The following is a 72,089-nucleotide window of genomic DNA, read 5'->3' as shown; positions in this document are numbered from 1 at the left end:
GCCACCCTATTTTGTAGCTGTGTTGGTCCAGCCTCAACTTCCCCTGTGCAAAATGGAGTTTACTTTCTATATAAGAAGACTTTTACACACTTTGATTTCTCTTCAGCCTGAACAAAGGTGTGTGCCCCCAAAAGCCTGAAAAAAAAAAAATGCTCCTTTTTCATTGGTCTAATCAAAGATATCACCTCTGAACCAAGAGTTTTGTGTTAATGCAAGTTAAGTTCACTTAGAACACATTAAAGTTGGCTTTTACATGCCACGGGTGCTTAATTCAGTGTATATATATATATATATATATATATATATATATATATATATATATATATTATATATAATAATAATGATATTTTATATACATATATATATATAAATCTGTGGGAGACCCAGACCTGGTTATATCAGGGGATCCTCTCATATTGTCATGGTGTTTTGCAACAGTTTATAGATTTTGGCTGTCAGTATCTGTGGTTTAACTGCCTTTGGCACATGCTTGGGTTGGAATTCAGTTCTGTTGGCAATCTGCCCAAGCCCTGGTATAAAACAGCTTAAGGGTATGATGCCAGACAGAGCTATTATTAGCTTAGGTTTATGTTCGATTTTGAAGGACAGGGGGAGGGTACTGATTTTAGTTTAGTTTATTCCTGGGTAAGTGGTAGTAGAGTTTGCTGACATTTGCTTATTATGCATCAGTGACTCTGTATAGCTACCCACTGAAAAGGCGTTTGCATAAGTCATCTTCAAAGAAATCAGGTTGATTGGCAAGAGAGGGGAAGAAGAGACTACACTTTTGTTGCTGGTGAATCAAGAGCCATGCTCCTTACAACACTGTGTATATATCACTGAACGCAACTGGTAATTTCCAACACCCAACTGGTGCTATGTGCATTAGAATTGGCTAAAGATTAGGTCTATTCAGTGTCCTGCCATCATAATTCCTGCCTGTTTGACTCTTAGGGTACATAAAATGCTTTCTGCCATTTACTATACCAGGCAGGTATGGGAACTGTTAAGAAACTTGACAACCCAATGAGTAAATGGTTTAGCCTTTTCTTCTTCTTCCTTTTTTTTTTTTTTGCAAAGAAAGACTCAAGAGTCTTCTGCAGAGACAAAATTCAGACACAGATATGTTCATGCAGTGTAGCTAGCAGTTGTGTCTTTTCCCAATGCATGGCTTCCTTACAGTGAACTATGTATTCAACTAGTTTGAACAGGTGAAGCTCCATTGAAGTCAATGCAACTATACTGACTTGTACTACCTAAGTATTTGGCCCGAAGTTCTTATATATATTACTATTCCTTTGCCCAATGCTGATCTCTAGGTACTTTTTTTTTTTTTTCTAGTAATGCAAATATATATTTTATATTTTACTTATATGAGCTTACTACTCATATAGACTTTTACTAAGGGAAGTGTTACACAGTAATTTTGGGCAGCTCCTGGAGCTCTTACCTCCTGGGTTGTCCATACAATAACACCTTAAAGTGATTTTAATACTCATTATCGAGGTCAAAATTACGCCACTCCAGGGCAAGATTATCTCTGATCTGCACTACCCAGCTCCTGTTCCATGAAGATGTAGCCACTCCCAAAAGATATGCCACCTTGCTGAAACTGTCCAGTATTTCAGGAGCTCTCACACCCCCACCCCCAGAGCAGACATAGTAGCCTGCCATGGCTCACCAGCCCTACAGTGCAAACTCACAGCTCCAACCCCTAGTCCTGCCCCTGCTCACCAGGCCTCTAGTGGCAAATCACAGCTGTATAGGAGGGGGACTGCACAGACCATTTCTAGACTAACGGTGTGATTGCTCCAGAACTCAAGTTAGCACTAACTCCCATCAACATTTGTGCAGCTCACAGCCTAAAGTGTAACAAGACCCGAGAGTTTCCTTTCTCATTCAAAATGTAATCTCTGTTTCCAGTATAGATTAAAGAGAGGTACTTAGCGACTTTAAAAATGATTTTTCCCATTCGATTTGACCTGGGAAATTAATTGATGTTTTGGTAAGTTTTAAGCTGCCTGCAAATATATCAAGCAGGCATACATTTGTATTTTGTTGAAAATAACATTTATATTGTCAGGTACAGAGCAATATTTGCAGCTAGCCAAGCAGCAGCAGTAACTCGTTTTCACATGCTCCTGACTTTTGCATCCAAAACAAATGACATGGTATGAATAATGTGAAAATAACCTGAAGTGGCTGAAATTGAAAATAGCCCTATTGTGCAAATAAGGCTGGGAATGCTCCTTCAAAGTGGTGGCAATATTCATTCTAAAATATTCTAATAAAAACATATCAGTGTGCTTTTTGTCTATGGTTTATGAAAGCTGCAAAGTCACCACTGGCATCCCAGTTCTGGGTGACAAGATACATGATCCAAAGACACTTAGGCATGTCTACATCTCCTGAGGAAGACCACAGTGAGGAAAGTCCTGCCTTCTCCTTGCATAGCATCCCCTCATATGGATATAGTAAAGCTCTATTTTTATCTGCAAAATGGCAGTCAAATTCATTTTTTATTTTTCTTAATGTTAATGTATATCACTGCACAGGCTTTATTTTACTTGCAGATACTCTGTACTAGGTAATATCCAACTAGTGAAAAAACTTTTAAAGATATGGTAAGGAGACAGACTCGGTTCCTTAAACAGAATACTGCTCAAACCAACAGGATGCAAAAGGAAATTTAAATTGCAATATGTATCTTATTTTATCCCTTATCTATGTGCTGTTTTACTATGTTAACTCCATTCCGAAAACACCATCAGGACAGTATATTGTAGTAATTATCCTGGCAGTTCAAAAATAGCAGACTTTATTTTAAGACCACCAAATAATCACAATATATAAATAAGCAGAAAATAGATATAAGCATTACCTTTCATTTCCACGAATATAGGAGATACCTTCTGCACGGTTCAGGTGCTTGTGGAAGTGAGTATATTTCTTTACTGGAACACAATATATAGCTCACCTGCTTCCTGGTCTGACCAGGTGATTCAGTGTCACAACCAGGTATTATAACATTTTGACTGTGACTGGTTAGAGTGCTTAGTTTGTCATGCATGCTTCCAAAATCAGGTTGGTTGTGCTGAATTTGTATTTCCTGTCATTGCATATTTTGGAAGGGCCAAGATGTCTTTTTCTTTAGAGGTAATCTGTACTGTTGTGTTTTTGAAATGTATTGTTCATTATAAGTTAATACCACGCTCAATAAGAACTGTATGAACTCAAGTCACAAAGTGTTCTTACAGAAAAGTGAAACATGGAATTACCCTGAAGGTTTAATTTCTCTTATCTTGATCTGCAACAGGTGAAATCAATGTAACTGGCCAGCAGAGGTGAGGGTATAGGGGGCTGGCCAAAACCATAGTAGCATAACTATTAATCCCTAAGAATCACCCTGTCTTTTTCTTGGAAAGTTTCTATATATGAATTTTCTGGACATTATATGGTCTCTTCATAGGATGAGCATACATTCCATTTTTGCCAGGAAAGTCCCACTTAAACACCTACCCAGGTGTCCTATTAAAATGCTTATCCTATTTTCAGTGGGATACCTAAGACACCTGTTTAAGCCAGGACTGCCCCAAAACTGGGATTGCACCAAAACCCTCCCTGAGTTCTGCAGTGTGGTATGCTTAGCTGATACTGGACCTCAGGTCCAGGGGGTTGGGAAGTGGGGAAGTACAATCTTCTGTTTGAGATCAGGGAAATATGGTCAGCTTATCAATAGGGCTGTGCAAAGCTTTGGCCCCTGATTCAATTTGGTGGAGATTTGGTGTGATTCTGTGGCTGAATCTCCAAATCCAAATCAAATCAGAGGACCCTGAATTTAATCTCTCTGAAATGAATTGGAAGCCTCTGAATCGATTTGTTGAGATTTGGACAGATTCAGCAATTCAGATGTAGATGCGTCTTTAAATGTTTTTTTCTTCATACCTCTAGGTAGCAGGGGCTCTGAACGCTGTGATGCTGGGGCAGATGCAGTGTCCCACAGGAGTGTGAGGGGCTCCCCGGTGCGCTTGGCATCAAACTCAGAAATGGACCAAAGCACTTCTGGTGCACTCCCGGCTCAGTGACTGGTGCCTCCTGGGTCTGAGGGGGCACCTGGGTTCCCCTTGCAGTTGATCACCAAGCCAGGGTGGCACGGGAGGGCCCCCCAATGCACTCCCTGGCAGACCTGGAAGGGGACCAGAAATACTGCTGATCCACTTCTGGGTTCACTGCCAAGCATGCAGGAGAGCCCCCCCATGCTCCTGTGGGACACTTCATGAACCCCAGCACCACAGCAATCATGAGCCATGCTGATACCTCAAGGTAGGCAGAAAAAAACTTTTAAAGCTATGCCTGTGTCTGAATTGCTGATTCACTGAATCTTCAGATTCAGATTTGGGTGAATTGAATCAGAGACAGTGATCCAAATCAACAGCTTGAATCACTGACCCCAATTCAGGCCAAATCTGAATCAAATCACCATACTTATCAACCTGCCTAGGCTGACTGGAAACAGATATGCTCCCAGGCAGTATCTATGAGTGTGGTAATGTGCAGTAATAATTTCACAATAAATTTAGTACCTGTATTTCCAGGTACTAGCTAAATGCACAGTAGTCTAATTTCTGTTACAGTAAATGCCCCACATGTGTAGACTGTGATGCTTGACTGCACAGATTAATCTACTGCATAATGAAGTATCTCCTGTAGACGCACCTACTAGGAGGGTACTAAAACACTGGAACAGGTTACTCAGAGAGGTTTTGAACTCCCCATCCATGGAGGTTTTTAAGACTTGGCTAGACAAAGCCTTGGCTGGGATGATCTATTTGTGGATGGACTAGCTGTCTACCTGAGGTCCCTTCCAACCCTATGTTTCTATGATCACTTCAAATCATTTGCCTTAGTATAAATCCCCAAAGCAGAGTAAAGGGGCCTTAATATAAATGAAACTCTGGTGCAATCTGGGGGGCAAAAAGAGGGTAGGGTGGAATTTAGGTTGGTAAAATAGGTACCTAAATGGGCCTTAAGGGTACATGAGCTTTTTAGGCACACATTTTAAATGGTGCTCAATCATAGTTCTGCTGTGGACTGTTGTACCTAAGTTTTACATGTGATCTCATAAATGGAATGAAAAGTAACTGAGTCCTCATTATCCATGCATTGCATGAAGACACTTAAGAGCCTTTTGATCAGTGTTCACAGCAGCTAGTCAGCACATTATACTGGGAGACACACTGGCTGTCCAGCAGGGAGTGTAGAAGCAGGTAAAACAGAAGGGAAGGTGAAAGTAAACTTTTATTTGCTATCACAAATTATTTTGATCAAAATGCCTAGACATGCAAGTGAAGATTAATGAAGAAGCATTAACATCTCCCATAAATGAATTCTTTTTAGAAACAACAGGTGATGCAACTTTTAATCCCTCTCCTAGACAGTTTTTATAATGTCGAATCAAAAACTCTCACAATGAAAATATGCAAGGAGGAAGCAAGACAGGGCAAAACTTACGTCCCTGCAAAAAGTCCTGGGAATTCCACTTAGTATTAGACCAGTCTTCAAATGGTCTACTTAGGGCCAGTAATAGCAGACGTAATAGTACTTGAATTTACGCCTGGGACAAAAAGCAATTACACGTCCAATTTGACAAAACTTATACCAGAATACCTGGTGAGACACATATAAACACATGTGGGTGTGATATGATATGGTATTTCAAAAAAAATACTCATTATAAAAGAAGAAGGCAGGACAGAGTGGCACCTTGGAGATTAGCTGATTCAGTGAGGCATAAACTTTAATAGGCCAATAAAAATGATTGTGTCTTTTTAACCAGATACTCTCTAAGGCAGTGTTTCTTCACCACTTTAGACTTAAGGCACTCCTCACCAAATTCAAGACACACCTCCATAATTTTTGTGAATTGATCAGCACCCCATTTCAAAAACTGCTGGTAATTTATTTATCATAGTGCTTATTTTCTTGCAGGGGAGCCAGGCAGTGGGGACAGGAGACCAATCTGAGTCTGGGCATATCTGCTTTTTTCATCACACATAGGTTATCTCCACACAGCACCTAACGTGTCATGGGAACCTGGCTCTGAATCACTGCTGTAAGGTGCCACCCTACCCTACCTTCTGCCTAACTTCAGAGTAACACAGCTAAACAACTCCGTCTAATATCTATTTTAAAATATAATTGTAAACAGTGGGTGCATCTGTACATGTGCTTTACTTGGGATGGGACTAAGTAGCTCTGCAGTAAAGCATCACTGTCTACACATGTGCTCTTATTTGGCCATGGTAAATTAACTCCAACATTGGATTGTACTGTCAGAGACAACATTGGATCATACTGTCAGAGACAGTACTAGGTGAATTAATTTCATGCACTGAAATGCAAGTGTAGACAGTGACGGGCTGGCTGGGGCAAGAGGGTGCTATAGTGTGGGGGCTGCCTGCTGCCTAGCCCTCCACTTTAGCACCCTTGTGCCCCAGCATTTAATACTGAAAAATGCAATGTTCTCCACCTTGGGAGGAAAAACCTGCAACATCCTCATAGGCTGGGCAGTGTTACGCTGGCTCTTAAACACCATCAGGTTCTTGTCCGTCCATTTGCTGAGCCTGCCCAGGTCAGCCTGGATTGCTTTCCTGTCTTCAGGTATGGATGCTTTGCCCCAAAGTTTGGCATCATCGGTGAACTTGGCCAGTCCACTTCTGACTCCAATGTCCACATCATTAATGATGTTGAACAATATGGGTCCAAGGACAGAGCCTTTGGGGACCCCACTGGTCACAGGGCACCATGAGGATTGACTTCCATCAATTACCACCTTCTGGGTCTGACCATGGAGCCAATTTGCCAGCCAGGGGATCATGGTGGACCCAAGGCCACAATTGGCTAGTTTCACCAAGAGGTGATCATGGTATAGCAGTGTTGCTGACTGACTTGCCAGCTTTACGGCAGATGGTGAAGGTGATCAGCTCATGGCTGCTGTCACCCAGCTTCCCATCAATCACTAGGTCACCAGTTAGGTCATCCCTAGTAGCCAGTACCAGGTCTAGCAGTGCTTTACCTCTCATTGGTCTGTAGACTTCTTGAGTCAGGTAGAGGTCATCCACAAGGTCATCCACACATGATAGGAAGCTTTGCAACTGTTCAGATTTTGCTGAGTGATCCTCCCACGAGATGTCTGAGTAGTTGAAGTTACCCATGACAACCATAATCCTGGATCATGCAACCTCGGCCAGTTCCTGGGTGAACTCTTGGTCAAGCTCTTGACTTTGGGTGGGAGGTCTGTAATAGACTCCCATCGTTGTGTCCCCTCTGCCATGTTCCCCAGGGATTTTAACCTAGAGGGTCTCTAGTCATCTACCCTGGTCACTAACATCGGCTTGCAGGGATGCATAGCTTTCCTTAACATAGCTACATCCCCGCCCCTTTTATCTACTCAATCTCTCCTGTACAAGGTATAGACATCTATACCCATGGTCCAGTCATGGGTGGAGTCCCACTAGGTCTCCGTTATCCCTATGATGTCATAATTATTTGTGTTAAGCAGGAGGACGAGTTTCTCCTGCTTATTCCCCAAGCTTCTGGCATTTGTGTACAGGCAGGCAAGTGTCCCTTTGGGGGCTCTTGCCTTGCCCACAGATTGTACCAGGGCTGGGGCCGGGGTGGGCTCCCTTAAGTCCCTTGGCCTGCTGGCTTTGCAAGGGTTGTTCAGAGGGCCAGCAGTGGCGGTAGTCCCCCCCTTCACCCAGTGGACTTAGTTTAAAGCCCGGTGGAGCAGGTCAGCCAGTCTGGCTGAGAAGAGCCTCCTCCCCAGGGGAGAGAGGTGGAGGCCATCTCTTCCCAACAGCTTGCTGCCTCTCTCGCCAAAGAGCGGGCTGTGGTCATGGAAGCCAAAACCTTCCCAATGACACCAGCGCCGCAGTCTTTGGTTGACTACCTGGATCCTCCTCTCCCTCCTCAGCCCATAGCTCAAGACTGGGAGGATTGAAGAGAACACCACCTGTACCCCCAGACCCTTTAGCCCTGCTCCCAAATCCCTGTAGCACCTCATGACCCGGCTGGGAGCACTACTCACCTCATCATACCATGATTGACCATGGTGTGAGTACAGTTGACATAAAGACGTTTTCCCTACAGGCTGTAGCTGTAGAAAAAAAGACAAAAAAGGCACAGGACATATAAAGCCAGATCCAGTCACTGTTACTTGCAACTTAATAAGTTTTCATGGATATTAGTCTAAAAATGCACAACTTGAAAATTGAGATCATTCCCATAAGAGTTCTGAACCACCCTATAGAATTTGATAGGTATAAACATTTTTAGCTGCCATAGAGGTGACTAATGGTAGAAGTCTCAGGCCCACTTTGGGGCTTCAGCTGAGAAGAATTCCTGTGAAAGCAAAACGTTCTACAACTTCAGAGGAAAAGAAAAACTGAAAAAAGGGAAAAGAAATAGTGAAGCCTACCAGAATTAACCTAGGCCAAGTGCTTTCAAGTGTGCTTTTTTGAAAGTAAGAATAATAGTTAAAAGTAAAAGTTGCAGTAATTTGATATTCACCTTTTGATAAGTAGAAAATAATGATATGTGATCAGGTAGATTCCAGTGAAATAACAGAGTATCTTTGTTGACTGAATAATGCATAGTATGTGTAGCTGATGTAAACATGTATAAGAGGAGAGATCAAAAGGGAAGTTGAGAATGATTTTGGAACGTGTGGATACCAATGGCTGAGAGGAGCCATGCATGACTGACCAGTGCCTTCACTGGCCTTCCCAATAAGCGGTAAGATAATTTACTTCACTGACTGTTCTCTGTAATCTAATGTTTTATTACTTAAATGATTAAATCCATCATTGTGCTGTCTAATAAATGGTTGAATTCATTTGGTCCCCCAAACTCTCTCTCCCGTTGTCTTTCACCTCAGCTCCTGACTTTTGGGAGGAGCTACATGGAGCTGTAACACTAAACCAAATGCTACCAAAGGTTTACGGTTGACATTAAATAACATAGACCTGGATGGGCGATGTAGGTTATGACCCATCTTCTGCTATGTGCAATGCACATCTAATTTAACATAACTAATCTTGCTGCCTCTTCTCTAATCCTCAAAAAAATCCAAGGAAGTTGTTTCAACAAGTGTAACTTTATTCAAAGGTCACACCAGCACTAGGGACTCTCTGTATGTATGTCAGGTGAAAGTTTAGGTTGAACATAGATACTTCAGCCAGTCACAACACAAGAGTTTTTGGAGCGAGATGTCAGCCCTGGTTTATACCAACAAGGTGTACCTGGGATCATAAGATGAACTGAGTCTGATTTAAGTTAGAGCACATCCATAAGCTTCTGGTCAAACTCCTACATCTATACTCCATGAAGTCATTCTGGTGAACTAAACTATATTACTAAGTATGTTATAGCACGAGTTTTTCTGTTGCATATCCAGGTCTCTCTGAGTAAAGTCACTTGAATGAGGGATGGGGGGGGGGGCAGGGGTCAGGAGTTCACCACTAGATTGCATACTTTTTAGGTTTAGGCTCCCGGTCTTCAGACCTATCTGTGAAACTCCAGCTTGCCATTCATATTTAGTGTAACTAGGCAAGTGCAACAAGAGCCTACATACAACTGGATGGATGTTCAGGGAAGCAGGGGACAAGAGGGGAGGAAGAAGAAGAAGAGAAATGACAGTCTTAGGTATGGAAAATAGGATAAAGAGGTGTAAACAGTCTCTGAAGTAGGCAGAGGGAGCTTGTGGGAATGGAAGGACCCACAGAGACCTTGGTCTTTGCAATGAGCTTGGCAATAAGGTGTGTGACTTTCCATTTGTAACCTGAAAAAAACTACATACTGTTTTCATATTGCTTGTGATACTGTACTTACTTGTTCCTTTTTTGTCCTTGGAGCTGCAGGATATAGTGCAGTTCTATGCTTAACACCGAGCCTTCCTTGCAGCCATGGGACTCTATGCCTTAATGAAATAAGAAATCACACATATGCACCTGGCAGTAAGCTATCATCTGGACAGAGGAATGGACAATGGGCTTCATGCAGCATACCCTGAAGTGGGTGATGACTCTCTGACATTTGCTGAGATAGTTTAGTCGGGGATAATTTTGCCTTGAGTAGAGGACTGGACGGGATGACTTTGTGAGGTCCCTTCAAACTGTACATTCCTATGATCTTTTGACTATCAACAGTAGGACTGACAGGTGGAAGGAGAGCCCTGTTGAAAAGCAGCCTAAGACTGAAATAGGCTAGCTGTTCAATTCTCAGCCAGTGTCTAGGGTGAGAGCCCTCCACAACCTTTCACTCTAGCTCTTCCCTTCATCCAGCACTTTTATTATCTATTTGCCAGGGCTGTATGAAGTCTTTCTGTCCTTATTATCGCTTAGAAGCCATTGTAGTATCTCCACCTCAGCCAGGAAAAGATTCAGATGATGCATTTACAGGTACTTGCTAAACTACAGCAAACACACAGCCCCTCTGACTCCTAGGAACAATGACAGCATTCATAAGTGGCTTGCTACATTTTCAAACACAATTATCTTACCATCTTCGGCATGTTGCCAGCAGTTGGCTTTACCTATGTTGCGGGGGAGGGGGGGAAGGCGGGAAATGGGATGGGAGGGGGGAGCAGTGGACTGTGCTTGTCAACAGAATCCTTTTGCTGATTTACCCCGGGAGTTAACAAAGCAGGAAAACCCACAGCACATTCCTGCACAAAGCAACATCAATATAAAGGGCCGTGTCAGGGAGGTGCAGACGCGCACATGGTATTTGAGTGTAGTTTTGTAGGTGGTTTTTGGCTACAAGTTTGGGGTTCCTCAAGGAAGGCTATTCATGTTGATTATGACCTCCATGGTGAATGTAAAATTAAATTTTCACAGGACTAATTGAAGTTGGAAGATCCCAACTCCCATTACCCTTCAATTAGGGCTGGGGTATCTGTGTGCAGGTTTCACAAAGGAGTCCCAAAAAGGACTTAGATGAAATTTAGACACCCAAGTACAAACGAGCACTTCCAAGAACTCATATGTCATTCCCATAGTTACTAAAAACTCCCCAGGCAGCTAATATTTCACCAGCAAGCCTATTTAGTTGCCAAAGATTCATCTATTGTCCACACCCAGATAAACTATCATACTGACTGAACTGGGTGTGTAGGCACTTAATTTCTCCCATTGGCTATTTCAGATCAAAATCTAGGGCTGGATACTTTTTCACGGTACTTGCTTACATGGTACAAAAGTAGCTTTTGGGTAGTTGAGCACAGTTTTAGGTTTTACTTCTCTTTCTGGTGAAATAAAATTGCCCTGTAGCTGTAAGAAATAAAACAGAGGAAAGAAGCCCTTCTGTCCCTCCTTTTAACTCAATGACAAGAACCAGGTTCTAGGCTCCTCTGATCCAGAAGGAATTTGAACTTGACTCTTCTGCTTCCCAGGCCATGAGCAAGGTGTTGACACAGACCCTGTCCAGACCTCATCTTGATGTTGTCTCACTGCACTCTGCATTGAATAGCCATTGGATAAACAGCATTAGAAAAGCTTCTTCTCTAATTCATATCCTTCTATGGGCTGTCCATTGGGACAGTTTCAAGACATGAGCTAAATATAGGCATGGCCTTGGGGTTAAAGCACTTTTCTGGGAAATGGAGATTCGATTCAAACCTGCTTTAATTGGGGGGGGGGAAGTGAGGGAGAACCTAGCTTTCCTGTTTTATGGACATGTGCCCAAACCACTGAGCTAAAAACCTGGAGGGGTTGGTGCCTCCTTTTCTGGCATCTAACACCCACCTTTTTTTGGTTTTTGCCTGACTAAAATATTGAGACATCAAAGTCTGTACCAAATCATGTCTTCTTGTAAAGACTGTATTATTTCACCATTGACTTCAGGGTGATTCAATAGGATGTGATGACCATCAAATAAGTCATACAAAAGTTGTTTAATATCCTGTGCTTTCCACACACAATGACTTGACTGGGGGCCCGGCTTATACGTTTCCTTCATTCATTTGATTTATATGCTGTCCTCCTCACAAAAGAGGATCAGAGTATATTACAAGAAAAAAACAATATTAAAAAAATGATGAGGAACTGCTTCAGATGAGGACTGTGTAAATGACTGATTTTTCACTTTGCCAGAAAATACTCTTGAGTTTCTAAAAATTACACTTTTTTGGTGAAAATCAGTCAATCATCCAAAATATATTCATCCCAAGTTGACTTGGGGGTAGGATGGAAGCTGGTTGAGCAGACCCACCCAATACTTCTCAGCATAGAAATAGCACTGAAAGGAAATTTTATCCTCTTTTTCTGCCATGACCTTTAGGTCTCATATCTCTGCCACAGACTGATGCAGAACAGCTGCTAGACACACAAATACAGACAGCCAATCCTTCTTAAAGCAGCACAGTGAATAAATCTTACAATGATATCCATTGTCTTAGTTTAGTGGCTCTTATCCAGGGTCCAGAGAAACCCTTAGAGGAGTGCCACAGTGTGACTGGGAATGCCTGCTTTTGCCTGCATCACAGTTCTCTGATAAATCTAAAGCAGGAAGGGGTCCTGTGTCCTTCCGCAGCCCTTCCCAATCAAATCCTGCATGCAATACCATGGCAAGGAAGTTTGGCACTTGGGACAAAGCCCGCAGGGCAGCCTGCCCTTGCCCCGTGAACACATCTGGGGAGGTACACACCTCCCCCATGCTTTAACAGGACTGCATGCAGCATCAGGAGTTACCCTCCCCCTGTTCCCATGCCCCACCAAATGACCCATTCGCAGCTCCATCCCATGCCCCACCCTCGCTGGGCAGCACCTGTTGGTGCCCCTTCATTTCGGTGCCCAGGGCGGTTGTCCTGCTCCCCCCACTCCCTTCCCCCACCTTGCTACAGCACTGCCTGCATGGAAAATCCCAGAAAAAACAACCAGGAGTGGTACATTTGAACTGTCCCATAAGTCTCTGTTTCCTGGAGGAATGTGATGGGAGTCACAGACTGGGAAGGTTGTGCCCAGCAAAGTCCATGCATTCCTGTTCTGGCCATGCAGTGGCCAGAGTGGGACAGAGAAGACAGCATGGTTCTCCACAGCTCTCTGCCCCTGTCTCCCCAAATGCAACTGCTTTGGTGGGAGAAGCAGGATTCACTTGTTTCCTGGAACAGTGGCTTGGACTCTCACCTGTGGCTGGTGCCTGGGGCTGATTGGCTCTCAAAATGTGCAGGATGTGCAGGAAGGAGAGCAGCGGCACCTGGAGAAGGAGTGGTATGTCCTTTCAGGGGAGGCTGGAGTCTGTTGATGATCTGAGTAGGCTGCTTCCCAGTGCCCTGGACTGTGGGAGCTGTAATGGGGGCACACCCATGGGGAGCTTCAAGCATTAAGGCAAAGGCAGGGGTTGGGTAGGTCTCCTTTTGCCAGGAAAAAAAATAATGGCTCCCTGTATTGTTGGAAGGGCAATACAGCAGTGTTCAGGAATCCAGGAAGTTTTTGTAGAGTGTTGGGGACAACTTCCTGGTACAAGTGTTGGAGTGGCCAATAAAGGGCCTTGCTCTTCTTGACATGTTGCTCACAAACAGGGAAGAATTGGTTGGGAATGTAGTAGTGGATGGCAACTTAGGCAGCAGTGACTACAAGATGATTGAGTTCAGGATCCTGAGGAAATGAAGGATGGAGAGCAGCAGGTTAAGGACCCTGGATTTCAGAAAAGCAAACTTCAGCTCACTCAGGGCACTCCTGGGCAGGATCCCCTGGGAAACCAGTATGAGGGAGAGAAGAATCCGGGAGACCTGGCTGTACTTTAAAGAAGGCTGACTGAGAGTGCAGGAACAAACCAGCCCTATGTGCAGGAGGACTAGGAAGTGTGCCAGAATATCAGCTTAGCTTAGAAGGGAACTCTTCAGTAAACTAAGGCACAAAAAGGAAGCTTATTAGAAGTGGAAACTTGGACAAATAAATAGGGAGGAGTATAAGAACATTGCTTAGGGATGCAGAGATGAAATCAGAAAGGCCAAAGTGCAATTGGAGTTGCAGCTAGCAAGAGACGTGAAGGGTACCAAGACAGTTTCCACAAGTATGTCAGTAGCAAGAAGAGGATCAGGGAAAGTGTGGGTCCCTCACTGAATGGGGCTGGCAATCGTGTGAAGGAGGATGAGGAAAAGGCTAAAGTGCTCAATGCCTTTTTGCCTCAGTCTTCATAGGCAAGGTCAGCAACTAGACTACTGCACTCAACAGCAGTTTGAGGAGGAGGAGGAGGTGGACAGTGATGAAAGAACAGGTTACAAACTATTTAGAAAAGATGGACTTATACAAATACATGTGGCCATGCAGGATGCACCCAAGTGTAGTGAAGGAGTTGGCTGATTGCAGAGCCATTGGCCATCAGCTTTGAAAACTCAGCAAAACACCATCCTGGCCTGGGCAGTGCAGACCATAGACAACAACCATCAGGTGGTGGACACCATCTTGGTGGTCCCATTCTTGCCCACTGCTTCCCAGCCCCCATCCCTAGCCCTGCAAGCCCCCTGGCAGCCTTTCACTGCCCTACAGAAGGCTCCTCTGGCCTGGAAGGAGGTTCTTCACCATCTCCAGATACCAGAAACCCCTGGCCCAGCCCCTGCCCCAAGTATCCCGCCACCCAGGCCCCCTACCTGGGCCCAGCTCCACAGCTCATGAAGCCAGAGCTTTCAGTACTGGGACCACATGCTGGCCCTGCTGGGCCTGGACTCTGCCAGCCAAAGCAGGAGCTGGCCAGCTGCACTGGAGTGGCATCAGCTGCTGTCATCCCTGGGTGAGCCCCCTGCCCACCATACTCATCTCAGTGTCCAGACCTGCAGAGGAATGGCCAGAGGTGGGGTGCTGGCTGTCTGGCCCTAGGTTCTTCCCTCTAGGTACCCCCACCCCATCCATGGGCTCCTACTCTGGGATACCGCAGAAATAACTTTGTACCTAGTTTGCACAAGGGAGAGTGTGTTTTATTGTTGGTGGGTGGGCTGGGTGGTGGAGGAGCTCTGTATGTTGGGGAGGGAGTGCGGAGGGAGGCTGTGTTTCATGGGAAGTAAAGACTTATACTTCTGATACATGTGTGCAATAAGCATGGTGCTGGGGGTGGGAGTCCATGGGTGGTGGTGCAGGTGGGCTATAGTAGGGAGTACAGGAGAAGGTGGTCAGCTAAAGCATCCCGCACCCTGTGTCCTGGCCCCCAGTGGCTGGTGTGTGGCTATCCTGGGGCCTTGGCAGAGGGGCCCACTGCTGCTGCTGCCACCACAGGTGGTACTCTCATCACCAGGCATCCTCTGCCCACCACAACTCCCCTGAGCAGGCCTTGCAGAACAGCTCTGCAGGCCTCACAGATGTTATGTAGCACACAGGCTGGATTGATGACCCAGGGGAGGTGATTTTGAGGCAGGCAGTGAGAGCATAGCAGAAGCCCTTGAGGTGGCTGAAGGCACACTCCACAAAGGTGCGGATTCAGCCCAGGCAGTAGTTAAAGTGGGCCTGGTGGGGGTCAAGGTGGCAACTGTAGGGCTACATCAGCCAGGGCAGGAGCAGGTAGGCAGGGTCTCCAGTGAGCAATGGTGGGATCATGACAGAGCCCAGCTGCAGTCCTGGCATCCCGAGCACAAAGCATCCACTCTCCACCAGATCCACCAGGTCAGAGTTGTGAAACACACATGTGTTGTGCATGCTTCCTACCCAGCTGGTGCTCATGTGGGTGAATGTGCTGCAGTGGTCCATGAGTGAAATCCTCTGTGGCTGTAGTAGGGCACAGGCAGTGACAGGGAAGGGAACAAATCTCCATGAGATGGGCAGGTGACAGGGATATGAACTGCATCCAGGGTCCTGATACACTTGGGGAATCCCAGGGCAGGAAACCCTGCCATCAGTGCCAAGGGGTCATGGATATGGAGCACGATATAGCCCAGCACATCCAGGAGAGCACTGCACACCTCTAGGATGGCCTCCCTGGTGGTGGCTTTGCCCACGCTGATAAGGTGTCCGACATACTGAAGGCTGGCAGGCGTGGCCAGCTTCATCATGGCAAAGGCCAACTGGGTGATCATGGGGAGGTCCGGGCACATGCTGGTGTCCTGCCATACCAGGTGGGGCCAGAGATACTGGATACTATGAAAATGGCTCTCTCTCTCTCTCTCTCTCTATATATATATATATATATAAACAAGGTGGAAGTTGGTCTTGGTTGTTGCTCCTCAGCTCTGGCACTCCTTCCCCCTTGAGGCCATCCAGAACCCATACTTGGACATCTTTTGGAAGCCCTTGGATACTCTCTGATGTGGCAGGTTTTTAGCAAATAAATCTAGGCTGAGAAGTCTAGTGGACCTCTGTTTTATTCTGATATTCTAATTGTCCTTTTAAGATTTTCTGTTTTCTTGAGATAAGATTTTCAAAGCCTCTGTTGAGAAGGGCAGCATATAAATGGAATTTTAAAATTAATATATAACAATATGGTGTAATATATAACTCTCTTGGTGCTCTGGTGAAGTGCCCGATGATTGGAAGAAGGCCAATGTGGTGCCTATCTTCAAAAAAGGGAGAAAAGTGGATCCAGCAAACTACAGACCCATCAGCCTGACCTCTGTCCTGGGGAAGGTCTTGGAAAAGATTATCAAAGAGGCCATCCTATACAGACTAGCTGATAGCAATATCCTGAGGAATACCCAGCATGAGTTTGTTGCGGATAGGTTTTGCTTGACCAATCTCATTTCCTTTTACGACCAGGTAAGCTATCATCTGGACAAGGGGGAATAGATTGATTTCATATATCTTGACTTCAAAAAAGCCTTCTGCACCCACCTTGCCTCAAACGCCCGCTTGCGTGCTGCTTGGCATGAGCTGTAGAGGATGTCTATTCTCTGGATTTGTGGGCTTCCTGTGATGAACTTCTGTTGTCCCTCTGGCTTTCCCTGAACTCTCCTGCCACGTTTTTGTATGTTAAGTCAGCGTGAGTTCAGCTTCCAGTTCAGCATCCTACTGGCTGGCTCTTCAAGCCATCCTGCCCATGCTTGGCAGTGCTCCTCCGACGCTGGTCCCATGGGGTCCCGATATCCTTCCTGCCCCCAGCCCAGCTCCCTGACCTGGTACCTGAGGGCAATTATGCAGGGCGACTTCTGATCCCTCAGGATTGGCTTCAGCCTCCACCTCCGTGTCACTGCACTCTTTGTGCTGTGGTCCGGCAGCTTCACCGCCATGTGTCCCTGGCAGTTTTAGGGGCATGTCACCCCCCCAAACCGCTCCCATTTTGGGATTTGACTTTAGTGCCCCATGTGGGGAGATCCCTTGCAGCCTCTGCTGCTGCTTGCTGTCTGGACGATCCCTGCCTGTGCTGACTCTGCCCCTTGCCAGCACGGAGAGCCTCCACCGCCTCACTCACTATCACCACCATACTGCCGGCAGCTGCTTTTATTCTTGCCAGCTGGTGCACCCCTGTGACATCACCCACCAGCCTTAATTGTATAAATGCGTGGCTTGTGAATTGTGTGGGCTTCTCTTCTCCATGTTCCAGCATTGCTCCTCCTGCGGGTAAGTAAAGGTTCACTCTTTCCCTCTCCATTTTGGATTTTTTTCCTGTGCTGATCCCCATGGGTGGGGCCTACCAGTCCAGCTTCTCATTCCCCCTGGGACACCTTTGACCTGGTATTCCATGATCACCTCTTGGCAAAACTGGCTAACTGTGGCCTTGACCTCAGCACAATCCACTGGCTGGGGAATTGGCTCCATGGCAGGACCCAGAGGGTGGTGGTTGATGGAAGTCAATCGTTGTGGTGCCCTGTGACCAGTGGGGTCCCTCAGGGCTCTGTCCTAGGCCCTTACTTTTTAACATCTTCATCAATGATGTAGACATTGGTGTCAGAAGCTGGCTGGCCAAGTTCACTGACAACACCAAACTCTGGAGTAAAGCATCCACACCTGAGGACAGGAGGGTGATCCAAGCAGATATTTACCAGCTCATGAAATGGGCGGACAAGATCCTGATGGTGTTTAACACCAAAAAAATGCAAGGTTCTCCACCTTGGGAGGAAAAACCTGCAGCATGCTGTCGCAGGGCACCTCGGTGCCCCTGCTCCTATAGAGGAGAAACTGCCAGGGAGCGAGTGAGCGCACCCTGGCCTGACATAACGAGCCCAGCTGAGGCTTGCTCAGGTAATGAGCGCAGCTGCGGGTTGCCGGAGCAACCAAGGGGAACCAGCTGCCTGTAGGAGGCAGGGCCTGGCCCTTATAAAACTCAGGGCTGAGGTCAGGCTGGCAGTTCTCTGCCAGCAGCCGGAAAGGCAGGAGCTCACTCAGCCAAGATATGGGGAGAAGTTTGAGGGGCAAGTACAGCTCATGATAGCCCTGAGAGGATTGGGCACTAAAGGTTTAGCCAGGGGGCTTTATGTTTGTGTTACAGCCAGGAGGCTTGTGTTTGTTTGGCTCTGTTATTACATCCGGAGGCTTGGGTGAGGCTGTAGGGGCTGGAGGAGGCCTCAACTATAGGGACCCCAGAGAGTGTGGGGTGCCCTAGCGCCAAGAGGGCACATTATCTGCATAGCACCAGGGAAGGCGCAGCTCTCATGCCAGGGCGTGAGCAGCTGGCGGCGAGGAGCACGGCCAGTGGGTCACGGGCGCAACCCGTAGGTTGCAGACGGGGACCTAGACCCCGGATTGCGTGTGGGGGGGAACATAGACCCCGGCCCCAGGAAAGGGGCAATGTTATTGAGTAGCCCAGTGTGGGCCCGGCGAGCCCCAAAGAGGGGGGAGCACCATTACTGAGGAGCCCTAGAGGGGCCATATCAAGGGGCCCGAGACGGGCATAGCGAGCCTGGCCACAGGCTAGGGCGGTAACACCCCTCAGACTGAGGCAGGGCACTGCGGTTGCCCCGAGAAGACAGGGAGTAGCAGCGCGGTGAGCCAAGGTCAAAGAGGGTGCCCGTGCGGTTGGCCCATAGGACCGGAGGCCCGCTAGGGAGTCCCTGAGCGGGACCGTAGCATCAGGGGAGGCCCACCGGGAGGCTGGGCATGAGAGAGACAGACCCAACAACGTCTATTACATCTGCGAGGCTTGGGGCGTGGTATCAGGGGAGGTAGGAGCCACGAATAGCCCATAAGGCTAGGGTGTCCGAGGAACACCCACCGTATCGGAAGACCCCCAGGGGGTCTGGAAGAACCGCGGGGACAGAGGTCCCGAGTAGCCGTGCACAGGGAAGACACAAGGCAGCCTCCCAACATTATATTGACCAACAAGACATGGCGGGAGAGAATTAGAGGGTGTCTTGGGCCAGCCTGACACGGAGCGAGGGACCTCAAGGAGATCACGGCCCTCCGCGAGGACCCCGCCGTGACATCTGGTGCATTGGCCGGGAACGGCCGTGCACGGGGAAAGAACCCATGTCCCTGACAAGGGAAATGAACCTTAGGGCTATTTTACAGATCGACAGGGCAGTGAGATTGAGGGGCTTGAGAAGACAAGCCCAGATCAGGAGAGACACTGCCAGTTGAGAGCGTTTGAGGACGTTGGGTCTGGTTTAAACCGAGAACAGAGTCATGGCAGGTATAGAGGACATGGAGAGCCTGAAACAAGAGAATTTCACCTGGCTATTAAAAGTGAGTGAGCTAGAAGAAGATATTGCACGGCTAGAGTGGGAGCTGGAGGTAGCCCAATCCCAGAAGGAGCAGGCGAAGGCAAAGGCCGCTGGATTGGAACAGTGGGTACAAGCAGGGAGAAAGGAAGGAGGTCCTAAAGGAATTAGGCGCCTGATTGCAGTAGAGGCAGAAAGGACTCGAGCACTAGAGCGGCTCATGGCAGAAGAAGCCAAGAGGAGCAGACGGAGAGAAGAGAATCTGCAAGACATGCAGAGGGAAATGTCAGCATGGAGGGCAAGATACTATGCGCTCCAGGAACGAAACCTATTTCTGGAAAAGCAGTTAGAGACTGGGGAGAGAGAGAACGAGGACTTACAGTCCCAATTGTGAAGCATGGAGGTGGAAAAAGGACACCTGGAGGAACAGGTACTGTCCCTTGAAACCCACCTAGAAGCCAGCTCAGCTAGAGAGGCAACAAGTAACGCAGAGAGAAAGCAGTCACAGCTGCAAAGGCTGACCCTAAGGCAGCAGATTTGGGCCTTAGAGGCAGCAAATAAAATGTTACAAGCAGCAGGTAGTCAGATGGCTACAAAGGGCCAAGACTCTAGGGAGTTGGAGGGTCCAGAGGTGATGAGTACAGCAACCCAAACGGGAGCAGTGCAGGAGGACCTGGAAGGCTGGCAAGAGCATTGCTTACAAGCAGAATACCAGGTCGAAGCACTCCGGGAAAAGCTAATAGAGAGCTTTGCCCAGGCAGAAGAAGTGGGGAAAGCGATAACAAAGGAAATAGAGAAAGTAAGAGAATATATGGCCAACCATGAGGCATTAGAAGAACAGAAGCAGTCCCTGGAGACAGAGGTAAAAGCCAAAACACAGGAGTGTGCACAGTTGTAGGCCCAATGGCAAAGGGTAGAAAAGGAAAAGGGCCAACTGAGGGAAGAGATACAGTCCCTGAAGGCCCTATTAAAAGAGAGCACAGCCAGGGAGCTAGCGTGCCGAGAGAGGATTGAACAACAAGCAGTACCGGCTGCTCAGATACAAAGCAAGAGACTGACCATGATAAGCAGCCTGTTGGAGGAACATGCCTCCATGATTAAGGCAGGATGCGAGGAGCACCTGAAGGAGTCTCAAGGCTTGAAAGAGACCCTAACAGACACAGAAAGACTGATTGAGACTGCACAGCCCCTGCTTCTAAAGGTCCTGAGAAATCAGGAACAGTCCAGTGAGGTGGGCTTAGAAATCCCTAGAGAAGAGGGGGAACCAGAGCAGCAGGAAAAGAATATAAAGCTGGAGGCACTCTCCGGGATAGACTCAAGGATGAGAGAAGAGATCACCTCCATAGTCACGGAGTGCCTGAGTCGGAGATGGGGTCAGTGGGCAAGCCAGTACGTTCAAGAAATGAACTGCCTGAAGGAAAAACTAGATAAAGGTGCAGGCTTGTGTGATGTTAGGAGATCAACGGTATCAAGGCAAGGTGCAGCTTCCGCAGGAGAGGGAGCAACAAAACCACAAAATAAGAGAGCGGTCCAGAGGCCTGAGGGAGATAAAAGGGGCCAAAGCCCCAAGGAACTTAAGGGGGGAGGAGATGGACGTCTCAAGCTCCACCTTAAAGGAGAAATACCTAGCCCAGCACAACACCAGAGACCGGACCGTGTGCGGACGACAGACCAAGTTAAGGAGGCAGAAGGGCCATCTTCACCAAAGGTAATGCGGTCGAGAGGAGATCAGGAAAGAAAGAAGAGGCCATGCGTGTACGTTAATAACCTCCCAGGGCTAACCCAGTGGTGGATGTTGAGAAGGCTTGTGGAAGCTAGAATCAGCGGCGTAGCCTATGTGAAAATCTATAAAGGGCCTAGAGGAAGACCCACCAGACGGGGGAAAATAGAGTTTTGGGAAGAGAAGGATGCCCAGAAAGCATTGAAGAGACAATGGGAGCTCTGGGGAATACTCGTAGACAGGCAAGAAACCTCAGGAAGGAGGGAGTGTTACAAGGGACGTGCAGAAGGAGATCTGGGATCTAGATAGAAGAAGAGGGGCAGGGTACCCCAAACAGTGGGAAGCAGCTCTCCCAGGAGGGAGGAGGTGGTGAAGAAAGAAAAGAGGGAAGCCTAATTTGCACCCTACCAGGAACGGCTAACGTGGGGGGACTACTTTTGGCAGGGTAACTCCCACGGAATCCCACGTGATGCGCCCCTAGGTAAAAGGCGAGGAGGAGGTGCCTTAAAACCTCCGCCACTTATAAGAGAGATGCTGGGTGCTGGAAGAAAGGCTGAGAAGACCCGCCGAATCCGACCAAATTCTATGAAAAGGAAGATCTACCTCGGTGAATTCGATCTTCGGGGGGGAGGTGTGTCGCAGGGCACCTCGGTGCCCCTGCTCCTATAGAGGAGAAACTGCCAGGGAGCGAGTGAGCACGCCCTGGCCTGACATAACGAGCCCAGCTGAGGCTTGCTCAGGTAATGAGCGCAGCTGCGGGTTGCCGGAGCAACCAAGGGGAACCAGCTGCCTGTAGGAGGCAGGGCCTGGCCCTTATAAAGCTCAGGGCTGAGGCCAGGCTGGCAGTTCTCTGCCAGCAGCCGGAGAGGCAGGAGCTCACTCAGCCAAGCTATGGGGAGAAGTCTGAGGGGCAAGTACAGCTCATGATAGCCCTGAGAGGATTGGGCACTAAAGGTTTAGCCAGGGGGCTTTATGTTTGTGTTACAGCCAGGAGGCTTGTGTTTGTTTGGCTCTGTTATTACATCCAGAGGCTTGGGTGAGGCTGTAGGGGCTGGAGGAGGCCTCAACTATAGGGACCCCAGAGAGTGTGGGGTGCCCTAGCGCCAAGAGGGCGCATTATCTGCATAGCGCCAGGGAAGGCGCAGCTCGCACGCCAGGGCGTGAGCAGCTGGCGGCGAGGAGCACGGCCAGTGGGTCGCGGGTGCAACACGTAGGTTGCAGACGGGGACCTAGACCCCGGATTGTGTGTGGGGGGGAACATAGACCCCGGCCCCAGGAAAGGGGCAATGTTATTGAGTAGCCCAGTGTGGGCATGGCGCGCCCCAAAGAGGGGGAGCGCCATTGTATGTTATTGAGTAGCCCAGTGTGGGCCCCGCGAGCCCCAAAGAGGGGGGAGTGCCATTACTGAGGAGCCCTAGAGGGGCCATATCAAGGGGCCCGAGACGGGCATAGCGAGCCCGGCCGCAGGCTAGGGCGGTAACACCCCTCAGACTGAGGCAGGGCGCTGCGGTTGCCCCGAGAACACGGGGAGTAGCAGCACGGTGAGCCAGGGTCAGAGAGGGTGCCCGTGCGGTTGGCCCATAGGACCGGAGGCCCGCTAGGGAGTCCCTGAGCGGGACCGTACCATCAGGGGAGGCCCAGCGGGAGGCTGGGCACAAGAGAGACAGACCCAACAACGTCTATTACATCTGCGAGGCTTGGGGCGTGGTATCAGGGGAGGTAGGAGCCACGCATAGCCCATAAGGCTAGGGTGTCCGAGGAACACCCACCATATCGGGAGACCCCCAGGGGGTCCGGAAGAACTGCGGGGACAGAGGTCCTGAGTAGCCGTGCCCAGGGAAGACACAAGGCAGCCTCCCAACATTATATTGACAACAAGACGTGGCGGGCGAGAATTAGAGGGTGTCTTGGGCCGGCCTGACACAGAGCGAGGGACCTCAAGGAGATCACGTCCCTCTGCGAGGACCCCGCCATGACACATGCTTATATGCTTGGCAGTGCTATGCTGGTAAGCACTACAGATGAAAAGGACTTGGGGGCCTGATTGGCCACAAGATGAGCATGTGCCTGCAATGCGATGCTGCGGCTAGTAAAGCGACCAAAACGCTGGCTTGCATCCATAGATGTTTCTCAAGCAAATCCCAGGACGTCATTCTCCCATTGTACTCGGCCTTGGTGAGGACGCAGCTGGAGTACTGCATCCAGTTTTGGGATCCACAATTCAAAAAGGATGTGGAGAAACTTGAGAGAGTCCAGAGAAGAGCTATGTGCATGATCAGAGGTCAGAATAACAGATTTTATGATGAGAGGCTGAGAGCCATGGGACTCTTCAGCCTGGAAAAGCGCAGGCTCGGGAGTGATCTGGTGGTTACCTATACATTTATTAGGGGTGTTCACCAAGATCTGGGGGAACTTCTGTTCACCAGAGTGCCCCAAGAGATGACAAGATTGAATGGTCACAAACTCCTTTGCGACCGTCTCAGGCTGGACATAAAGAACTCCTTTACTGTCCAAGCCCCCAAGGTTTGGAATAGACTGCCACTGGAGGTGGTTCAATCACCCACTTAAATGCCTTCAAAACACTTTTGGATGTTTATCTTGCGGGGGTCCTATGATCCCTGCTGACTTCCTGCCCCTGGGCAGCGGGATGCACTCGATGATCCACTGGGGTCTGTTCCATCCTGAATGTCTATGAAATCTATGAAAAAAAAAAAAAAAACAACAAAAAAACCCCTCAACAATGCTTTTGCAATGAAAAATCAGAGATGTGAAAAATAAGTCTAGATGCTTCGTGAGATATGTTACAATCTTCATTTGCATGATCAATCATAGATAATTTCTTAGTTATTACTGTAGCCATCAAGTTCCCAGGGGCAGCCATGATGCCGTGATGGTGGTTCTGCCACCATGCCCTGCTCAGCCATAGGGTGCTTTCCCTTCTTGCCCTCCATGCCTTGATGGAATAATACTAATTTTAAAGAGGGAGGTTGCTCATGGGTCTTCACATGGGCTCCAGTCTAGATGAACCCCACACTGGGGTTCCCTGGCAGCTGCTGTCCTCTACTGCTCCCATGCACCTTGCTGGGCCTCCCTGGTTGACCATGTCCTACAGGGCACCTAAAGCCTTAGGGGATTATTGCATGGCTCCATTCCTCCCCTAAACCATAACCCAAGCCTCATGGGTGTTACTGTAGTATTGTTCTCTCCTGCCGGGGCTTCAGCCTCCTTGGCCTTTGCCCCTTGACTCTGACTTGGCATTCTAGCCCATGTGTCAGGCATGGCTTTGAGGCACTAGCTCTGGTTTGGCCCTCTCAGGCACTGGGCCCCTAAGCTCTGTGGCCCTTGTGTAGCTGTGTCCTTCTTAGGTGTCAGGCCCCTGTCTGATTATGTGGTCCTGAACTCTGCCACTCTCCAGGCTCAATAGTGACACAAGCCTTGAGTCTACCCCAGGCAGGACTTATGGAGATCACATGCCCCTCTGGTACTAATGGGAATGCCATACACTGCCCCTACAGTCCCAACCCAAACCACAACTGTAAAACTAACTCAAACCATAAGCTCCTGGGCTATAACTTAAACATAAAGGGAAAGCAGACCTCTTACCCTTTAAAAGGGAAAACCTTACCTTACCCCTTAGCTAGGCATACCTCCCAGCCCTGAGCTCCTTGTGAGCTCCCTGAGCCTCACTGTTCCCACAGGTAGCATAGCATTCAGTCTAGCATCCCTGGTTATCTCTCCTTGGCAGAAGCTCCTAACTCTTCAGCTTTCAAGGCTAGACCATCTTGCCAACTCATACCCCAGGCTTATATCCTCCCAGGGCCCTGCCCCTTCCAGGCAGCAGACTACCCTTCTTCATTGCCTCATTGCCACAGTGACCTGCAGCTGCTGCATCCTGCCTGGCCTACAGCACTCCCTTGCTGGGATGTTTCTTCCTTGAAGGAGGTCTCTGTTACAACTACATAATACCCTATAAAAAAAAGCATATGCAGCTGCAGGGAAATTAAACTGCTATATACAGTGCTAACTCAGCTATATCTGCAGTCATACAGGGCACTTGTTAAGTGCAATTTGAGGAATGTTTTAATGCTGGAGTAGGAAGGCACACCTCACTCTAACCTAAGAATTAGAGTATTTGTTTAGGAAGACTAGGATCCTAGGGGCTCCTTGATCAGGGAGGATTTGATCTTGCATTGCCTGCTTTTAGCTACCAAGTCATAGGCAAGGGACTTCTGGAGCACCCTTCAGCCTTCCTCTTGAATCTGGCCCACTAGTCAGTCAAGAAGAGAAGTTATGTGGACCCAGACAGGAGGTAAGCCAGAGGGATCAGTGTAATGGAAACTCTCCTACTACTGCTGTTGTATTCACTGGTAAGGCCATTAGACATAAAAGCAGACAAGGTTCTTTGGGTCCTTGGACCAACACAGATACAACTTACACCATTTAGACACAAAGGGCATAACTCAGGGCCCCCATCATCTCCAGAACAGTATCAACTTAATTTTGTCTGGTTCTCTTTCTCTTGGCTCCAAGTAACTTCTCCTCTTGTCTGCCAAGAGGAGGGCTGCAGGGTTCTATGTGCTTTAGGCCAGTGGATCTCAAACTTTGTAAACTCAAGGGACTTCTCATTATATTCCAGACATCCCTCATTAGATTGAAGACACTCCTCAGAAAATGCCAGCTCTTAGCATTCGTTCCTTTTTTAATGATGGAAAAATGACAAAACAATTCTTCTGTTGTAAAGAACTCTGAAAGACTGCACCAGGTCAGAATGTTTTTGGCACTATTGGGTGCTTGTATGCATGACGGGGGTTTAGTCCTTCAGGGCTGCATTCTACGTCCCCTAAATTGAAATAGTGAGTTTTTAATGGAAACGGTGGGTTTTATTTTTCTGTCACTGTATACATGTCATTGTCCTGGTGGCTGCAGGTGCCTGCTGAATGCAGAAGCAGGGAGTGGTCCAATCCCTTTTTTTTTTTTTTTTTTACAGTGGAGCCTGCCAGTCACTCCCCTGGTGGGGAGGTGAGCTGCCAGTGGGCCAAGTGGCCTTTCAACTGTAGGGCACCCCAGTTCTTTCCTCTGTGGCAGCAGCCCCTCCCCCCCTTCCCCACTGGGGCTGCCTGGGCAGGCTGCTAGTGGGCTGGGGGCTGCCCCAGTCTGGAGGTGCCCAATCCAACTCTTGCCTGAGCTCATCCAGACTTCCAGTGCCCTGTGCACTGTCCCCCACCATCTTCTCTGGCTGTCAGTTCACCTCCAGTTCACCTCCAGTCAGGGCAAGCCAGCCCATTCCCAGGTGGCACCAAGTGTTCTGGCAGCCACAGGTACTTACTGAAGTCAGAAGAAGTAAGGTGCCCAATAATTTTTTTCCTATGGAGCCTACCCACCTCTCTCACCACCAGCGGGTGAGCTGACAGATTAATGGCTGCAACATTCTCAGTTGCAACGTTGCAAACGAAACTACATTGGGATGTGGTTTAGTTTCTGACAATGCAAACTCATTTGAAGCCCCCAAACCTCATGTATGTGTAAAGTATGACTCCATTAAGCCACACTAACATAAATTTTCATCATGTGTACATGGTAACATCGTCACGTGTACAAGCACCCATTGAACCCTATTTGAAGTCTCTGGGTCTATCTTGTAAATTATGTATAGGTATTTGCATACCTCAGAGTACTAGAATAGCATGGTACCCTTAAAAGAATCTCATAAACATCCAGGATGCCAAAGAATCTTGGTTAAGAATCACAGGTCGAGTGATTAAAACACTTTCCCAGAAAGCAAGCAATATAGATTGAACTCTATTTCAGGTGAGGAGGGCCTAGAAGAGGGGAGGGCAAAGAGGCAGCCCGTGAGCCGGATGTGGCCCACCAGGCCATTCTATCCAGTTTGTGGAGCCCTTAAAAAATTTAGAAAATGAATTTTTATCTTCCCCTGGCTTCCTGTCACGTGGCCCTTGATGGCTGGCCAAAACTCAATAAGCAACCCTCCACCTAAAATAATTGCCCACCCCTGGCCTAGAAATAGGATTGCCAGACTCTGAGCAAGTGTCCTAACCAGGAGATTATTAGACTGAGAGGCAGATGGGCCCTTCTCCTTCATTTTACTTCAGACACTTAGGCACATCCTTGGACAATACTATTCTGCAGGTGGCAATAGAATTTAAAATCATAGAATCAGAGGTAATTTAGTTCAACCCCTCGCCTGAGGCAGGAGCAATCCTATCCAAACCATCCTATACAATTCATAACCTAAACTCTCAAGCCTGCTCTCAAGCCTGAAGACTACTCTCAACCCTGACACAGCAAAGGCATAACACCTTAATGTCTCAGCTGCCTGCGGAGGGTTCGGGATTGGGAGTATTGTCAGGGGTAGAAAGGTAAGAAAGTTTTATTGACTTAACAAAAACACAACTATGTGTAGTAACAAAACAAACAATGACAGACAAAAGAAATTCACATTGGCAACTTATCTGTAGTTCTATAGGTGGTGGATACACAGTTAGCAGTTTCCAGTGAAGCACAAGTGTCCTGGGCTATAGATCTTGCTGAGGCATGGGCGGACATTATTCTTGTGGCAACTTGTACAGCTACAAACACGTAGCATCACAACATGTCTTTGATAATAATGGATTCTATCTATGCAGGCTTATAACTCTGGATGCTTTCTGACAAGGCTGGTAGTGATGGGATGGCAGCCATCAAGGGGTCAGTATTAGCATTCAAAGCTTGAAAGTCAATAGTCAACTGCCACCCTCCATTTGGCTTGTGTACTCGCCAAACTGGATTGTTATACGGAGAGTGGGTTCGAATAGTAGTCTCATCTTTTAACTGCTGGCTGATAATACACTGGATAGGTTGTGGGGCCTCAGGGAGAGTTTGATACTGGGGTCTGTGTACTTTTTTCATGGGAGGCAGGGTTAGTGGGATCATGCTACATCGAGTTACGGCTCTTATAGCTGTTTTTTCTGTTTCCCGATGAGGCACTGTGCACTAAAACTGCTAATTCTCTTGTTTAAGGGCAAACCACTGTTTTCTTAGTACATTTAGTCTCAGTAAACTTGGTCTCCCTTTTCGTATTACTTCTGCCGCTGTTATCTTAGAGCTATTAGGTAACACAAAGGTTGCTCGAACTAGATGTCCTGGTAATCTGGTGTCTCTGACTCCAATTACTTGATAAGGGGTTCTTTTCTCTCCCTTCTAATCTGCAGAATCTAAAATGCAAATCTGGGCACTTGTGTCTAATAGCATATTAATTGACTTTTTACTTTTACTTAATTGAATCTGTACAGGTATCCAAATTAAGGGGCTAATATTAACTTTGGATACCGGTCTCCGGCCCACTACTGCCCCATTGTGGTTCTTTTCTTTGGGGGTTGGGCCAGCCAGACTCTCTAGGCCATATGATCAGGATGGGTAAAAGCTAGTGGCCCCTCATATGCGTGGGAAAATGTCGACAGTTTTGCCCTCAGGGAAGAGAATCTCTCCGGTGATACTGTTGGTGGTGCAGAAGGCTCTGCTTTTAGTCTTGCCCTTTTGGTGCACTGTTTAACCTTCAGCCCTCTCAAGACATTGGAGGGCAGTCTATTGATTTGCACTTTATTGTAACAGGCAGCTAACAAGTCTTTCTACATTTTTGCTTGCGGAGTCTTGGGCCAGCCTTTCCTGGCTTTTCTCAACAATTCGGGGGGGGGGGGGGTCTGGGGGTTAATCTTTCACTGAGGACTGAGGCCACTGCCATGGCCTTGACAGCTTTCATCAGCTTGGTAAGCCTTGGCTTCTGCAAAATGTGTAAAAGCTGCACTACTCGCTGGATCGTATCTCTTACTGGGAGATTCACCGCCTCTGGCTCCAAGGCCAACAAGGCCAAGGTGCACTCTGTTGGTGCTCGTCAGCAAAACTTCTTCTACAACGGTGCTGTCATGACTTCTGCATTTGGTGTGTAAGTCTAAACTCCTGCATGAATGATTTCAGTTAGTGATTATAGATACAAGCAGCAGACAGCCTCTTCTAAATTGGCCCATGACCAAGAGGCAGGGTTAAGCTCTTCTTCTATATAACTATAACTAGCTGCAGTGGCTTGGAGCACAGCAGAAAACAAAGTAACATTTTCATCACTTTCTGCAAATTGATTTAACTGGAGCTCAGGGCACAGAACTATTTTTGAAGCTTTGGCTCTATTTACTGAAATTGCAAATGCTTTTTCACTATACATTTGAACAAACCAGTCTATTACTGACTCTCCCAGTTTGGACTTCTGCTGCTTTTGAATATTTTAAATCTCAGCATGGGTAAAGGAATGCAGCTCTGCTCAGGGTTTCTCTCCTTGTGGCTCTGAATGAGTTATCACTATGGGAAAAAATTTGGTTGAGTTTCTCCCCCGGGGCGGGGAAGGCCTGGCTAGTTTCTGCCCTCTGGGCAGGAACATACGAGGGTATTTCAGCACCAGGCTCATCATAAATCTCCTCCTCTCCATCAATCTCCTCCCTTTGATCTTCCCAGAGCTTAACTTTTGGTTTATCTCTGTACAGACACTTGTGGGAGGATCGCTGCACAGCCTGCACTAACTGCACTTTCTTCTGGAGGGGAGCAGCCACGCGCGGGATCATAATTTTTCCTATCTTCTGTCTTAATGTTTCCAAGCAGCTCTGCAGAGCTCACACAGCCTTGCACGCCACGCTGTTGGAATCTCTCACATCTTTTAACTCCTTACTGAGCCAGGTGACCTCTTTCCAGAGCTGGGCATTTTCTTCGGCTCCTAACCACAGCCACGACAGGCACCCCTTCTCAGGCTTACCCCAGGCAGCAGTAGAAAACCTAGCCCAATGATAGGGTACAGTTCTCAGGTCACTCTAGGCAGGTCTCAACCTATCCTTATCCCACCCGGGATTCTCAATCCCTTTCACTTCCTTAAGCAAAGCTACTAATGGGGGCCTCGCAACTCCCTCTATTCTTCCCTTTCTCTCCAGACCAGAGCCTCTCAATCCTTTTCGTGACACCAATTTATGTCTCAGCTGCCTGTGGAGGGTTCAGGTTTGAGAGTATGGTCAGGGGTAGAAAGGTAAGAAAGGTTTATTGACTTAACAAAAACACAACTACGTGTAGTAAGAAAACAAACAATGACAGACAAAAGCAATTCACGTTCGCAACTTATCAGCAGTCCCCTCTGATGCCTGATACACAGCAAGCTTCTCTTTCTACAAAGTTCAGCGAAGGCAGGCGTCCCTGAACAGCGCTGTCTGAAGGGTACTGGGAAGGACTTTGGAATGCAGTGTTTGGACTCTTCGAGGTCTACGGGCTCACTGATCTAGGCAACAGCTAACTAATCTTTTTCACAGAGCTGTATCTTTCTTCTGAACGGTTTCTAGATATTCTTGCTAATTTAAAGCTTCTGAATGGTTTTGATAACGTACAACCACTCAGATTCTTTTTACTTTAACTGTCTTTAGACTGACTAATAGCAGTACAAGCTTTGCATTTTTTTGATAAGGTAATTTTAACCACGCTACAGGGCTTTACTACCTCCAGGCTTTGCTAAATTTACTAGGCTTTACTTTATACAAGGCTTCACTACGTCTTAGACTTTAATAAGGCTTTTAGCAACAGCATATAGCTTAATATCTAAACAAATATAAAGAAACACTTAGTCTAATCTTCATAAAGCCTTCAGCAAGAGGCCTTTATCACACTGGCACACTTTTCAGCTGTCACACCCCAACTTGCCACAGGTAAAGCAGGAGAACTGTGGCAGCCTGTCCCCTGCTTCTATAAACAGTTGCCAATATATACTGAAGATATTCCCAATGGATGGCCAGGCCCTGGCTACAGAGGAAGGCAAAACCGCTCACAATCCATACCAAAATGATTATTGGGTAAAATTCCTTCCTGACTCCAAATAAGGTGATTGTCTGTCCCTGAGCAGACAGGCAAGACCCTCCCACCAGGAAAGTCTGGCTTTGGTCCCAGCAAGAGCATTGTACACCAGTTAAATCCCCAGCCTTGGTTGTAGCCAACACCCAATGCCTCTGAGGAAGGCTTAAAAATATCCTGACACATATGGCAGAAAGGTGGGCACAGGGAAGGAAAATGAACAAAGCCCAATTAAGCATACTCATAGTAAAACATAGGTATAGTTATGCCTAGATCTGTATCAAGTGTTAAAAATTGCATTGATGTGGCTACATCAGTGCCACCTAGGTACATGAATGTGTAGGAGGATGCGGCTCTAAGCGAGGTAACAAACTCAGACAAATGAAATCTGGGGCAAAAATGGAATTTGTTCCCACATTTTATAACTCCTACTTCAAAATTTGACCCTGACCCTTCAGAACCTGCAAACAGTATTTATAACAGTAATGGCAGTACCATGGCCAATGTAGTCACGTATCCTTACCCATGAAAGTATTGGCAAAATTTCTAAGGTGCATATTTCTGCATTATCAGAATGCTAATATCTCATTTTTTGGCATGAATAAAGAAAAAAGATATTGACTCATTAGAAAATATAGACATTAAATTAAATATGCATTATCATGTATGTTGTAACTATATCCTTAATATTAAAATAAACATCATAGACCATACATTAGTGATAATTGATTGTCAGGGAGATAATAAAAAAAATCCCTTCTTTATGTCCCAGGAAAAGGTGGAAGTTGAAGGATGTCTTTATTGTTAGGGTATATATAGGAAATCTGTTTTGACATTTCACATCCTTTTAGGTCACCCTTGGTTTGGGGTTTATGTACAATTCTGTTCTCTCCCAAGAAATGTTTAACTACCTTGCTATGAGAGGGGGTTTTGTTCCTGCATTTTACATGTTGAAATTCCCACACAGCTCCACTATCATATATACTTCATGCCAGATGCTCAGAAGTATATATTAGCATCCATGGGCTTACGTGGATGGATGGGAGCTGGTGAAGCATTTAAGCCTTACTAATAAAAGGCCTTGATCCTAATCACAATTTACTATCATGAGCAACCCTTTGATTCTGTGTGTGCTGGCAGTACTGGGGCCTGTGTGCTCAATGCCCTATTCTCTTCCTCTTTAGAAATTTGGAGCTTTCTTTGTTTCCATGTAGTGTCTTCTTCCTTCCCCTCTTCTCCCCTAGACAGAGGTAGGGCAAGCCTCCCCTACTGGAAAGCATTGGAGATGTAATCCCTACAGTTACTAGATCCCTTATGATGGTAGAAAATCCATGGGGGCCCTTTTGTTCCTATGCCATACATCTTTTAATTGGCATTTCCCATATCCAGCCACTCCAACTCCCTGTCAGTTGGTTCCAGGGACCTTCTACCTGGCTGTATCCACCATAATCACTGACACCAAGAAGGGAAGAAGACTGATTTCCAGCTGACAAAGATGAATACTAGGGCTGTGCGAAATGGCACCGTTCCATTTTGCCTTGAGTTTCGAGGTTTTGACGAAACAGCATTTTGTATCAAATTTCATTTAGATTCAAAACAGCTGTTCCATTTTGCTTCATCGAAACAGTGAGGCTGTTTCGACTCTGTTTTGACAGTTTGCTAGATCAGCCCTTCCGGACTGATTTCCCATCACCAGCGCTAGATCAGGACAGGGACAGGGAGTCAGCCTGATCTAGCGCTGGGGTTCTAGCATGGGGGACCCTCATCCCCCAGCCAGATCTAGTGTAGGAGATGGGAAGCCAGACCAGCTGGATTGACTTCCATCCCCAGCGCTATAATCAAAATGTTTCAACTTTTGAAACAATTCGACTAGCCACATATTGTTTCGAGGCTGTTTCAAAGCTGTCTGTTTAATTTCAATTTTGCTGTTTCAACCTCGAAATGAGTCAAAACAGTGTCAAAATGAAACAGCCGGCAAAATTTTGCACAGCCCTAATGAATACACATAATTTAAATTCTGGAGAGCAGACAGCTCCCAGACTTGAACCATGTTGTTGTCAGCCGTGAGGCCCAACCCACAACTCTGCCAGAAATTCCCATGTAAGGGACTTTGAATTGCAAAACCAAGACATAACTTCAAAGATCATCTAATCTAATTCCCTGCACAGTTGCAGGGTGCACTATTCCTAAACCATCCTACACAGATGCCTATTCAGCCTCTTCCTAAAAACGTCCAATGAAGGAGATGCTACAACTTCCATGGCAAGCTTGTCCCTTTGTCCTAACAGTAGTTCTTAGGAAGTCACTGAGGTACACTGTGGGAAGGGAGGATGAGACAATGCCACTGTATCCCAGATGATCCCTTTTGGCAGTGACTACTGTGACTACAGCGGTGCAAGCAACCAGAGGCCAGCAAGTGCAAGCAGTGGTGGGACAAGTTGTGGTGGGTTGGGCACAGCCCTCATTTGTGTCCTGCTACCAAAGGCAAAATGCACTGAGGCCCATTGTTGGGTGGATTAGACCTCTTGGGTGTTTGAAACAACATTGGAATGTGGAAACCTTGTATGAGGTTCCTAAACAGGCTTAGGGAAGAAGTGATGAGTTGCTCAGATCCAGCAAAATGGTAGCAATTCATGGCATGCCCAGAAACAGAAGTGTGGGCACCTAGAGAACTTTACAGGTTGAAATACATGCATCCTAGACATACATAGCTTTCCAAGGGGCTAGATAGCCTTCTGAGGGTCACATCCTTGGATTGAAGTCCCTATATCCTATCTATGTCCCATTTGAGGCACTTCAGGGTTTAGGGGATCTGGAATCTCTGTGCTTCTATTCCTCAACAACAAATTGTGGATAATACCAGTTCCCTACCTGAGAGGGTACAAAAATAAATAGATTACTAACTCTATGGTACTCAGATGCTATGGGAAAAGAAGATGCATGCATATGGGAGACAGACAGACAGATTGTTATGCTCTTTATTGGTGCAGATGGGATATAGTCAAACACTTGCACAGCATATCCTACACATGAAAAGCTGTGTTCTGTGCTGATGCCAGCCTGACTGCAGAGTTCAAGCCACTGCTCATTCTATTAAAAGAAGTATCAAGGCAGGGGGCTTACCAGTCAGAGAGAAACCTTCACCCCAGGGAAGGATTATCTCTTCATCTGCATAACCCAGCTCCATTAAAGTGTGGCCACTTCCCACAGATGTGCTGCTCCAGTTGGAGGGAGTTGGAAGGGTACAAAGTGTGTGCCTGACTGAATTTGAAAATGAGGAAATAAGGCTACATTCATTTCTCATGAAATTTGTGTCACTTTAAATAATATGGGGTTTCTGAGTTTTTGATTATGTATCTTTTTCTATCAGAGACATGTCCCCTTTTCAAAATATACCTAAATTGCATAGGCTTTCTGCATTGTTTTCCAGGACATTGGTCAAGTAATTGCTTGCAGCACTGAAGCTAGCAGGACAAAGAAATCTTATAAGGACTTATACACTGTGGAAGCTGGAGAGGAGCTATGTTAAGTATATCACTATGAAAGAAAACCAATGCAAACTGTTTAGCATTGAAAGTATAGTTTAATCAGTAAGACAGACATGGGAAATATATGAAAAGTAATTCAGACAATAGCTTACCATTTCTCATTAAAACAATTACCCTGATTTAGGCCCTGTTCCATGATTCTTATGCTCTTTAGTACTAGTTAGCAACCTAAATAGGTTCACTGAGCCCTCTTCTTCAACAGTATTTTTTTCCTTTTACCAAGAGCCAGATTTTTTCATTCTTTCTCACGATCAGGAGGTTCCCCACCCATGAATAAATCCATTGATTTCAATAGGTCACATTCTGTTGCCTTAGCTCACTGTGAGGACACTGATGCTATTTGCAGAATAAGGTTACACTGGATCTGAGAAAAAGGGGGCAGACTTTATTTCTACGTAGTGCTGGTGGGAACAGCTCTGCTACTTTTATTCCCACTGGGCGCATCTACGTGTACAATTAATGTGATTGAATAAACTGTAGGGCAAATGGCTCCACAGTAAGCTACTCCTGGGTGCAGCATGGCCTGAGGTCTGGGGGCAGCCCTGGGCTGGTAGGGAAGCACAAGGGTCAGGCCTGAGTGGCAGGTGACTGCATCAGGGGCAGAGCAGCTGACTGGGCCACAAAGCTCCTGTAATTGCCAAGCCATATGCCTAAGCAATAGGAATGAGTGTGCCCCCCTGCTAGCTGGGCTGATAGTAATTTACTTCCAGGTCAGTGTTTACACATGTGTTGCTGTGTAGTAGATAACTCCTCAGTAGGATAGTACTTATATTTACAAGTACTACCCTGCTGTGGAATAGCTCCTATGGCCTAATCGCACCGCACATGTACATGCAAGATGTTTACAGCAATTGCAGGAAATGTCTCATGTAAATGCACCCACTAAGTAGATCCTGACAGATTCGATTTGCTCTATGGCATCTATTTAGGACTATTTGGGCACGTCTACATTTATGAAAGCTTAAATTTACTGCGTACTAAGTTATTGCTCAGTGAGCAGAAATAGGCCGGCATCTACATGGGCAGGCATTCAAGTGCATTAATGCTGTGCGTGGACTGACTTGGGACTAAAGTTAGTCTAACAACTAACTTTAGTCTTAAGCAAGCCACACAGCGTTACTGCAGAGTAAAGCATCTACACGTGTGTTACTGCGCAGTAACTAACCGGGCGTAAATTTGATACCTGCGTGACGCAGGTATCAAATATATGCTCAAGTCAGCATAAGTCACCATATGTACTGCACAGTATTAGCATGCACGTGTAGATGTGTGCCTGCACTGTGCAGTCATTTTGGTTACTGCACAGTAAATGTGAATGTGCAGAAGAAGCCTTTGGGCAGAAAGTTGATTTTCAATGTGAACAAAGATGGTGGTACCTCACCTACTGAAATCAATGGGATTATTAGGAGGAACAAGACCTGGACACATATATCTTTGCAGAACAGTCCTTTATATTGCATTTTAAATGGTATTTTGCAGAAGATGATGTTGAAATTGATAGAAAAGTATTATCCCAGTCACCAAAAGTTATTAAATGTTATTGTACCAAGTTCAATTTCAACCAAGGAACAACTATATGCTACATTTTTTCAAGAACGAAATTTAATCAAGATAGAATATGTAAGTGAAAGCCTCTATCCTCAGCCTTTACTCGTGTGAGTTACCCCCTGAAAATCAGAAAGGCTGCATTCATAAAAGCTGGTAGATGGACTTCAGCTTTGTAAAAACCACTGTTGTCACCAGATGAATGATCTTAAATGTATGAATCAAACTGGTTATTTGATTTCAGTGGTGCATCGGCAGGAAGCAAGACATTTTTCCTTCACCAAAAGATTGTTGCATCCATACACCTTTGCCAGTTCGGGACAATTTGAGTACACATCTGTATACTTGCAAGGATTGGCTAAAAATGACATAAAATTTAAGTTAGACATGATTAAGAGAAAAAAAGAATCCCAAACTCTTCTTTTTGCAAGTTTCCCTGAATGCTGTTATTCTTCCCCATAGTGTTCAAAAAGTTTAACTGCACTCAGAAGTATTATTCAGTCGGTTCACAAGCTGTAGTCACTAGAAGTGAAAGACCCTCCTCCCCTATTAAATGAAAGCAATTGCAACATGGGAAAGTCAGATTTTGAGATAACGACTATTGCAATGACCCAAGACTGAAGTGTTGTCCTTTTATTTCCTATTAGACTCTTCAGCACAAGGATAAACCAGCCAGATTAACCAGTCTAATTTATTCTGTTGATAGGATCATTATATTAGATTAGATAGATACTTGGCTAGGATAGTTTTAGTCAGGGATTATCCTGCCTTGAACAAGGGGTTGGACTACATGACCTTGTGATGTCCTTTCCAGCTCTACATCCCTATAATCCTATAACCTACTTGGTCATTCTAAACCATGAAAGGGAGGAAGGTGGCATGGGGGAGTTCTTGTGCTTCTTTTACATCTTTGCCCACCCTTGCACCCTCTTATGTAGAGCAGGGGGCAAAACTCAAAACTCACTCCTGTGGGCAGGGTCACACTGTACGCAGCTTGTGGCACATCGGATCCATCACTGCTATTAGGCGACTTTAATGCGGTACTGGGTTTGTACTGGCCCTCTGCACTTGACTGAAATTTATCGTCTAGGAGTTCAGTGGCTCATTGTGAATGTAGAGCAGTGTTCCCACCTTTTTAGACTTAGGATATCCCTTGGAAAATGCCATTTATTAGATTTCTTGATTATGGAAAAAATAATAGAGTAATTTTTCCTTTGCCAAGAGCTAAGACAGATCACAATAGGTCAGAATGTTTTTGACACTACAGATCCCTATTTGAAATCTCTGGGTTTATTGTGTGAATCATAGATTCATAGATGCTAGGGTCGGACGGGACCTCAACAGATCATTGAGTCCGACCTCCTGCATAGGCAGGAAAGAGTGCTGGGGTCATCTGGCCCAAGCCAGATGACTGTCTAGCCCTCTCTTAAAGACCCCCAAGTTTGGGGGGAGCACCACCTCCCTTGGAAGCCCATTCTAAATTTTAACCACCCTTACCATGAAAAAGTTTTTCCTGATGTCTAACCTAAATCTGCTCTCTGTCAGTTTGTGACCATTGTTCCTTGTTACCCCAAGAGCTGCCCTGGTGAAAAGAGCATCTCTGATCCCTTACTGCGTCCCTCAATTAATTTGTAGGCGGCCACAAGGTCATCTCTCAGCCTTCTCTTGTGGAGGCTGAAGAGGTCCAGGTCCCTCAGTCTTTCCTCATAGGGATGGTCTGGTAAGCCCCTAACCATATGAGTGGCTTCCTCTGGACCCTCTCAAGTCTATCAACATCTCTCTTGAAGTACAGCACCCGAAACTGGATGCAGTACTCCAACTTCAGTCTGACCAATGCCACACAGAGGGGAAGTATCACCTCCTTGGATCTATTTGTCATATCATGTAGGTGCTTGCACACCTAACAGTGCAGCATGCTGCAGCACCCTTAACAGGATCTCACAGCACCCTAGGGCACAGCAGCAATGTGGAGGGGGTTCAGGGAGAACTGGACAATGGCTGCATCTGATCTCACTGTTTCTCTCTCTCTCTGCATGCTGAAAGCATGTTATAAAACCTTCACTGCTTCTCAGATACAAATCCTATGGGAGCTCCTAACTTCCTTAGTAGATCTAAACCCACAGTCTTACACTTTATGCTTTTGGAAAATACATTAAGACAATGCATCATAAGCACATGTTTTTAAATACACTATATAACCATTAGTTGAGGAGTTTAAGCAGCTTTGGTTGCTAGCAAATGTCTGTAACAAGCTATCATGTAGGACAATGGAAAAGAAGTTCACAATGCTTTCTGAGGAGGCAGAAAGCATTGTGAACTTCATGGATACGATTCTAGGGAAGGGATGCAAACATGTCATCATTGACATAATTCATTCATAATTCATTGACATTAGTTTCACTGATAGGATAGTTGGCCATCATGAGTGAATTTTCCATTCATTGAGAACCAGCCTTTCTATGAACTGAAGGGCTGGTATCCATAACAAAGAGATACATAAAGTCTCCATGGAACATGTGGGCTGAATTAATAACTTTATTGCACACTTGTGAGAGGAGACAAAGTGGAATGTGCCTTCCATGCTCTTCCCATAGATTTTGCCTTTGTAGTTCACTTTAACATTTTCACAAACTCATACCTTTCTTTGCTCATCGAATGCTCCATTGATTTAAATGGGACTATTCCTGCTATTTGTCTACTACTTAGCACACTGGTCCATCATGTAACTTCTAGCATCATGCAAATAAGAGACCATAACAATAAGGATATGAGATCCTACATGTTATGTGCAACAAGCTCACAGCCTGGCCTTTTGCATCTGCTTTTGGAGTTGGAAATTTCAAAACACCCTCCGTTCATGGGAATTAAACACTGTGCTAATAAACAATGACTTTTCCATTGTGAGATGTTGAACTTTCAAAACTTACTGCATAGTCCATTATCACAAGCTGTAGGACAGTCTTCACATGGTGGTCCTGATTTGTAAGGTGTGCTAAGTAAGCTTGCAATGTTCCCTCTGAAACAGTAAAATTAAACAGAACAAAATATAAAATCACTATTTATTTACACCCACTCTCATTCACATTCTGTCTATATACATCAGTCTTCTCTTTCAAATATCATAATGTGAGTATCTGAGGTAATAAAAGGCATGTGTCCAGAGCTAACGTTTGTTTTGAATGAACCATTGCCTTTATTGCTGACTGTAGATTACTGACTCTATCTTGTTCATGTACATCGGTGGTTTCCTGTAAGGAGACCTCAAATATTGGCTTGGAACAACTGCTTCAGAAGAAGGCCCAGGAAAAACTGTCTTCTGAAAAAACTTACTCCAAACCTTCATTTGTAAGAAGTGAGCTTACTCCTGGGAGCAACTACTCTGTCCTTTATCAAGCAAGCAGAATGAGTATTTGGATTTATAAATAAAGCAATCCTGATGTGGACTTACTGACATTTTAATGGTTTTCTTAGATTTAAATGTACAGGTTAGAAAAACATGAGCTGGGTGGTTCAGTCAGAGAGAGTTCTGCCTTGAGCAGGGTGTTGGACTAAATTCATACTTCTCAGCCATTTTAGAGCCAAATTACCTCTTTCTGCACTCAAGGCATCCCTAGTAAGCTTGGAGGCACCCTTCAGAAAAGCTCTTAAGTTTTTACTTGGATTTTCTTTCTACTATGAAAGAATAATAGAAAGCCCACAGCAAAGCAGAATGTTTTTGATGCTATGGAGTTTGATTTGAAATCTCTGGGTTTATCCTATGAATTATGTTTGCATATCTATCAGTGCTAACATTGCCTGGCACCCCATAGCACCTCTGAAAGGTGTCAAGGCTAGATGAATCATGAATCAATGGGCTAGATGATTTATCACAGTCCTATGCAATCCTATTTTTTTATTATTCTATGATTCTACATGTATTTCCACATTAAATATTATATAATTGCCCTTCTAACTATAATTTCTCTTAGAAGGCATTATTTAAAAAATCCTGGGTCAAACTGATACATGAAAGCACTAAGGGAAGCCAGCCATCAATTAAATCCATAGATAATACGTACGCAGGGCAGTAGTGGCAAACGTAATAGTACTTGTATTTATTCTGAGGACAGAAAGCCACCGCACATCCAATCTGGTAAGATTTATACCAAACCACCTGGAGATATAAAAACAAGCAGATGATAAAATACAATAGGGGCTTATGGTTATAAAAAAAAATATGTATGTTTAAAAGGTTTAATAGGAAGCCAGATAATGGCCATCATTTTTTTTATTATTATGCAACATAGGAAAATGTGTCACAACAAGTAGGAAAGCGGCCAGAAAGATGATATACTATTATACATCCCATTTTGCAGGGGGACATATGGGAGGTAACAGAAATGAAACTGAAACAGCAAAACAGATTCTATATCAGGGGTGGGCAATTATTTCAGGTGGAGGGCCGCTTACTGAATTTTGGCAAGCCATCGAGGGCCACATGACAGGCAGCCAGGGGCAGATAAAGATTTACTTTCTAATTTTTTTAGGGGCCTGTGGGAAAGATTAAATGGCCTGGAGAGCTGCAGCCAGCCCATGGGCCGCATTTTCCCTTCCCTGTTTTATATCTTGTGGATACTTTAAATCAACCCTGGATGTTTTTCCGAAAATGTGCTCTGGTTCGAACACAAGTTGTTGAACAAGATACAAGAATCACGAAGTAAAATGTTATCTCCTGTGAGGATGGTCAGAATAAATGTTCAAAATGGTCCATGTGTCTCATGAAATACTAATTCAGAAGCCAGCTTATAGAACTTGCTCTCTCCCAGTGTTTGTAGGACTCCCGTTTGCATAATACTTGACCTCTGAAGCACTAAAAAGAGAAATAACAATGTTTCTTTCTCACTTTATTCCTTTCTAAGCTATATGAGAAATTGTGTTTTTTAGCTTACAGATGTAATTGTGTATGTGGATACCTGATGGACTCACTGAAGGCAAGCTAAATCAAAGTGACCTTAGCCACTTAGGCTTTGGTAACTGCACATTAACTGGCATATTACTTTCATGAGAAAATATTTTATAAATTATCTGTGCCATCCTTCTGTCAGTGCAGAATTGTCCCCTACCATTTAAATAGGATTGTTATAACCCAGTTTTAAACAAGACAAATTGTGAGGACCCCACTATTAACTTTGGGCTACTGGAACTTACGTTGAGCAAGTGTGGCATAGTATTTGACATTTCTTATATATTTTAATGCCGCTATTTTGAATGTTTTCATCTTCAGATCTCTGTTCTGGAATGCTGCTTCTCTCTCCTCAGTGTTTGTTCCTTTTAAAGAAAACATGGTTGGCATTTCCCTTAAATCTAATAGTTATTTAAGGCAGATACAAGTTGTTCTTGTAGGTACCTAAATGGGACATGAACAGAATTTGAGCATTTAAGCAACTGGAAAGATTCCAGAGTAACTTTTCTCCAGCAAGCACAAAACTGTAGGCACCTCCATTTGGGCCTGAAATTTTCTCTAAGTGCTTAAACTTCTGAGCATGCTCACGAGTGGTCCAGGCCCAACTTCTGTATAAGCTCTGGTGTGATCCAGAGAGGTGCCTGAAATCTGACAACATCCTTAATTGTTTAGGTGTCCAGAGACCAGGTCTAATGCACAAGTAGCTCTATCTGCACAGAACTCATGAGGACTCCCTTGCTCTAATGGGAGTGCTCTAACTGCTAGGCATAAGAGTCATAGGATCATAGGATACTATGAAATCACAGCTGGAAAGGGGCCTCACATGGCTATCTAGCCCTGCCCTTCCTCAAAGCAGGATCCATCCTAACCAATTATCTATCCAACCTAATCTTGAAATCTTCGACGGATAGAGAGTCTACAGTTGCTCCAGGTAGCCTGTTCCAATGCTTAACCACCCTTATGGTCTGAAAGCTCTTTATAATCTCCAACCTAAATTTTCCCTGTTGAACCTTGAGACCATTGCTCCTAGTCCTGTCTCCTATTGCCACAGAGAAAAGTTCATCTCTATCCTCTCTGTAATTGCCTTTTGCAGGCTATTATCAAATCCGACCTCAGTCTTCTTTTCTCTAGACTACGTAAGCCTAATTGTTTCATTTTATCCTCAGCTTATCTTGTCTACCAGGTCTCTAATTATTTTTGGTTCTCTACACTGGACTCTTTCCAAACTGCCTACGTCCTTATTGAAGTGTGAGGCCCAAAACTAGACACGGTACTCCAGGTGAACAGAGAGGAAGAATCATTCCCCTTGATGTGCAAATGACTCTTTCTGGTTCTTCTTCATGGCTTTATGATGCTTATATTCTTATATGCCCAGTTACTCAGTTTCCAGCTCTTCTACAGCTCAGTGGTTAGGGAAGTATTTGAAGATGTGGGAAAGGTGGTTAAGGATTCTCTCAGGTTAAGCAAGGTTTAGTACCCAGATTTCCTATCTCCTGGACCGGTGCTTACCCTTAGGTTATTGTGAAAAAAATGTGGGCACCATTATCACACTTGTTTGAGAAAGAACATCTGTGGATGTTATGTACTGAGCTTGTTCCTGCTGCCAGGGTATGTCAGATACCTCCCCTCTGAGTGATCTGGATTTTGAGATGACAGGAGTGACTAATATACAGCTAGAAGTCAAGCACCTAAGCTCCAGGGAGAGACAAGAATTCAGATATATGTCTATGCCTAAGTTTTCTAAGGTGCTTAATTTTTAGATGTTGTAGCACCTAAGTAGAAGAATCAATGACAATGATGAGCTCAAGCTCTTAATGACATTGTACGGCTGTATCAGTACAGATCAGGGTGTAATAACTTGTATGTCTCCTACCTGAGTATAATGGCCTACCACGTCGCCTGGACTTTTTGGCCCACTGCCATGCACAAAGTATTTCCTTTCATCATACCAGTACTGAATGGCATCTGACCATGTATTTGGTGCAGTTGACATGTAGAGATTTTCACCGCAGACTGTATCTGAAAATGAAGGGGAAACCATTCAAAAACCCTGGAGAAAATGGCTTGAGAAAATGCAAGGAACATGCATTTGACAAGAACCTTTGTCCAGAGAAACCAGATCCACAACATAGATATGCTCTATGACATTGTATCCTGGAGCATTGCCCATTCTGTTTGGAAGAGTTTTATACTCACCCCAGGAAATCTGGTTCTTCCATAAACTGAACCCAGATTTCAGGTATGTGTTCATTCACCCTGGTCGTCTTTATGAAAAATATGAGAAATATAGGCCTTCTTGCAGAGATTCTTTGATTGGGACTAATTTCTGTGAAAGTGAAAAGGGCCTAACTTTCCCCTCTAGTATTTTTTAAATTAATGATGCTGGTTGGGGTGGGAGAGGGGTGGGGAGAAGGGGGAAGAAGGGAGTGTGGGAAGACATAGAAGTAGAAGTAAAGACTTTTAAAACATTTCTTTCCCCATTTTTTTCCAAAAGTTGAAACATTTTGACCAGCTTTATTATAGAAAAAACTGCAAAAGTATTCCATGAACATTTCTTTGTAGTTGTTTGTGATTGTTTAATGCTCAAGTTCTATCTGATTAAAAGAAGCCTAACTAAATATTATGAAGTCTTACGACAGAATATATGAGTACATTATACTACAGCAGAGTCTATTCTGTTCTTTCAGTAAGATACTATTACCCACTAAATATGAAAGGGGTTATGCTGTTTGAAAATTGTTCATGTAAGTACCTGAACAATGCATTATTTATTTATATAGATATTTTTACTTACCGGTTGTTCTAGAGCTTTCAGGACTGTGAGATAAGGTACATGCATCTGCCCAACTTTTAGCATTTGCTTGTGCTGAAGTATTCCATTCCTTAATGAAAGGAAAAATATTAGCCATTCAGTTGCTTAGTACTAGAAATCTATAGTGAAGAATATACAGCACAATCTACACTTGGAAATCACACATCCAGTCTTTGAAAAAGCCTCTTGAAAGCTCCTTCTCTTGCATTTAGACTAAGTACAGTCAGTCAAAAAGCCTGAGGCTGAGTCAATTCAATCTTCACAGGTAAGTCTAAATTGCATAGATTGAACTGACAAGCAGGGGATCTGGGACAGAAATTCAATAAACAGATTTAACCTAAATCAGTTATGTCTGATACTATACCTTAAACCAGTTTTGTCTATTTTGAAAGCGGTTTATGTATAGCGAACTTCTGTTGTGCTACAGATTTGAGCCGATTTCTGATCACTTACATCATTTTATGTGTAATTTCTGTCCCTGGCCTTAGAGGGTTCCTTTCATTTGCAATGATTCTTATTGAGAGTTCTCTACAACAGTGAAATACTAGGACATCGCAGGTCTGCTAATATCACTGACAGGGTCTGTAATTTTTTTACAAATTGCACTGCAAAATGTATCTTACCATCTTCAGCATGTTGCTAGCAGGGGGGTCCACTTCTCTCCGGAGGGTGTTGTGTTTCTCCACAATCAAATTTTGCTGATCTATCTTGTCAGTTGACAGATCATTATAACTTTCTGCAGGTTCCTAAATTGAAAGAAATCATTCTTCTTTTTTTATTATTGCTGTTATTATTATTATTGTTGTTGTTGTTGTTGTTTGATGGTAGGATTCTAAAATATTCTATACGGGAACTTAGGAAATGATCCTTATATGTGTGGCTTTATAAACATAATTAATTTATGAAGAGTCAGACATGTTTATGAGAATCTTTCTGTCTGCATATGTTTCTGGATATTATTAGTGTCACTTTTGTTATTGTTGCTTATAGCCATTATGGACTTATTATACCAGATCTTGGAAAGACTACTACACTGAATTTACTTTCCTTGCAATTGTTACTGCTGTTGTTATCAATGTACTTTAGCATCCCCGTCACGGACATGTATCGCTTTGCACAAGGATATTCACAAACACAAAACAAAAGCTAGTGCTGTGTGTAGGAATGCCACTTTTAAGTCTCTATTTAGAAATCTTTATTGTACCTTTTACACTTCTAGGAAATTTTTGCTCTGAATTATGAATAACTCCTTTCACTTCTGTGAAAATACAGGCAAAAAAAAAGGGGGGGTGGGAGGGGGTTGGCATGTTAGAGGTAAGGTCAAAACATTTTTCATTATAATTCCTTGTTTGCACACGTTCTGCTCATCTAAGACAGTTGTTGTCACCCTTTTTGGACTTGAGGCACTCCTCACTGGACTCAAGTCACGCCTCCATAACATTTTTGAATTGAGTGGCACCCCTTTTCAAAAGTGAATTTATATATCACAGTGCTTACTTCCTTGAGAGAGATTGGGCAGTGAGGGTGTGGGATCAGGCAGAAAGCAACATGTTGAAGCCTGCTTATCTCCCAGCAACTCATGGCACTTTTCAAGGGATCTCTTGGTACCTCAAAGGGCCACAGAACCCTAACTGAGGATCACTGATCAAATTTTAAAGTTGGGGGGGAGGGGAGGGTGCTGTATCTAATTTGTCTTTCTTGACAGTTGCACTATAAATATGTTTGTCATTTCTCTCATTGCTTATATTGTTACTAAAATGTAGGTTCATATGAAAGTAGAGCTGAAAGAGATCTCACCAGGTATCTAATCCAGGCCGCTGTCCAAAGCTGGATCATCCCTGACTATACCATCCCAGCTAAATGGCTTCTTTAGATAGTCTGTTCAAATGCTTGACTGCCCTCATAGTCAGGACATTCCTCCTAATCTCTAGCCTAAATCTCTCCTGCTGCAGCTTGAGTCCTTGTTCTTTGTTGCCACAGAGAAAAGTTTATCTCCAGCCTCTATAATTGCCCTTTAAGTATTTGTAGACTGTTATCAAATCCTGCCTTAGTCTTCCCTTCTCCAGATTAAATAACCCTCATTCTTCCAGCCTTTCCTCCAATGCACCAAATGGGGTCATCCAAGCAGCAGAAATGAAAAATATTTGTTTTTATTTATAAAAATGTAATAATAATAAAAAAAAATCCAACCTGCATGGAGCCCTACAGTCAGCAAAGCACCGGGCTCCATGCAGTTTAGGGGCTCTGCAGGAAGCCTATGCAGACAGCCTGGCAGCAGCCTGGGAAGGCAGGCTCTGCCCAAGGAAAAAAAAGGGATGATTTTTTTATTTTCCCTGAAGCCTGCCTACCTGCCTGAACTGTGTGCGGGGCCCAGTGCTTCCTTCCTGCCTGAGCTGGGTGCCTGCAGGCGAGTGGTGCCTGGGCAGGGGGCTACCACTGCCTCAGAGGGAAGCACCAGCCCCCCCCACAGGCCAGAGACTGCTCAGCCTGCCAGCAGCTTGCCCTCCTCTCCCCACCACCAGAGAAGCTGGTAAGTGCGCAGGTGTGAGTACGACATGGTTTACTTGGCCCTAAATTGAAGCGGTGTTTTTAAAAACACACTGCTTCTATTAAGGGCCCCCATTTTATCTACACATGCCCTTGGTCACCTTTCTGTAGATAGATATCAATGGAATTTTGTGTTAATTGATTTTGGTGTTTATCGCTAAGAGGGAAGATGTCGTAATAGAAGTTATACTTCAGAGATAGTCCCTTACTTAGGAGACTACAGAAATTGGGAATTAGGAAACGTTAGTTAGTTGGAGAGAGACCAAAGGTCTTCAGTGGTTGACTACTGATTCTCAAAAAAAGGTTGTTGTATACTCCTTCTCATTCATTGTATGCCTGCATTTATTCAACCTGGTGATCACTACACCTCCTACATAATCTGTATAGATTCCTTGCAGTTTTAAGGAAGTCAATAGGGAGGAAATGCAGGGACATCCTACATAATGTAAGTACAGTCTAGTTTCTCTGTGTAAAATAAATGAGGTATTTATATTGATTTTATTGGTCTTGTGTGTAGTGATGATCAGGTTCATTATTCACAGATATACAGGAACAACATTTTTTATTGTGGAGCAGTAAGTGAGCCCCTGCAGTCCCCTTTTTTTCTCATTTATTTCCTGTAAGTAATTCATCATCTCCCAACTCCCAACTCTTGTCAGCTAGGAATCATCTCTACATTAGGAAGCTCTAGTGAGAAAGCATGATAATATAGGAAGTGTCTTAGTAGACCAGACTCAAGGTCTACCTAGTCCAGTATCCACTTTCTGCCAGTGACTGGCAACAGTTGCTTCACAAGATTTAACCTGACACCCTGAGATTTAATCTCCCTGCAAAATTTGAGGTTGTTGAATCCAACAATATTGAAAATTCTTGATAAATCAAGAAAAATCTGGTTTACTACCTAGTTCTTGCTGTGCTTAAGATTAATACTTTCAAAATAGTTCCTTAGCAAACAGCTTTAAATAAATCCAATATATTTTTGCAATAGTCATTTAATTGTAGGAGCTGTATTTTTAAGCCAGCTGCAGCCATCCCTCCCTCCCTTTCTTCTTGAAAATAAAACCTTGGATATATTAGTAAATTGATTTAAATAGTATTATATTATTGCCATAATTAAATGACACGTCAGGAAATACTAATTTGCATGTGTTTATTATTTAATTGCCCTGCTATGCTAAAAATTGTTATATATTCTGGATATAACCTTATTTACATTCCAGGTAGGAGTGATAGTTAAGTTGATTTTTTGAAAAAAAGTGGGGTTTTGTTCCAGTTGGACTGAAAAAAATGAACATGCTTGCATGTTTTAGCTGATTAAGTCATTTGAAAAATATGATTTGGGTATCTAAAGACATGTTTTGTTTTTATTTTGAACTTTATAAGGGTTGTTATTTAGAAAAAAATAATATTAGAGAAAAATTGAAAATTAGAAGTCTTTTTCCAAAGGAAAAATTGAAATATTTCATTTTTAGTTTTTCGCTTGCAAAGTTTAATCGTGATTATTATTACGAGTAAACAATTTGAAAATTGACATGAATTATGAAAATGTTTCACTTTCACTAAATCTGTATTTTTGTCCTCCTCCCAAAATATCGATGTAAAAAAATTCATCCAGCTTTAGTCAGAAACTTTATTTTTTTTTCCTTTTACATTTGCTACTGTGCCTTGTGAAGTTCCATAACATAGTTATTTTGTATATTAATACAAACACAATGTCTATATTCAGACTTGACTGCTCGTCCTTAACTTCTTGAAAAAGTCAATTTTACCTTTACATTGAACAGAACAGTTAGCCCCTTGTTTTCTATTTCTTTGTCCTGATCATTGCTTTTTACATGATGAAAACTGAGTGGAACATATGAATAACACATAACCCTTCTGATGGCATAGACTTAACTGTGGCCTGACTTAACTGGCACCAAAATATTAAGACCATCATTAAAATCAGGTGGAAAATGTAGTCCCTTTTTATATTATACAAAATATAGGGTAAAAACTACAATAACACTGAAAACCAGCTTACTATATTAGGCTGCTTGCAGATGTTAAACATTATTTTAATGAATTCTTGGAAATATATAGAACTTAATTATAGGTTGGGTCACCAACATCCATGAAACTTGGTCATTTTCCTTTTTCATTATTATTTAAGTCTAAATAAATCAAAGGCTCCATTTTCACGGATGAGACTTCCAAATAGAAAAACACAGGAGATGCTTGGAGAAGATACAACATTTAATGACAGTTATGCGGAGAACCTCACTGACCCACCTAAGCTATATACATTTGGTGTCACTTTGTCAGCCAGAAATCTTTCTACCGAAAATTCAGGTTTGGTGAGGTTGAAACCGAGTTAATTCACACCAGGTTTGCCAATTTGTTTGTAACAACAACAAAAAATCCAAACAATTGCAATGTTTTGGTTGCAGAAAAGGACAGTTTTCTTGCCATTTTCCAGTTGGTCTAATAAAAGGTATCATTTTGAAACCAAGAGTTCTAGTTTTTTGTATGTCTATAATGTTTTGGTTGCACATTCTTGAGAAAAATAACTATAATTTATATTACAAATGACTTTTGGTGTGAAGATAACATTCGGATCTCATTTAAGGTTAGTATTACACTTAAAATTACTCAAACTGAAAGGAAATGTTTTGTCTTGGGTTCCGCATTCATTGACTAAATCTAGGTATACAGAATGAGGGTCCTACCTCTCCAGAAGATTGCTGCAGCACGGCTGCAAGGCACAGGAACGTAGCGAGCAGCAGCATCTCTGAAAAGTGAAGAACAATGTATTTAGTTATCTATTCTATTGGTAGCTTTGATTTAGTTCAACATGTATTATAACACAGGTATATTTCCATGATTTTTTTCCAAGCAGCTAGTTAGAAAGTATCCCCATTTTTTTTTTCTTTTGCTACTACAAACAATGTCCCATGGTTCTTCTCTGTATATGGCTTGACATTACTATATTTTTTTCTTTAGGCCAGGGTTAAACACGTTGGCCTGGATGTACTCTGGGTATCGGTTTCTCTTTACACAGGAAGTCCTCTAGAGGATACTTCCTGGAGGGAAAACTGCTATCATTAATGCTGCCATCTTGTCTTGCAGCTTTCATTATGAGATGCCAATTCTAGTTTTTTCTTATTCATAAAAACTTTCTGATGAGGAAAACTGATGAAAACATTAACTGAACTGGCACAGCCAATGCTTGCCTTTGCCAACACCAGCTTCTAGGCCACTTATTGGACTGTACTTGCCCATTATATCTATCCCAGCATGGAGGGAAAGCTAAAGTCATGTTGTTCTACCATAACTGCCTTCCCAGCAGACTTTCTGCTGATGATTCCAGGCTTCTGTGTTACAGCCAGTGCAAAATTAGTTTGAATTTTGCCCTTAGGGTTTGTTTAGTTTATAACTGAAAGAAGAGAAGTGGCAATTTGTATGTAAGGGGAAATTAAGAATTATGACTGGTCAGAGATTATAGATACAATCATGAGCAAGGAGTTGTGCATAACCTCCCAGAAGCAAACTTAGGAGGGAAGATTCTCACTTTCTGTGCCTCCCCTCTAAAGAATATTAAATTTGTTGGTGGCCAAGATTAGTGGTGCTCAATCTTTTGGGCCTGTGGGACAGGTGAGTGGCCTGGAGGGCAGTCTATAGGCTGGATCAGGCCATAGGCATCAGAATCAGGCCCTGTGCTGCCTCTGATGGCTCTCCATACTGGGATCAGGCCCTACACTGCTTCTCCCTGGCTTCACAAGTTTGGATAGGGTCCCATGTGGCTTCAGCTGGCTCCAGGAGACCAGATTTGGGTCCCACAGCAACCCTGCTTGGCCCTACAGATCTAGATTGGACTAGTACTGACTCTGCCCAGCCCTGTGCACCTGGTTTGGGCCTGCATCACAGCTGGCTGGCCCTGTGCATCCCATTCTGGCCCTGCAAAGTTTTGGTCTGGCTTTGCCAGCTGAGATCAGGCCCTGCAACACCCTGCTCACCCAGATCAGCCCCGCACCACCCTTTGCACTTGATCAAGCATGCAGTGCCATGTTCTCCAGTCCACAAGGCTCTTCCCAGTTACAAAATTTTAGTGATGGGGGAGTATTGTCTGTGTTAATTGCTGCTCCCCTGCTGACCAATTTGCAGACTCTTGGAAGGAGTCCAACCAAAGGAGGACCATCCAAACACAGAGACAAGTAGAAATAGCCAAGAGGAAATGCTAAGCACAGTTGGAAGGAGAAGACCTGGGTTTTGGCTTCTGCTTCCATAGATCTCTATTTTTATCCAGTGACTCTTATAAAATGCATAAGCAATCCTGGTAGCAGTGCTGGAACCCTTCCAGGGGCACATGCTCAGCCCTGGTCTATAGGGTCATACCCCCTCTCACATATTTCTTTCTAGCCCCACCACTCTTGAATTCTTGCCTGCACAGAAGCCCAATCTGCAACAGGAGGTGTGTAGGAACCCCCCGCCCCCAGAATGACACGGGGGGAGGGGGGGTCCTACATAGTTTAAAGGCTATGGGATCCTAGGTACCTATTCTTCTAGGAACTAGGAAAATATGAATTACAATACCCTCAAGCTGAAGAGGACCTAGATCCTGGGTCACAATGATGCACAATTATGTAAAAGATGGCCTGCTGCATGTCTGAGCTGGACTCAGTACTGTCAGTGCAAGTAAAATTAGGTGCACTTGGAGCACATCTAAAAGATTAGCTTTCTCTGGAGAATCAGGTGCTGCCCAGAACCAACCTGAATCTTAACAGAACCAAGATGGAACTTCAGTAGCTAAGAGATCAACTCAGATTGGTTTTGAGCAGCAAATTAAAGTATCTAGGCAAGTATGCTATCATAAATGGAGTCACCAAATTAACTTAGATTTGTAGCCCAGGACTTAAACTGCCTAGTATGACCCTTGTTTTAGAAATTACCCAGCCTAAATTCTGGGTATCTGGTTCTGGACAGCAATTCAGTATGACTCAGGCAACTAGGATTCATGTACAATTAATACAAGAGTCTTAAGGTGCTTATACAAGTTACATTTTTTTTTTTTTGTGTGATCTGGCCCCTTAAAGCACTCTACAGCCTTGCTGTAACACATATGCATGGTTGCAGAACATTTTTTAAAGTTGTGCAAAAAACTAAGCCACCTAAAAAGAGGTGTTAAATAAAAGGCACACTGTTTCAGACTGCCTTAGGGAACTTGTGTTCCCTAGAGTTAATATTTCACACATTGGGTTGGGCTGATATTGGAGGAGAGGGAGGTAGCAGGAGGTAGGAACTCTGAGATACTGGTTGGGGTTTGCTGCCTAGCTGGAGCTGGACAGGGAGGAGTGGAACAGAGGTCTTTGGGGGGAGCTGGGCTGAGCCCATGAGGAGGGGCAGATCCATTTGACCCCTACCCACCTTCAAATCAGACCGGACAAAGCAGATAGAGGGAAGTGAGCAGCACTGAGCGGGACAGGTGAGAGTGGGGGTGGGTAGAGCAGCGGTGCAGGCAGGCTCAATCCTGCTGGCTGGGGGATGGTGGGGCAGTGCAGGCAGGTTTGACCCACTACCACTCCAACCTAACAGACAAACATCTTTTGGGGGTGGGTGGTAGGGCTCTAAGGCATGACACTTTATGTAAAACGCCATGAGTTAGAGCAAGGACCTGAATGTCTCTCTGGACCTTTAGAGGTGACTAACACCTAGGTTTAGAGATCTAAATGACCCACCACTCCCACCAGTCCGTGCATGTTACATTACAGAATCATTTGTTGAAATGCTGAAATAACCTTGGCAGCAGAGACTAGGACCACCCTCTCCTAGAAGGAGGCACTGTAAACACTGGGGCATGCTTTTTCTTATTTGTTCTTTTCCTGGCTGAGCAATTCCCACATGCTTTAGCTGCATAGTGGCCCAGTTTTAACAGGAAGTATGGAGAGCATTCTCAGCTTGCCTGTCCTGTAGCCTGGTAGCTATAAGGAATGTATGAAATGGGCACTATTTGATTTGGATTTAGATTCAGCTCAAATCATGGACAGTAATCTGATTCATTAATTTGGATCACTGTCCCTGATTCCATTCGGCCGAATCCAAATATGAAGATTCAATGCTGATTCGGAGAGTTCAGCAATTGGACATAATTCAATGATTCAGAATTCAGTGATTTGGACATAAACACTGCTTTAAATGTTTTTTCTACATACCTTGAGGTACCAGGGATGGCTTGTGAATGCTGCAATGCTGGGGCTGATGGAGTGTCCCACAGGAGCATTGGGAGGCCTCTGCGTGCTCGGTGACAAACACAGAAGTACGCTAGTAGTACTTCCAGTCCACTTCTGGGTCTGCTGGGGAGCACACTTAGGGGCCCTCCTGCATGCCTCAGCTCAGCAATTAGCCGTAGGGGGACCCTGGGTGCCCCCCCAGGCCCAAAAGGCACCAGTCACAGAATTGGTGTGGTGTGGCATGGGGGGCCCTACATGCTCCCCCGTGAACCCAGAAGTGGACTGGAAGTGCTTCTGGTCCACTTCTGGTTCTGCTGCCGAGCATGCTGGGGAGCCCCCCACTCTCCTGTGGGACTCTCCACCTGCCCCAGCATCAAGCATTTACAAGTTGCCTGGTACCTTGAGGTATGTAGAAAAAACATTTAAAGCTGTGTATGTGTCCAAATCGCTGAAGCTTTCCAAATCTCAAAATCAATTTGGCCACTGAACTGGGCTGAATCTCCACCAAATTGAATCAGGGACTGAAGCTTTGCACAGCCCTAGTAGCTATGTCATTGTTCTGGAAAGGAAGAGGTGTATGTCTATACCTTCCCAGAGGGAAGTGTGGGTAATGCTTCTCCTGATTTTGAACTGAACTGAATGCTGCTGATCTGAGTCTGCGGTGGCTTTTTTCCACTTACCATTTCAAGGCCTTAGATGTTTGGATTTCCATTCAGTTCTTGGAGCAATGCAAGGGGCTAAATACATGCTTTTTGTTTGCTTTTTTTAATCTGTGGAAGGCCCAGGACTTGGTATATTAGGATCCTCTCATTTTGCCATGTTGGTTTGCATGAGCTTATAGATTTTGGCTGTCAGTATCTGGTTTAACTGCCTTGGACACATGCCTGGGCTGGAATTCAGTTCTGCTGGAATTCAGTTCTGCAAATTATTAGCTTAGGTTTATGTTTGATTTTGAAAGACAGGAGGAGAGTGCTCATTTTAATTTATTCCTAGGTAAATGGTCATAGAGTTTGCTGACATTTGCTTATTATGCATCAGTGACTCTGTATAGCTACCCACTAAGAAGGAGTTTACATAAGTCATTTTCAAAGAGATCAGGTTAATTGGCAAGAGAGGAGAAGAAGAGACCACGTTTGCTGCTGTTGAAGCAGGGTCCATGCTCCTTACAACATTGTGTATACCTCACTGAACGCAACTGGCAATTTCCAATGCCCAACTGGTGCTCTGTGCATTAGAACTGGCTAAAGATTAGGTCTATTCTGTGTCCTGCCATCATTATTCCTGCCTGTTCTACTCTTAGGGTAAATAAAATGCTTCCTGCCAGTTAATGTACAAGGCAGGTGTGAGAACTGTTAAGAAAGTTGACAACTCAATGAATGAATAGTTTAGCCCTCTATTTTTTTTCAAAGAAAGACCCAAAAGTATTTTACAGAGAAAGAATTTGGACACATATAAATTCATGCAGTATAACTAGCAGCTGTGTCTTTTGCCAGCGCATGGCAGACTATGAACTATGTATTCAACTGGTGAATGAACTATGTATTACAATGAACTATGTATTCAACTAGTTTGAACTGGTGAAGCTCCACTACAGTCAATACAACTATATCTACATATACTACCTAAGTATTTGGTCCACAGTTCTCAAATATATAACTTTTCCTTAGTCCAGTTCTGATCTCTAGATACACGTTGTTTCCAGGTAATGCACACTAATGGGTTTGTACTACTTACTATAAACTTCCTACTCACTCTTTTTTTTCTAAGAGCGTTGTTACACAGTAATTTTGGGCAGCTCCTGGAGCTCTTAACCCCTGGATTGTCCACACAGTAACATCTTAAAGTGGTTTAAGTACTCATTATGCAGCTCAAAGTTACGCCACTCCAGGGCAGGATTATCTCTGATCTGTACCACCCAGCTCCTGTTCCATGAGGATGCAGCCACTCCCAACAGATGTGCCACCCTGATGAAGCTCTCCAATATCTCAGGATCTCTCACACACCCACCCCTGGAGCAGGGATAGTAGCCTTCTCTGGCTTACCAACCCTCTAGTGCAAACTTGCAGCTCCAGCTCCTAGTCCTGCCCCTGCTCACCAGGCCTCTTAGCGACGAGTCACAGCTGTGCAAGAGGGGGAGAGCAGAGACCATTTCTAGGCTAAGGGTGTGACTGCTCCAGAATTCAAGCTAGCACTAACTCCCATCAACTTTTGTGCAGATCACAGCCTAATGTGTAACAAGGCCCTACAGTTTCCTTTCTCTTTCCAGATGTAATGACTTTCTTTATATTATACCTGAAAAAGAAGCACTTAGTGACTTTAAACATAATTTTCCCCATTCAATTTGAATTGGGAAATTAATTGGGTTTTTTGGTCAGTTTTAAGCTGCCCACAGATATATCAAGCAATGATATATTCATATTTTGTTGAAAAAAAAACAACAACATTTAAATTGTAAGGTGCAGAGAACATGTTCAGCTGTCCTAGAAGCAGCCATGAGCTCTTTTCACATACTCCTGACTTTTGCATCCAAAACAAATTATTTGGCAAGCTTCATATTAAAGCAACCTGAAACTGTTGAAATTTTACACAACTCATTTGTGAAAATAATACGGCTGAGAAAGCTTGCTCAGGAGAGTGACAATATTAATTCTGAAATAAACTAAGGAAAATATCGTGCATTTTGTTCATGTTTTATGAGAGCTGCAAAGTCATCACTGGGTTCCCAATGCTGGCTGGCGACATTGCATGATCGTAAGATGCTTACACCTACTGAGGAAGTCCTACTGTTATACCTACAGGGAATATAAATTGCAATACGTATCTTATTTCTTTCCATGTCTCTGTGCTGTTTCACTATGTGAGCCCCATTCCATAAATACCATCAGGACAGTATATTTTAGTAATTGTCCTGCTAGTTCAATAAATAGCAGATTCCCAAATAAGTCACCATATGTAAAGAAACAAATGAATGCATATAATCATTACCTTTGCTTTTCTGGAATGTAGGAGATATCTTCTGCGTCTTTCAGATGCTTGTGAAAGTGAATTGGTTTCTTTACTGGAGCATGATATATAGCTCACCTGCTTCCTGGTTTGACAGAGTGATTCAATGTCACAACCAGGTATTATCACATTCTGATTGTGACTGGCTAGATAGCTTGATTTGTCATGAATTTTTCCAAAATCGGGTTGGTTGCTTGTGTTGAATGTGTATTTACTGCTATTGCATATCTTGGCAGATGTAAGATATCTTTTCCTTCAAAATTAATCTGTACTGTTGTGTTTTGTTTTCTTTTGAAAATGTATTGTTCATTACACGCTAATTTCCCACCCAATAAGAACCATATGAACTCAAGTCACGAAGTCTTCTTACTGAGAACTGAAACATGAGATTACCCAGAAGGCTTAATTGCTCTTATCTTGATTGGCAACAGGACAAATCAATTTAGATGGTCAACAAAGTGGGTGGTTGTTGGTTTTGGGTTTTTTTGCCAAAACCACAGTAGCATAACTAAGAGTCTCTCTGTCTCTTCCTTGGAAAGGTTATATACCTGAATTTGCTGGACACTGTACAGTCTCTTCATAGGATGATCATACATCCCACTTTTGCTGGGAATGTCCCATTTAAACACCTCCCCAGGTGTCCCATTGGTCTAGTCAAATGACCATTCTGTCCTATTTTTAGTGTTTAGCCCAGAATGTGTTTAAAATGGGACTGCTGCAGCAAAATTGGGAATGTTTCCCCTCCCTGAGTTCTGTTTTCTGGCATGCTTAGCTGATACTGGACCTCAGATCCAGTTGTGTGTGTATGATTGTGTGTGTGTGGGGGGGGGGGGGGGGATATGGAGAGCAGGGAAAGACAATTTCATGTTTGAGACCAGGTAAATATGGTCACCCTATCACTTCACATCACTTGTCTAGTGTAAACCCCAAAGCAGAGTAAAGGGGCTTTGATATAAATGAAACTGGGGCAATTGTGGGGCACAAACAAGGTAGGGTAGAATTTAGGTTGCTAAACTAGGTACCTAAATGGGAGTTAAGAGGACTTGAGTTTTTTAGGTACAGATTTTAAATGGTGCCCAGTTATAGTTCTGCTGTGCACTGTCATTCCTAACATTTTTACATGTGATCCCATAAATGGAATTAAAAGCAACTGAGTCCTGGTTGTCTATAAATTGTATGGAGACATGTAAGAGCTTTTTGATCAGTGTTCGCAGCAGCTAGTCAGCACATTATACTAGGAGACACACTGGCTGGTCAGTAGGGAGTATAGAAGCCTCTGAGGGTTTGGGGGGCTGGACTCCTTCCCCTCTTCTGCTGTCAGGCAGTATTTGTACAACCCTGGGTTGGATATTTCTGTACCATGGGATTCTTCATTGGAAACCATGGGATTTATTGCCTAAATCCACATCTTTATTGAGTCAGAGGAGGAAGAAGAGGGTCTTCCCATTATTAGCATTGCTTATACTTTTTGCATGGGATAGTTATTGGATACAGCATTGGGACCAGAACAGAAGTCTGACTCCATCCTGGACCAGGTCACCTGGACCAGGTGACGTATGCACTTATCCGCAGAAGAAAACTCCATACTCTAGACTGGGAGTTAAAGGAGCCAACTTGATTGAGGAGTGTGAGCACCTGAAACATCCCTGTGCTTAATGCTTCCTATTGACTACCTCTATTGACTACCTCTAGTTAGCTCCCTGCTCACCACCCTCAGTCCCTGAATATCCTGTTGGAAGTCCCTAACTTTCCATGTTGGTACCTAATGTGGTCCTATTTTTTATCTTCCTCCAGTCCTATTTTTTATCTTCCTTCAGGAGCCGGTAATTATTTTTGGGCATTATAGCGCCTAAATTGCAAATTTTGAAGGGACCAACCTGGATGTTGCCTTAATCATACTTTTCTTTTAAATGAATATTTTATTGACATTTTTAAAAAAGAGCTTCCAAGAACACAATGATATGTGCTTTGCATGTGATGGAATACGGCTTTAAATAGCATTGCTAGCTGAGGGGGCTAGGAATTTTCCTGTGAAACAGTTGTGTTGTCATAACATTTCCATTTGTCAGAAATGGGAAGTCCAATAGATGTGGGTTTTGATGGATTTCTCCCAATCCTTACTTTTAGTTCCTGTGGACTCAGTGGTAGAAGAAGGCAGAGAAAGGAGTTTTGTTGAGCTCCAGGAATGTGATTCTGAAGTAAATCCCTTGTCTATTGTAGACCTGGGGTGAACTCTGATAGCAATTATACATTCATTTCTCCTCAGATTATTTCAGGCTCGTGCAGCAGCAGCAGCAATCAGGCTGTGTAGATGAGCTAGATACTTTCGGCTTAATTTTTTTGGCATGGAAATCCATTGTACCATTCGGATGTGAGAGGACTCTGTCTAAACTTCTGTAGGTCTTAACTGATTGCACATTCCTGTTTGGTTTCTCTTGCCAAACTCCTTGGCTGCCAACATGATTGCCTTCACAATTTTGATCAGCTGAACATGAAATTACTTTGGTAAATTCTGGTCCCAGAGGGTTTTTTTTTTTCTCTTTTTCTAAGGAATTGTAGTCTCCTGGCATTTCTTGTTACCTCATTTAGGATTTCCAGGCTTTCTTGGAACTGTAAAACTTTCACAAATGTTGATACTTCCACTGGTGACATCATCCTCAGTAAACTCCTTAGTTCTGCAACATTTCCTTTCATGAAAGAAAATATCTTTGTATTGGTGTGTCTTGTGAATTAAGTTATGCGCATGTTGGCTTCAAATAGCTTGCTTTCCACATTACCAGAATTCAATATTAGACTTAAGTTTTCAGTCATTTCATTCCTAATAATTACAAGCCAACCTAAAAGAAAATATAGCTAAACATATAGAATATAGGAGGTTATAATGAACCCATGTGTATAATGGTTCTAGCATAAACATTGTACCTTGTCTTCCTTTGTATTGCTATATTGAATCCCGGTTTTTTTCCGCAATGAATCAGACGTAGTTATTAGTTTCCTCATTCAAGTCCCCTGATCTTTTCTTCATGGCCATAGGGTACAGGACTAGGAGCCATGGCCTCAAGCCACAGTAGAGGCAATTGAGGTTGGATGCTAGGAAGAACTTCATTCTCATTTTGACTATGAGAGTAGCCAAACATTGGAATAGGCTACATAGAGAAATCATGGTATCTCCATTGCTGGAAGTTTTCAAGAGCAGGTTAGACAGATGCTTGACTGGGATGGTTTAGTTGCGGTGATCCTGGTTTGAACAGGTGGCTGCACTAGATGACCTAATGAGGTCTCTTCCAGTTCTACTTTCCTATGATCCTATCATACTATGATCCTGGGGTCTGTGGTTCCTCCTCTACTACAGATAAAAGATACCAGCTGCAAATGACCAAACAGCAATGGGACAGCAGTTGGGTATTCCTAGTGCACCTCTTTCTCAACAGCTTGGCAGCAACATCTTTATGCCATAACAAAGTGTGTGTTAAAGAGAGGGGTCTGGATACTCTTGGTATAAGACTATAGCACAAAGGATCATGGCTGGCAGTTTACAGCCCAAACTATACTTCACATTTCATTGCCCTGCAGTAATAAGAATGCCATAAGGTGTCAGTATTGTATTTCCCTCTGCCCAGAACAAAGCCTGCACGCTGCTGTAGAGATCAATACCGAACACACAGATGGTCCAGTGAGGAAATGTTCTCCCTTTAAAGCCCAGCGAGGCTTACTGGCAACACTTACCCCTGCTGTTTTAGACATAATGAGCTGCATTCTTACCGTACATTCCAGAGGCCCACAATGACTTACTTATTCAAGGAGGACATTATGTTATTCATCATTAACCTGTAACAAAGTTGTGGGCTTTTTCTGCCTATCATTAGGATCTATCTGTAAGAGAAAAAAAAATATATAAAGTCAAGTTGGCTCTACATCAAAGGCTGGATAGAGATTATGCCAAGTCTGAGATGCCAAAGTATATTAATGATCACCAGCGATACTCCATGTCTCAGAGGCTTTTTTTTTAAAAAAAACCCGTGCTTTACAGGGTCTCAATTATAGCTACAAATTAAGATCCATATTGCGATCTTAACCACAGCAATCTTAACCACAGCCAGCTGCAACCGATGCTTAACTGCACCGCCATAGGAATAACCTCAGGTTAAGCTGTACATCAGAGACACAGTTGTAAGGCACAGGTCTTTTAAAGATCCTCTACTGCAGAGGGTAAGGGATATACTCTGCTGCCCTTTATGATTATCAACATGCCATTCCCACCCTAATATTTCCTCCAGCCACCTCCCATATGGATAGAAGAGACTCATGTCTTATCTAGTCCTTCAAGTTTTTGAAGTCAAGGACTCAAAGCCAGCATGATTTTTTTAGAAGCAGGGTAAACAAGGCACATATTTAGCAAGCTGATGTCTTAATTAGCAATACATTTATTTAACAAGAAGAGGTTTGGCAATCCTGTCTTTATTTTGGAGGGTGATTACATTAATAGGGAGGGGCAGGTATAAAAACTCATAACAGCTAAAGCTTTCTGGGATTTACTTAGTTGCACAGCTAAGTGTAATGGGTCAATAGTTGGGCAACAGTTCTTAAGAGATCTAAGAGAAATGTTTCCATATAAGGCTAGTTAGTAGATACACCCAATAGAGCTGGTAGAAAAGGAAGAATATGGTTATATTTCAGACACTGTATGTGGTTATATTTCAGACACTGTATGAGTTTGGATTTTCAGTGGAACAGATCCCCAATGCAGATACTTTCTCTGCCCTGCAAGCAAGAGGACAAGAGCAGGGTGGAAAAATAATACGTGGAGCCACGGCTTTGTTGTCTCCCTACGGGATCTCTTTTCTTGGAATTTGGGAAGGTAGAAAGAGCTATATTGTAGAAGGTGTTTTCAAGGCATATTAGCTCTCTGGGTTACTCTTAAGGTAGTGCAATGGAGTTATAACACCCCTCTGGTTTCACTGTGCCTGAGAACATAATGGAGCTCTTACCTTGTGGCTAAAATCAAGATCTTGGTATAGGAATATAATGTGAAGTCAAATGCATTATTCAGGATTATTATTACATTTTTGGAATCTCAGATATAGAAGCAAAATCCCTGCTGAATCATAAATTTGAACTTCTATGCAGATGTTAGTAACAACTACAATGATGAGCACATAATAGTAGTGCTGCTTCCGGCAGTAAGAGAGAGGTGGGAGAGGGATAGAGTCAGATTGAAGGGAACCTGCATCACAGTTGATAAAAAGATGGTAGAGCTGTTGATGGAGGTTAGATCTCTTGTGAGGTCAGGAAAGAACCAGGGTTGAAGAAGCCAATGCTCTTTCAAGAGGGACCGAGACCCTGGGAGCTGCACAAGGTGACTTGGCTCCTCAACCGAGACTCTGGCACCACACCAGGCAGCTTGGGTTTCCAACCCCTGGCACAAGGCAGGGCCAACGGTGTATGACATGGTGCACAGGACCCTGAGTGGGACAGAGGCCAGGAGAGCCCCAAAGCAGCTGAGGCCCCCCTGCTGAGGGGAGAGACACCTTGCCTTGGAAGATGAGGACAGCCTCACCGGGCCCTTGGAGGAATCAGTCATGAGTTGCCTGGGAAAGGGATTCCCTGAAGGGGAGGAGGGTTTTTCCCCCACCCTGTGATGAGCAGTTCTTCCTCCAGAGGTACATAACATTTATAACAGCATAAATAGGGTTTAAACCTGAAGTGGACAGGCATACAAACCTGATAGACTGGTTAAAGCTTCCTGAAATGGCTCAAATGAGAGTGTGGACAATCAAGTGCTATTTTGAACCAATTCAATGCTGTATGTGGACATAGAGTGTTCTGTGATGTGGGTCTGGTCAGTCCTCCGGGTATCCCATGCTGCATCACACCGCCTCCTTCCCTCTGCTGCAACTGACCACTCTGGTATAGACAGAGCTCTACTGCCCCTCTGCCTCTGCCCCTGTCCTTTCAACACACACACACGCACATCATTTTTCTTCCCTTTTGTTGCGATTCCTTCACATTATGTGGGGGACAACAAAAGCTCTTTCTAACAACCAGCTTTGTCCTCACTTCCTACCTGACTGCAGACCCTTATAAGGTCCCCCAGCCCTTGGGATCCAAAACCCTGGATCCAAGCACTCACCACATCGCTGAGCCAGGCAAGTACACATCAGACTTTGGCCTGTTGCACAGTATTGAAATGTATTGTGCTCATGTTTAGGAGAGAAGGGAAAGCAGTGTAGTGAAAATGGCCACAGCCACAGCTAACTCCAAAACATGGGTGCAAGCACCTTCCCACTTGCCCATTGCAAGGCATGCTGGGCTGAGTGCTCACTCCGACCTTGTTGTGTCAGAGGCACAACACTGCTCATGACCGTAACCTAGTTCCCAGTCTGTGACATTTTGGAATGTGGACCCATGTCCCACAACAACTGTGAACTTTTTTCCCAGTCAGGAACATTTGGGAACAGTTAAGTTGTTGTGTGTGTCTGCTTCCTCACGTGATGAGAGCTTAGGGAAGGATAGCCAACCAGAGTCAGGAGCAGAAATATGTGAGTAGGAAATGGAGGGTGAAGCTGTTCCTTTGACAGGGCAACCGAGGGCTGAGAGAGGGCAACAGAGGATAAGCAGAGAGAAGAGTCACTTGTAATGCCAGGAATTGAAAGAATAGATGTTGCAAGATGAAAGGAGACTAGGTAAGTTGCCCAAGCACATCTGCCTCTTAGGGCAGGGCCAAAACATTCGTCCTTAGGTATTTTAGAGCTTTAAGATCTAATCCTGCTATGGCCGCTGAGTGACTCCTTCCTTTGCTTTTATTCCAGCCTGACAGCTCACTGGTGAAGAAGGGGTCAGATGAAGTCCTGCCTCCCATTCAATCTCTGTGGCTCAGTATTCACCAAGTGTTCACAACCACAGCTCCTTGGCTTGTATCAGTGCCTGGGATTACCAAGCAGTCTTTCATGGAGGTAATCACCAGGCCTAAAATGGCTTTGTTCTCAAAATCAGGTGGATTCCATCCAGCAGGATTTTCCATGGAGTGACTCAGAGATATCAATATTTTCCACAAGTTCCTTGCGAGAAAAGGAAGTACTAAAATCTCAAGGATACAATTGGAGGAACTAACACAGAGAAAAACTGACTTGCTCATGCACAGGATGTTTGTGGATTGACCAGGAACTGAACCCCAGGCTTTAGACATGAATTTAGCCCTACCTTCCTGCAGATCATTATTGTAAGCCTCTAGTTTTGACCCTAAACCCACTGCAGAAGTCACAGATATGCTCTCACCGGGCAGAAGGTTCATTTTAGAAATAAATAGTGTACTAAAATTAATAAAATCTCTGATTATTATATATGCAGGGTGATAAGGACCCATTCAATGATACTGGTATGATCTGTTAAAAACAGTTGGTGATTTTACTTCTAGCCAAGCTGCTTAGAGAGAACAAAGTAAATAAAATAAAATTAGGATGGATTTTGACTTAGGACTGTTAACCAATATAGATCAAGCATGTTTTATACTTTATATAACCATGAACCGGTCTCAGATATCGTCTTACTTATATTAAGGTGATACCTACATGATGACGATTTTGGAGTGTGGATACACATTACAATTGAACTGTTTCAAGGTTGTCACTGATTGGGAGCTGGTTTGCAATTGCTGAGGTTCAGAGTTACTAATACGTACAGTGCTAAAGGTTTTACGGAGACTTTGCTTGGCTGGATGGGGCCGTGGACTATCTGAACCCTTGCTTCTCCATTCCCAGGGGTGTAGGGATTCTGGGGTCTGCCCAAGGTCTCTGCCTCAGGCTGCAGTTTTCCAAAGAGTTTCTTTAGGAAGCTGGTTAATTCATTTAAATTCACCAGACCTCCTACTATGAGGCTGGCTGGTGTGTGGCTGTGTCTTTAGTGGTCTGTACCTGCACAATGGGTACTTAATATGACAGAATGCTATCCATCCATGCTGGTCAAAGTGAATTGACCCATTAACCATTAATTGTTTCTTGTTCAGAAGCAAGGTCACCCTTCCCACCTATCTGAGAAGTGAGCAGTACCAGGGTAACCAGGATGCAGGCTTGGGGTAGAGGGTGGGACTGAAGAGCATTTCATTGTGGGATGCCTAGAGGACTTGTCAGACATGAGTCATGGAAGGGCTGGTGTCCTCATAAAACATTGAAGTGCTTCACAACAAATGGGTTCAAATTTACACCTAATTATCCAGATATGCTTTTGAAATGTTCTAGACAGTTTATTTTAAACTGACTTGTACATCTGACCACTTGTGGTTTTAAACTACATTTAAAATAATCTAAGTGTTAGGTGTGTCTGCATGTTGCTTAAAATAAGTAAAATGTATCTGACCTTGATGTCATGGTCCTATGTTGAGAAACTGTATACATGTCCCTTAGTACCATGTTTAGCATCATATTGGGAAGACAGAATAAGATGAATGACCTCATAAATGCCCATCACACCTTCCCCCTGTACCAGGGTTTGCTCAGTACAGACTTCCTTAAGCTTTGCTGGGTTTCCAGAATGTTTTCTTTAAAACAAGATAAGAAACTGGTAAAAACTGGTCTGTAAGGTTTTGATTAATAAATGGAATATGCTATTTGTCTTTTTCTTTTAAACTAGCTGGGTATAAATATGCTCAAGCTGTGTTGAGTTGGCTCCAACCCATAGCTACTGCTGATGTGTCCTTCCTTTTGGATTAGAAATACGTGATTTTGTTTTGCCAATTGATTATAATCAATAACAGAATTGAACTTGGTCCCTTTGGTCTCTTGAGTCATTTCTTAAAGATTAACTTTTATGACAGATATTTGCTCAAGGACACTTAATCCTAATGACAGCCTGGGATGACCTTCAGTAGGAGACATGAGAGACAGCTACACACCTTAAAGATCAGCTACTCCCCTCACACTGAAGCAAAGGGATATAATTAAAACCCTTCAGGGGTAGGGAGAAAGTGCTAGGGAGGAGACTGATTTGAAAAATCAAGGTCATGCAGGTATTCATGTATGTGAATAAAGGCAATAATAGATGTCTACCTACCTGTCTATAGTCTACTGTACCTATGATCATGTTATCATATGTGATACATATTATTACAAGTTATCACTTGTGATGTGTCAAAAGTTAGCATTTATTTCACTTGTGATAGAATGGAATAGGAATAAAATAGCATATAATTGTTCATATACTGGCGTGTTTGTATTATGTATGTGCTGGCATGCTACCTTTTTTATTAGTGCATTAGTCATCTCATAGAACAATAATAATAAAAGAATCTGAAATGCATCATGAAATGAATTGGATTCACTACTGAATGCCCGTGTGGTTTACTTGGGATTAGAGTTCAGGCAGTAAGAAGTCATGGAGTAAAATAGGCCTATGTTGTGTCATTGTCTAGGTAACCATAAGCAGGTCATGAGAATTTCTCAAGGAAGTTCCTGACTGTACCGAAAACACAATCCTACATTTATTCTGAGCTTCCCTGTATAGACAGACAATTTGAGAAGGCTTGATCAGTACTTGTTATAGCTGGTGGGAAACTTCCAGTTCTTTTAAATGAAATTTGAATTAAGGTTGGAGCTAGAACTCAAGAGGGGGAAAGGCACCCATGTTCCTCGAGCAAGTATAAGAATTTGATTCCCTTTTTACTGCTCCAAGGTTCAAAGGGAACAATCTACATGACACTCAAGCACTGAACTAATTTTTGGTCCATATATTGATTGTAGAGTTAACTCAGGATGGCTTAGCTTGACTGGAACATTCCGACTTCAGACTTTGACTCAGGTCACCCTCATACAGTTGCAACCACAATGGCTGCGTCCAGATGAGCATGGATGGTTGGTTCCCCAGGGACAACTAGTGGTGGCTCACCTGGGGGATGCTTGGTAGGTTACCCCGGGTGGGGTTGGGGAGGCTGGGGCAGTACTGGGATAGCCCCAGGGGATTTACCTGGGGTCCTGGGGGCCTCCCAAGGCTTCAGCAGCAGTTATCCTGTCACTCAGAGCCTGGCTGGCAACCAGAGTGTTGCTCTAGCCAGCCAGGCTCTGGTTCTGAGTGGCGCACACTGCCCTCACATGTGCCAGGTTTTTATTTTTACATGTTTTTTTTTTTTTTTTTTGACCCCTGGATATCTGCATCCCACATAGCCGCACTGGTCTGGACTCAGCCAATGGGACTGGACTAGTCCATGCACTAGGGTGGATTTTTGGTAGGTCATTACATACATCTGAAAGTTGCGTTTTAGAATTCACACTATGACTTCTGTAATGGGATGCTCTCTTTCTCGCTCTCTCACTTGCATAGCTTGCAGTTGTTATCTGTGGCAGTGAAATAAGAGCAATACTTTCTGCAAATAGCATCCCAGTAAAGTGAGTTGTTATTTATGCAGATAGTTCTCCAGTTGAACACAAACAGCATTTGGCAGCAAGAACTTTTAATGAGAATGAAATAAAGGAAAGTATATTGCCAACTGCAAAGTGAGTCACAGCACTACCAAACACCTTCTCATACCCTCCATTTCTTTCCTGGCCATAAAATCTACAAATGTCATTTTAAGAATAAATGACGGGACCAAGTGATATCACAGCACAAGGTGCCAGTGTCAGCTTCTAGTTAATTGGCAGTGGAGAAGGATTTCTTGTTCGTCACCTCAATTTAAATGCTGTGGAAATGAAACACTAACAGAGCGGAAAAAGATGGGGTGAAAATACTGGGTTAGTGCAAGTGGTTTCTAATGGTGAAGAAGGAATGAGATAGACAACAAAGCTAGGTCCACATGGATTTGTGGGACAGCACTGAAGAACTAGCAACCGAGGCTTTGTTAGCCTGCATCCTTACTGCAGAGTAGGCAAGTTAAAAGTCCAGGTTGAAACTAAACAAAATCTTGGCTGAAAACTAGACTTTCAACTATATCTGCTGGTGGGGTTTAACCCACTAAAATAGTTTTTTTTTTTCTAGATGGAATGAATGAAGAGGGTAGAGGCAAGCTGAGGATCAAACTAACTCTGCAATGTATGCCCTTGCAGGTATAATTGCGGTAAGAGTTAAATTCTAGATCCCCGGAGGTTAAGTATTTTGTTATTGATTACAACCTGACAAGGAAGCCTATTCGCCATTCCTTTGTCTTCTAAAATTAGGTCCCTCCCCTAGCTAGTCCTGATATAGCACTCAAAGGACCTTAAATATAAGTCTTCATTGCTGATTAAACTAAAAAGGTCCTGACAGTATGCACCACTAGGGATTTTACTTATCACTTACTTAGGGCTTCTCAAGGGCAACTGGTGCCTCCCAAGTCGGGGGGGCACCAAATCACCGATGTGGAGGGTCCCCCCCCAGTGGCTGATCACCGAGCCAGCAGTGAAACTGGAAGTGCACTTCTAGTTTCGCAGCTGGCACTTCCAGGGGGTGCACGGCCGATCTCAGGGGGTGCACGTGCACCCATGTGCACCCTCTACACACTGTACTGAATTTCATGCAAATCCGCACAACTTCAACATGTGCTATTGAAGAAGCACCACTTTAGAACATGCTTAGGTTGGTGAGTAAGGCATTTTCATGGGAGCTATGGGCTCAAATCCATGCAAGTCAATACTCTTAACTGCTGAGTTATGGGGGACATAATACCAGCATCAAAATTACGTGATACAATCCCTAGGGCTAGGTACAAACATTCAAAAAGCCCAAGGCTGAATCAATCTAAGTTAATGTGGTTTTCTTTAAGTGGTATAGTTTAGTTTAGTAGTGAACAGAAACACATTTGTCCTTTGGTGAGGGAGGCAAATCTTAGACTGGCTTCCACCATTTTTACAGCAGTCTATGTGTGCTGAACTTGTTCTGTTACAGCTATAGACTGGTTTGTGATCACTTATACAGGTACTAGTGTAATGTCTGTACCTGGCTTAAGTCTCCTTTATGACACTAAAGGTTGGATACTGGACTTCAAAGAGGCTAAACTTAAGCATGTGCTTACATGTTTCAGGATTGTGGCCTTAAATAGGAATTAACCAAATGTTCTATCGCATCGCTTCTTTTGTCCGTACCTGAGTAGAGTGACCGTTCCTTGGGGTTTTTTCTTCTTGCTGGCCCACTGCCATACTTGCAGTCTTTCACCTTATGCCTGTGTGACAGTCGACCATGAATTTAGATCATCTGTCATGAACAGATTCTCACCACCGTTCGCAGCTAAAATAACAGGAAAAAAAAGACAGTTCACAAAATGTATAAGGAAAAGTGTCAGGTAAGATTCAGGGATCTCAGAACAGACAGAGCCTTTGTTTCACAGGCAGAATGACTACTTGGCTCAATGCCCACAGTGAAGTGAATGGCAGAGTGGCTTCATTATGCTCTAATATTGCTACAAGTCAGTACCTCTGGGAATGAAATTATAGAGATGGGTAAGTTCTCCCTTTCTATTATTTTTTAATCACTAGAAGTTGCCATTGTTTGACGGTTCAGCAACTTCTTTTAATCATTATCACTATGCAAAAGCCTTGTCCTGAAATTCCAAATTACACTCCCCCAGAGAAATAAGTTCACTAAGGGTAGACTCCCAACTTAGTTAACTCCTAACTTAGATTAGGTTTGAGGGTCCTGCTATCATTTCTAGAATATTAGTTCCCATCCTCAGATAAAACTTTGCTGAGGTTTAAGCTTAGAACCATGTTGTGCAGGAGTTACAACTGTCCATATTTTAACATTTGGTAAATCTTTGACGTTGGGGTTTGGGACATTCCAGATCGACACTGATTACATGTTCGTACAAGCTTTGTACACTTACCAAACTCTTAATAGTCTTAATCCAATTTTGTGCAGAGAGTTGTTCCACCAAAGTGACTCTTTTTCACAGGTACTAGCATTGGATAATCTCAGTAAAGTAGGTCAAGAGCTACTTAGGAATGGAGGGCCAATTTTTTTAGGTAGTGTAAATTGTTGTTCTTCCATGGCAGTCAAGTGATGATTGGTTTGGAAGATGGTATGAAGAAAGTAGTGTGATCAAATGAAGCCTTGGCCTGAATTATTCTTTCCAATTCAGAAGTGGAATTAGATTAACCATGCATATACAATATATATTCCATTACGTTTCTGGAACATTTAAGTAGATACAATTTATCTGGCTTTACTTGGTTTGGAGTGTCATTTCACCTGAGTACTAAGAATCAACCCAAAGGCTGTACTCTACGTGCAACTCAGATACACCCTAATTTGAGGGCTTAACTGGACAGAAGCATTTCCTAGGACATGGGTAGCCAACCTGTAGCTTGTATGCCACAAGTGGCACAGACAGCCTTTGTGTGTGGTACGTGGCAGGTCAGGGAGGGGACAGGCAGCACAGCAGCAGATAGGGAAGGAAGCAGAAAGCAGAGCAGAAAATCAAGAAGGAAGCCTAGGGCAAAGAGCAGAAAGCAGAATGGCAGACCAGGCAGTGGAAGGGGATCTGAGGGGCACTTGAGCAGGATGCAGGGCTAATTTGTGGCACACCTGCCAAAAAAGGTTGGCACCTGCTGGCCTAGGCTTTGTTCTTGGGTGAATTGATCCAATTTAGCAGGAACATAGATGCATGTTTCTGAAAGCTGCTTGTATAACAGACTGAGGTTGCGGACAGTTATAACTGTTTTCAAAGGGAAGGAGGTGTTGCCACTGAACAGCATCGCATAAAGCATAATTGTCAGCGTGAATGAAACAGGTGTCAGCAACCCACCAAGCCCAGGAAGGCTCCCTTGACCAATACATATAAGAACATAGCTTGAGAAACATCAGGTCAATGTCCCTAGGAGAAGTTCACAATAATGGAGGCGGCCTTACTAAGAGATCAAAACAGGGGAAGAGCAACTAGGAAACATATGCTCTACTCCTGAGGACAGTGATGTGAGGCTGTGACCTTGGGTACATCGTTTCAGCACTCTGTCCCTCAAGTTCCACTTCTGTGAGATGGAGATGCTAATGCTTGCTCAAGCATTTTAAGATTTTCACAGTTTAAATATTCTTTAGAACAGGGACTCAGACTTCCAGGTTGCTGTTCAAGCCATGACATTTTGGAAACAAGCCTGCTCTCTCTCTGACAAGTACTGTATACAAAGTGTGATAGCTTCATAAGGAGATGCTTTTCCAGCCCTCCTCTTGAAACTGGTCCACTGGGAAGTCAAGAGATGGAGTTATATGGGGTCAAAAGAAAGCAAGCTTGAGGGGGTGCGGTTTGGTGACAAGGAGTCTGCATCTGCATCAAAAGGGCCTTTGGGTTCCAATCTGGGACCTTGCTTCCAACAGAGCAGGGCTTGGTGCTTTCTATCCATTTGGTCCAATGAAAAATAAGTCTAAGGTGTAGTGTCTCAGCTTCAAGAGGAGGGCTAGAAAAGGGCCTGGTTAAGATGGCATATCAGGTCCAAAACTCCTTTGGGTGACAGGGGCCGGGCACCCACATCTCCCTCAGTGAATACCCAAACTACTGGACTATGGGGCCTTCTCCTCTGACGTCTAACGCCTGCCACTCATGGCTTCTTATTCAGCCACAATTTCAGGACTTAGTCCACCTTGTGCATGTTCCTGAGCAATCATAAGGCACCGTGTACCTGCTTAGCCAGATGGTGGCCCTACTGAGCATGCTCACACAGTACGTGCATGTAGAACTGTATTACAAACTGTGTGTAAGTGCCCCAAACAGCAGTTTTGAATCTAGAAAACTGTCATTTAGGTCCGTACATTGAAACAGGGTTTTGTAGCATGTGCACTGCATATTGGAAAAATCTGTGCCTGAGCCTTGGTGCAATTTTGGCTTGTTCTTACCCTTGTCATTCCTTACCCTATCAACCCTTCTACAATGTAAGAGCCAACCACCAGTTAGTGCATTTTAAAATAATTAATCTTAATAATTATCTTTCCTGATAAATATTGGTAAAATTTACTTAGGATCTTCCCTTGCTCCCACCCTCCCTCAGGGGCAAAACCACTAGGCCAGACTGCCCATGAGCCAGTCCATTACACTTACAAACCTCTAAATATGGATCTGTTAAAGAATGGCCAAATTAGTTTTACAACCATAGGGTGCATCCAGCTGAGCCTGCACATGCCTCTTGCCATATCTCAAAGCAGTGTGAAACACCGCAAGAGGCATGCTAGGAACAAAAAACATGTTCCCCACACTAGGGATGTGCAAAGCTTTGGTCCCTGATTCAGTTCAGCGGAGATTTGGCCTGATTCAGTGGCTGAATCTCTGAATCCGAATTGAATCAGGAGACCCTTTAATCTCTCCAAATTGAATCAGACCATGCTGAATCAATTCTGAGAGATTCAGAAAGATTCAGAGATTCAGGCATAGACACAGCTTTACATGTTTTTTCTACATACCTAGAGGTAACAGGGGGCTCATGAGTGCTGCAATGCTGGGGCGGATGGAGTGTCCCACAGGAGTGCGGTGTGGGGGAGGTCCCCAGTGTACTTGGCAACAGACCCAGAAGTGGACCAGAAGCACTTCCAGTCCACTTCTGGGTCTGCTGGCTTGGCAACTGGTGCCTCCTGGGTCTGGGAGGGGGCACCTGGGGTCCTCCCACAGCTTATTGCCAAGCCGTGGGGGTGCAGGGGGGCCCAGTCCACTTCCAGTTTTGCCGCCAAGCATGCAGTGGCCCACCCCGCCTCCGTGCTCCTGTGGGATGCTCCATCCACCCCAGCATTGCTGTGTTCATGAGCCGTGCTGGTACCTTGAGGTATGTAGAAAAAGCATTTAAAGCTGTGTCTATGGCCAAATCAATGATTCTCCAAATTAGCATCAAATTTTCAGATTCAGATTTGGCTGAATCGAATCAGGGACAATGATCCGATTCAACAAACTGAATCACTGTCCCCGATTCAGGCTTAATCTGAATCGAATATGGCCTGTTTCACACACCCCTACCCTGCACTGCATATTTGTATATTTGCAGTGCGGGCTCAAAATATGATACCAGGATATTCAAGTATCCAACCACCCCCCCCCAAAAAAATAAAAGGAAAAAAGCATGGCAGGGCATGATCCTGGGGAACCAGAGGTTTGGGTCCTCCAAAGAGATGCTCTGGTAGCCGGCCAGAGCATCTCTATGCCTGCCCCTTGCTCCGATGCTGTAGTACACTGCCTGCCCATGGAGGGCAAACAGCAATGCAGGCTGCAGTGACCTGGACCTAGGCTACATTCCAGGTAAGTAGGAGGTGGAGAGGTCTGGAGGGGGGGTGTCTATGAGGGTGTAGGGGACCATGGGGGAGCAGAGCATGCCCCCCCCCACCATGGCTCACAGCCCCCAACTCACCTGCAGCAGCAGCTTTTATACTGCTGAGGCCAGCACAGGTTCTGGC

At 44.3% G+C, this 72,089-nt stretch overlaps 2 protein-coding genes and 1 long non-coding RNA gene across 3 annotated transcripts in view; 1 reads left to right on the top strand and 2 right to left on the bottom strand.

Annotated features, from left to right (window-relative positions):
- The window catches only part of LOC102565377 (serotriflin), a 16,159-nt gene extending 13,174 nt beyond the window's left edge, over positions 1-2,985 (bottom strand). Inside the window, exon 1 of the mRNA XM_019491341.2 lies at positions 2,882-2,985. Coding sequence (XP_019346886.1) covers positions 2,882-2,888 — 7 coding nt within the window. The 5' untranslated portion in view covers positions 2,889-2,985. The remainder of the gene's footprint in view (positions 1-2,881) is intronic.
- Positions 2,986-34,726: 31,741 nt separating this feature from the next.
- Positions 34,727-55,855, bottom strand: LOC102564018 (cysteine-rich venom protein helothermine). Its single transcript, XM_019491335.2, has 8 exons — positions 55,749-55,855; positions 49,266-49,327; positions 44,634-44,756; positions 43,993-44,080; positions 43,072-43,217; positions 40,315-40,409; positions 39,184-39,272; positions 34,727-36,614 (listed from the first exon to the last, which is right to left on the bottom strand). The coding sequence occupies exons 2-8, from the start codon at positions 49,323-49,325 to the stop codon at positions 36,487-36,489; spliced, it is 729 nt and encodes a 242-aa protein (XP_019346880.1). The 5' UTR covers positions 49,326-49,327; positions 55,749-55,855; the 3' UTR covers positions 34,727-36,486.
- LOC109284100 (uncharacterized) lies at positions 51,805-65,057 on the top strand. Its single transcript, XR_002091427.2, has 2 exons — positions 51,805-52,018; positions 62,576-65,057. It is a non-coding gene; the product is annotated as an uncharacterized LOC109284100 (long non-coding RNA).
- The last annotated feature ends 7,032 nt before the right edge of the window (positions 65,058-72,089 follow it).

This window comes from Alligator mississippiensis, chromosome 1 (assembly GCF_030867095.1).
Source record: "Alligator mississippiensis isolate rAllMis1 chromosome 1, rAllMis1, whole genome shotgun sequence".
Classification (NCBI taxonomy): domain Eukaryota; kingdom Metazoa; phylum Chordata; order Crocodylia; family Alligatoridae; genus Alligator; species Alligator mississippiensis.
This window is presented reverse-complemented; position numbering and strand designations above follow the sequence as displayed.

What these genes read in the sequence shown, in the direction of transcription:
- LOC102564018 (XM_019491335.2), bottom strand. Translation starts at nt 49,325, where the DNA reads ATGCTGCTGCTCGCTACGTTCCTGTGCCTTGCAGCCGTGCTGCAGCAA. An exon ending in GTTTGCCACTACTGCCCTGC is followed by an intron (nt 39,273 to 40,314) that starts GTACGTATTATC and finishes TTACTGTTTCAG; the next exon opens with AGGGAACATTGCAAGCTTAC. An exon ending in TTGTGATAATGGACTATGCA is followed by an intron (nt 36,615 to 39,183) that starts GTAAGTTTTGAA and finishes TGTCATTTTTAG; the next exon opens with CCAATCCTTGCAAGTATACA.